The sequence below is a fragment of the Xenopus tropicalis genome, chromosome 4, assembly GCF_000004195.4.
Source record: "Xenopus tropicalis strain Nigerian chromosome 4, UCB_Xtro_10.0, whole genome shotgun sequence".
NCBI classification, from domain to species: Eukaryota; Metazoa; Chordata; class Amphibia; order Anura; family Pipidae; genus Xenopus; species Xenopus tropicalis.
This window is the reverse complement of record NC_030680.2, coordinates 15,174-87,262: the sequence shown is the minus strand read 5'-3', so window position 1 is coordinate 87,262 and position 72,089 is coordinate 15,174. Positions and strand designations below refer to the sequence as shown.

Sequence of the window (72,089 nt, the reverse complement as noted above, 5' to 3'; positions counted from 1 at the left end):
AAGGCGGGATAGGAACAGGGTGGGGATGTTGCTTGCGAAGGCGAGGATGAGAAAATGCAATGAGCCGGACAAACAGGAGAGGATGAGAGCAGCTCGGGCGCCATACTGATCCGAAAACCTTGAAGGGAAAACATTTCATATTAATGTGCACCCCATGGAGATATAGCAAGTCCCACAACATCTTGGAATCTGGAAACCTTATTAAATAAAAAGACGGTACAGAAAAGGCGGTTTGTTCTAATGAATAGCGCCAGTTAGGCATTAAGGCGCCAGTTAGGCATTAAGGCGCCAGTTAGGCATTAAGGCGCCAGTTAGGCATTAAGGCCAATGATGAATACAACTGTTACAGCAGTAACTCTGGGACCCAATGTATTTACTGTATATAAACACAAGCCCGCAGTACTAACATGTTTGGCTCTTTGTGCGCACTGTACCAATGATCAACCAGCACGTTTGCTAGGAAAGAAAGGTTGAACTTGTTAGATGCAGTTTGTTCATCCACAGCTACTATGATACAAACTCACCAATCATTTCACTGAAAAGCACGGGGGGTAACCATAGGGCAAACAGATCCTGCAAAGCCGAGGGCCCTGGAACTATAGGGGGGCCCCATGGAACTTAGGGGGGCCCCATGGAACTATAGGGGGAGCCCCATGGAACTATAGGGGGGCCCCATGGAACTATAGGGGAGGCCATGAAACTATAGGGGGGGCCCCATGGAACTATAGGGGGGCCCCATGGAACTATAGGGGGGCCCCATGGTACTATAGGGGGGGCCCCATGGAACTATAGGGGCCCACATGGAACTATAGGGGCCATGGAACTATAGTTTGTGGAACTATTAGGGGCCCCATGGCTGTGAGAACTATAGGGGGGGCCCCATGAAACTATAGGGGGGGCCCCATGGAACTATAGGGGGGCCCCATGGAACTATAGGGGAGGGCCATGGAACTATAGGGGGGGGCCCATGGAACTATAGGGGGGGCCCCATGAAACTATAGGGGGGGCCCCATGGAACTACAGGGGGGGCCCATGGAACTATAGGGGGGCCATGGAACTATAGGGGAGGGCCATGGAACTATAGGGAGGGCCATGGAACTATAGGGAGGGCCATGGAACTATAGGAGGGGCCATGGAACTATAGGGCAGGGCCCTGGAACTATAGGGGGGCCCCATGGAACTGTAGGGGGGCCCCATGGAACTATAGGGAGGCCCCATGGAACTGTAGGGGGGCCCCATGGAACTATAGGGAGGCCCCATGGAACTGTAGGGGGGCCCCATGGAACTATAGGGAGGCCCCATGGAACTGTAGGGGGGCCCTGGAACTATAGGGGGGGCCATGGAACTAATAGGGGGCCCATGGAACTGTAGGGGGGCCACCATGGAACTATAGGGACGGGGCCATGGAACTATGGGGGGGCCCATGGAACTGTAGGGGGGCCCAATGGAACTATAGGGGGCCCATGGAACTATAGGGGAGCCCATGGAACTGTAGGGGTGGCCCATGGAACTGTAGGGGGGCCCCATGGAACTATAGGGGGGGGCCATGGAACTATAGGGGAGGGCCCTGGAACTATAGGGGGGCCCCATGGAACTGTAGGGGGGCCCCATGGAACTATAGGGGGGGCCATGGAACTATAGGGGGGGCCCATGGAACTGTAGGGGGGCCCCATGGAACTATAGGGGGGGCCCATGGAACTATAGGGAGGCCCCATGATGGAACTATCAGGGGGGCCATGGAACTGTAGGGGGGCCCCATGGAACTATAGGGGGGGCCATGGAACTATAGGGGAGGGCCCTGGAACTATAGGGGGGCCCCATGGAACTGTAGGGGGGCCCCATGGAACTATAGGGGGGGCCCATGGAACTATAGGGGGGCCCCATGGAACTATAGGGGGGGCCATGGAACTATAGGGGAGGGCCATGGAACTAAAGGGGGGGCCATGGAACTATAGGGGGGCCCCATGGAACTATAGGGGGGGCCATGGAACTATAGGGCAGGGCCCTGGAACTATAGGGGGGCCCCATGGAACTATAGGGGGGGCCATGGAACTATAGGGCAGGGCCCTGGAACTATAGGGGGGCCCCATGGAACTGTAGGGGGGCCCCATGGAACTATAGGGGGGGCCCATGGAACTGATAAGCAGCCGCAATATATGTTTGTAGAAAATGTCTCCTGTTCCCATAATGATTCTTAGTTACCCATAAGGAAGTGAGCTCCAGTCACTATTGCCTAATCCCTGCCTGGGGAACACACTCTAACCCTAACACTTTGCTCAGTGGTTGCTGGGCAGTAATCACAAAATACTGTATATCAGAGCTGTCCAACTTCTGTTGTGCCGAGGGCCGGAATTTCTCTAGCATACAAAGTGGAGGGCCGCTAATGGAAGCCAGTTTTGACCACTCCCCCTTTTAAACCGCACCCACTTCAAACCACACCCATGTTATCACAAGAGCTTTTAAGACCATACCCACATTAATGGTGGTAGCACAGCAACAACCCAAATGCTTGGTCCTCTCTGCAGGGATATCAACCATCATTCATATGTGAAAGAATTATATTATGTCCTATTAAGACACACCCTTAAATCCATATGGCTCCTCCCCTGTGGGTAGCACAGAACCCCCAACCTCATAATTACACAACTTAGGGACCATTTAATGGATATTGCCAACTGCTAACAAACTCCCAGAACAAACCCTTACCAGGTTTACCTCCCACAGGCAGCATAGGGCAAACAGAGCATGGCACACACAGGCAGCATAGGGTAGGCAGAGTATGGAACATACAGGCAGCATAGGGTTTGCAAGGTATGGAACATACAGGCAGCATAGGGCAGGCAGAGTATGGCACACACAGGCAGGGTAGGGAAGGCAGGGTATGGCCACACAGGCAGCATAGGGCAGGCAGAGTATGGCACACACAGGCAGCATAGGGCAGGCAGAGTATGGCACACACAGGCAGGGTAGGGAAGAGCAGAGTATGGCAACACACAGGCAGCATAGGGCAGGCAGAGTATGGCACACATAGGCAGGGTAGGGCACGGCAGAGTATGGCACACACAGGCAGGGTAGGGAGGCAGAGTATGGCACACACAGGCAGCATAGGGCAGGCAGAGTATGGCACACATAGGCAGGGTAGGGCAGGCAGAGTATGGCCCACACAGGCAGCATAGGCAGGCAGAGTATGGCACACCACAGGCAGCATAGGGCAGGCAGAGTATGGCACACACAGGCAGGGTAGGGCAGGCAGAGTATGGCACACACAGGCAGGGTAGGGCAGGCAGAGTATGGCACACGCAGGCAGGGTAGGGAAAGCAGAGTATGGCACACACAGGCAGGGTAGGGCAGGCAGAGTATGGCACACACAGGCAGCATAGGGCAGGCAGAGTATGGCACACATAGGCAGGGTAGGGCAGGCAGAGTATGGCACACACAGGCAGCATAGGGCAGGCAGAGTATGGCACACACAGGCAGCATAGGGCAGGCAGAGTATGGCACACACAGGCAGGGTAGGGCAGGCAGACTATGGCACACAGGCAACAGTGGTGGCAGTTATATAATGTAACTATGTGCAAGAGTAGGATGGGCATTGAACCCACAATAACCTCAACCCATTGCATGCTGGTTGGGGATTGAAGTGGTCTAATAAAATAATAACTGTACCTGCCAAAAACTGGGCCTCCGACAAGCTGCAGAATCCCGAAAACAGTTTGCAGGTAACCGAACCCAACCGCGTCCAAGCCAAGACTCTTTGCGAGATACTAAAATGGTAAAAACAATGATGTCTCTAAAACCACAAATTAACTCATTCTAATCACTTATTAACCCCTGGCCTAACTGCCACCAACTATAAACCTACTGTAAGTGCACAATAACCCTAACCCTTCTGCATACTAAACCCCCCACACACTAACCCCCCACACACTAACCCCCCACACACTAACCCCCACACACTAACCCCCACACACTAACCCCCCACACACTAACCCCCACACAATAACCCCCACACACTAACCCCCACACACTAACCCCCACACACTAACCCCCACACAACTAACCCCCCAACACTAACCCCCACACACTAACCCCCACACACTAACCCCACACACTAACCCCCACACACTAACCCCCCCACCACTAACCCCCACACACTAACCCCCACACACTAACCCCCACACACACTACCCCCACACACACCTAACCCCCCACACACTAACCCCCAACACTAACCCCACACACTAACCCCCCACACACTAAACCCCCACTACACTAACCCACACAACCCACACACTAAACCCCCACACACTAACCCCCACACACTAACCCCCCCACCACACCCACACACTAACCCCACACACACTAACCCAACACTTAACCCCCACACACTAACCCCCACACACTAACCCCCCACACCACAACCCCCACACTAACCCCCCACACTACCCCCCACCAACCCCCCACACTAACCCCCACACACTACCCCCCAACATACATCCCCCACACAACCCCCCACACACTAACCCCCACACACTAACCCACACACTAACCCCCCCACACTAACCCCACACACTAACCCACACACTAACCCCGCCACACACTAACCCCAACACTTAACCCCCCCACACTTAACCCCACACACTAACCCACACACTAACCCCCACACACTAACCCCCACACACTAACACCCCACACACTAACCCTCACACAAACTAACCCCCACACACTTAACCCCACACTAACCCCCCACACTAACCCCCAACACTACCCCCCACACACTAACCCCCACACACTAACCCACACACTAACCCCCACACACTAACCCCCCACACACTAACCCCCCAACATAACCCCCCACTAACCCCCCACACTAACCCCCACACACTAACCCACACACACTAACCCCAACACTACCCCCCACACATAACCCCACACTAACCCCCCAACACTAACCCCCCACACACTAACCCAACACTACCCCACACACTAAACCCCCACACACTAACCCCCACACACTAACCCCCCACACTAACCCCCACACACTAACCCCCACACACTACCCCCCACACTAACCCCACACACTAACCCCCCACACACTAACCCCACACACACCCCACACACTAACCCCCACATAACACCCACAATAACCCCCACACACTAACCCCCCACACTAACCCCACACTAACCCCCACACACTACCGCCCACACACTAACCCCACACTAACCCCCACACACTAACCCCCCACCACACCCACAACACTCCCCCACACACTAACCCCCACACACTAACCCCACACACTACCCCCACACACTAACCCCCCACACTAACCCCCACACACTAACCCCCCACACACTAACACCCCACACCACTAACCCCCCACACTAACCCCCACACACTAACCCCCCACCACTAACCCCCACACACTACCCCACACACTAACCCCCACACACTAACCCCCCACACACTAAACCCCCACACTAACCCCCCACACACTAACCCCCACACACACCACACTAACCCCCACACACTAAACCCCCACACTAACCCCCCACACACATAACCCCCACACACTAACCCTACACACTAACCCCCTACACACTAACCCCCACACATAACCCCCCACACACTAACCCCCACACAATTAACCCCACACACTAACCCCACACACTACCCCCACACACTAACCCCCCACTAACCCCCCTGCCCCAGTGAGCATACAATCTAAGGTCCCTATCCCATTACCATCAGCCCCTGCCCCAGTGAGCTTACAATCTAAGGTCCCTATCCCATTCCCATCAGCCCCTGCCCCAGTGAGCTTACAATCTAAGGTCCCTATCCCATTCCCATCAGCCCCTGCCCAGATGAGCTTACAATCTAAGGTCCCTATCCCTTCCCATCAGCCCCTGCCCCAGTGAGCTTACAATCTAAGGTCCCTATCCCATTCCCATCAGTCCCTGCCCCAGTGAGCTTACAATCTAAGATCCCTATCCATTCCCATCAGCCCCTGCCCCAGTGAGCTTACAATCTAAGGTCCCTATCATATTCCCATCAGCCCCTGCCCCAGTGAGCTTACAGTCTAAGGTCCCCATCCATTCCCATCAGCTCCTGCCCCAGTGAGCTTACAATCTAAGGTCCCTATCCCATTCCATCAGCCCCTGCCCAGTGAGCTTACAATCTAAGGTCCCTATCCCATTCCCATCAGCCCCTGCCCCAGTGAGCTTAAAGTCTAAGGTCCCTATCCCATTCCCATCAGCCCCTGCCCCAGTGAGCTTACAATCTAAGGTCCCTTTCCTAATTTCCATCAGCCCCTGCCCCAGTGAGCTTACAATCTAAGGTCCCTATCCCATTACCATCAGCCCCTGCCCCAGTGAGCTTACAATCTAAGGTCCTATCCCATCCCATCAGCCCCTGCCCCAGTGAGCTTACAATCTAAGGTCCCTATCCCATTCCCATCAGCCCCTGCCCCAGTGAGCTTACAATCTAAGATCCCTATCATATTCCCATCAGCCCCTGCCCCAGTGGAGCTTACAATCTAAGGTCCCTATCCCATTCCCATCAGCCCCTGCCCAGTGAGCTTACAATCTAAGGTCCCTATCCCATTCCCATCAGTCCCTGCCCCAGTGAGCTTACAATCTAAGGTCCCTATCCCATTCCCATCAGCCCCTGCCCAGTGAGCTTACAATCTAAGGTCCCTATCCCATTCCCATCAGTCCCTGCCCCAGTGAGCTTACAAATCTAAGGTCCCTATCACATTTCCATCAGTCCCTGCCCCAGTGAGCTTACAATCTAAGGTCCCTATCCCATTCCCATCAGTCCCTGCCCAGTGAGCTTACAATCTAAGGTCCCTATCCCTTTTCCATCAGCCCCTGCCCCAGTGAGCTTACAATCTAAGGTCCCTATCCCATTCCCATCAGCCCTGCCCCAGTGAGCTTACAATCTAAGCCTATCCCAATCCCATCAGTCCCTGCCCCAGTGAGCTTACAATCTAAGGTCCCTATCACATTTCCATCAGTCCCTGCCCCAGTGAGCTATACAATCTAAGGTCCCTATCCATTTCCCATCAGTCCCTGCACCAGTGAGCTTACAATCTAAGGTCCCTATCCCTTTTCCATCAGCCCCTGCCCCAGTGAGCTTACACTCTAATGTCCCTATCCCATTCCCATCAGCCCCTGCCCCAGTGAGCTTACACTCTAAGTTCCCTATCCCATTCCCATCAGCCACTGCCCAGTGAGCTTACACTCTAATGTCCCTATCCATTACCATCAGCCCCTGCCCCAGTGAGCTTACAATCTAAGGTCCCTATCCCATTCCCATCAGCCCCTGCCCCAGTGAGCTTACAATCTAAGGTCCCTATCCCATTCCCATCAGCCCCTGCCCCAGTGAGCTTACAATCTAAGGTCCCTATCCCATTCCCATCAGTCCCTGCCCCAGTGAGCTTACAATCTAAGGTCCCTATCCCATTCCCATCAGTCCCTGCCCCAGTGAGCTTACAATCTAAGGTCCCTATCCCATTCCCATCAGCCCCTGCCCCAGTGAGCTTACAATCTAAGGTCCCTAATTCCTTCCATCAGCCCCTGCCAGTGAGCTTACAATCTAAGGTCCCTATCCCATTCCCATCAGCCCCTGCCCCAGTGAGCTTACAATCTAAGGTCCCTATCCCATTCCCATCAGTCCCTGCCCCAGTGAGCTTACAATCTAAGATCCCTATCCCATTTCCACCAGCCCTGCCCCAGTGAGCTTACAATCTAAGGTCCCTATCCCATTCCCATCAGCCCCTGCCAGATGAGCTTACAATCTAAGGTCCCTATCATATTCCCATCAGCCCTAGGCCCCAGTGAGCTTACAGTCTAAGCGTCCCATCCCATTCCCATCAGCTCCTGCCCCAGTGAGCTTACAATCTAAGGTCCCTATCCCATTCCCATCAGGCCCTAGCCAGTGAGCTTACAATCTAAGGTCCCTATCCCATTCCCATCAGCCCTGCCCCAGTGAGCTTAAAGTCTAAGGTCCTATCCCATTCCCATCAGCCCCTGCCCAGTGAGCTTACAATCTAAGGTCCCTATCCTATTCCCATCAGCCCCTGCCCCAGTGAGCTTACAATCTAAGGTCCCTATCCCATTACCATCAGCCCCTGCCCCGTGAGCTTACAATCTAAGGTCCCTATCCCATTCCCATCAGCCCTGCCCCAGTGAGCTTACAATCTAAGGTCCCTATCCCATTCCCATCAGCCCCTGCCCCAGTGAGCTTACAATCTAAGATCCCTATCATATTCCCATCAGCCCCTGCCCCAGTGGAGCTTACAATCTAAGGTCCCTATCCATTTCCCATCAGCCCCTGCCCCAGTGAGCTTACAATCTAAGGTCCCTATCCCATTCCCATCAGTCCCTGCCCAGTGAGCTTACAATCTAAGGTCCCTATCCCATTCCCATCAGCCCCTGCGCCAGTGAGCTTACAATCTAAGGTCCCTATCCCATTCCCATCAGTCCCTGCCCCAGTGAGCTTACAATCTAAGGTCCCTATCACATTTCCATCAGTCCCTGCCCCAGTGAGCTTACAATCTAAGGTCCCTATCCCATTCCATCAGTCCCTGCCCCAGTGAGCTTACAATCTAAGGTCCCTATCCTTTTCCATCAGCCCTTGCCCCAGTGAGCTTACAATCTAAGGTCCCTATCCCATTCCATCAGCCCCTGCCCCAGTGAGCTTACAATCTAAGGTCCCTATCCCATTCCCATCAGTCCCTGCCCCAGTGAGCTTACAATCTAAGGTCCCTATCACATTTCCATCAGTCCCTGCCCCAGTGAGCTTACAATCTAAGGTCCCTATCCCATTCCATCAGTCCCTGCCCCAGTGAGCTTACAATCTAAGGTCCCTATCCTTTCATCAGCCCCTGCCCAGTGAGCTTACACTCTAATGTCCCTATCCCTTCCCATCAGGCCCCCCCCAGTGAGCTTACACTCTAATGTCCCTATCCCATTACCATCAGCCCTGCCCCAGTGAGCTTACACTCTAATGTCCCTATCCCATTACCATCAGCCCCTGCCCAGTGAGCTTACAATCTAAGGTCCCTATCCCATTCCCTAGCCCCTGCCCCAGTGAGCTTACAATCTAAGATCCCTATCCCATTCCCATCAGCCCCTGCCCCAGTGAGCTTACACTCTAATGTCCCTATCCCATTCCCATCAGCCCCTGCCCCAGTGAGCTTACACTCTAATGTCCCTATCCCATTACCATCAGCCCCTGCCCAGTGAGCTTACAATCTAAGGTCCCTATCCCATTCCATCAGCCCCTGCCCCAGTGAGCTTACAATCTAAGGTCCCTATCCCATTCCCATCAGCCCTGCCCAGTGAGCTTACAATCTAAGGTCCCTATCCCATTCCCATCAGTCCTGCCCCAGTGAGCTTACAATCTAAGGTCCCTATCCCATTCCCATCAGTCCCTGCCCCAGTGAGCTTACAATCTAAGGTCCCTATCCCATTTCATCAGCCCCTGCCCCAGTGAGCTTACAATCTAAGGTCCCTATCCCATTCCCATCAGCCCCTGCCCCAGTGAGCTTACAATCAAAATCGTCACCTCAAATTTTCCAGCTTTGCAGGAGACCTGCTATTGTGCCGGGGGGGGGGGGGCAAAGTTCCACCACTGATTGGCTGTCAGGGCTCTAATAAGACAACACTGAGATTGCAATGTGGGCGGGGCCCATAGCAGATTGCGGCGGGAGTAGCGCACTCACCGGGGTAACAGTGAACTGCATGAACAAACAGGAGACATTCAGGGCTGCCAAGAGATAGACCGGCCCCAGGGGTAAAGGAGCCATCCCAGCGGGGCCCAAGCAAAGTCCCCAACCGTCCCTGAGTAACGGCACCCTCCGTACTGCCCTGTGTGACGTGCCTAGGGGCAAAGTCCAGGGTGAGTATGGCTGAGTCCCAGCCCCCCCCCGGCTACAGACCGGCCCACATTGGCTGCACTCGGTACGGAGGCGGGAGGCGGGGTATCTCCCCACACAGATCCCTGTAGCTCCTCTGCTCACACAACTCTAGGGGGGTATTTATCATGCTGTGTAAAAAGTGCAGTGAAGCATTTGCCCACGGCAACCAATCAGCAACAAGATTTCAACAGTTAGAAACCAAAGCACCTGATTGGCTGCTATGAGGAACATCGGCGGTAATATTTTACTTCACTTTATACACAGCATGATAAATATACCCCTAATTCTCTGTAAAGCCGAATAGGGATTGGTTGGGTTGGGGGCGGGAGCTCTTTGTGTTCTCCAATCCCCGTGCAGCGCTACCGGGAAGCACAGTTTGATGCGAAAACCGCCAGAACGGATACGGGAAAGTAATGGGCACATGTGGGGTAGGGGGGTAATGGGCTCATGTGGGGAATAAGGGGGTAATGGGCACATGTGGGGAATAAGGGGGTAATGGGCACATGTGGGGTAGGGGGGTAATGGGCACATGTGTGGAATAAGGGGGTAATGGGCACATGTGGGGAATAGGGGGGTAATGGGCACATGTGGGGAATAGGGGGTTAAATGGGCACCTGTGGGTAGGGGGGTAATGGGCACATGTGGGGAATAAGGGGGTAATGGCATATGTGTGGAATAAGGGGGTAATGGGCACATGTGGGGTAGGGGGGTTATGGGCACATGTGTGGAATAAGGGGTAATGGGCACATGTGGGGATAGGGGGGGTAATGGGCACCTGGTGGGTAGGGGGTAATGGGCATATGTGTGGAATAAGGGGGTAATGGGCACATGTGGGTAGGGGGATAATGGGCATATGTGTGGAATAAGGGGGTAATGGGCACATGTGGGGTAGGGGGCGTAATGGGCATATGTGTGGAATAAGGGGGTAATGGGCACATGTGGGAATAGGGGGTAATGGGCACCTGTGGGGTAGGGGGGTAATGGGATATGTGTGGAATAAGGGGGGTAATGGGCACATGTGGGGTAGGGGGGTAATGGGCACATGTGGGGTAGGGGGGTAATGGGCATATGTGTGGAATAGGGGGTAATGGGCACCTGTGGGGTAGGGGGGTAATGGGCATATGTGTGGAATAGGGGGGTAATGGGCACATGTGGGGTAGGGGGGTAATGGGCACATGTGTGGAATAAGGGGGTAATGGGCACATGTGGGGTTAGGGGGGTAATGGGCACATGTGGGGAATAGGGGGGGTAATGGGCACATGTGGGGAATAGGGGGGTAATGGGCACATGTGGGGAATAGGGGGGTAATGGGCACATGTGGGGAATAGGGGGTAATGGGCACCTGTGGGTAGGGGGGTAATGGGCACATGTGGGGTAGGGGGGTAATGGGCACATGTGGGGAATGGGGGGTAATGGGCACATGTGGGGTAGGGGGGTATGGGCACATGTGGGGAATAGGGGTATGGGCCACCTGTGGGGTAAGGTGGGGTAATGGGCATATGTGTGGAATAAAGGGGGTAATGGGCACATGTGTGGAATAAGGGGGTAATGGGCACATGTGGGTAGGGGGGTAATGGGCATATGTGTGGAATAAGGGGGTAATGGGCACATGTGGGGTAGGGGGTAATGGGCATATGTGTGGAATAAGGGGGTAATGGGCACATGTGGGGAATAGGGGGGTAATGGGCACCTGTGGGGTAGGGGGGTAATGGGCATATGTGTGGATTAAGGGGGTAATGGGCACATGTGGGGAATAGGGGGGTAATGGCATATGTGTGGAATAAGGGGGTAATGGGCACATGTGGGGTAGGGGGGTAATGGGCACATGTGGGGTAGGGGGTAATGGGCATATGTGTGGAATAGGGGGGTAATGGGCACCTGTGGGGGTAGGGGGGTAATGGGCATATGTGTGGAATAGGGGGGTAATGGGCACCTGTGGGGTAGGGGTAATGGGCACATGTGTGGAATAAGGGGGTAATGGGCACATGTGGGTAGGGGGGTAATGGGCACATGTGGGGAATAGGGGGGTAATGGGCACATGTGGGGAATAGGGGGGTAATGGGCACATGGTGGGAATAGGGGGGGTAATGGGCACATGTGGGGAATAGGGGGTAATGGGCACCTGTGGGGTAGGGGGGTAATGGGCACATGTGGGGTAGGGGGTTAATGGGCACATGTGGGGAATGGGGGGTAATGGGCACATGTGGGGTAGGGGGGTAATGGGCAATGGTGGGGAATAAGGGGGTAATGGGCACATGTGGGGTGGGGGTAATGGGCACATGTGGGGTAGGGGGGTTATGGGCACATGTGGGGTAGGGGGGTAATGGGCACATGTGGGGAATGGTGGGGTAATGGGCACATGTGGGGGAATAGGGGGGTAATGGGCACATGTGGGGTAGGGGGGGTATGGGCACATGTGGAGTAGGGGGGTAATGGGCACATGTGGGGAATAGGGGGGTAATGGGCACATGTGGAGTAGGGGGGTAATGGGCACATGTGGAGTAGGGGGTAATGGGCACATGTGGGGATAGGGGGGTAATGGGCACATGTGAGGAATAGGGGGGTAATGGGCTCATGTGTGGAATAGGGGGGTAATGGGCACATGTGGGGCATAGGGGGTTAATGGTAGGGGAGTGAGGGGCACATGTGGGGGTAGGGGAGTGAGGGGCACATATGGGGGTAGGGGAGTGAGGGGCACATATGGGGTAGGGGAATGAGGGGCACATATGGGGGTAGGGGAGTGAGGGGCACATATGGGGGTAGGGGAGTGAGGGGCACATATGGGGGTAGGGGTGGAGGGGCACATATGGGGGTAGGGAGTGAGGGGCACATATGGGGGTAGGGGAATGAGGGGCACATATGGGGGTAGGGGAGTGAGGGGCACATATGGGGGGTAGGGGAGTGAGGGGCACATATGGGTAGGGGAGTGAGGGGCACATATGGGGGTAGGGGAGTGAGGGGCACATATGGGGGTAGGGGAGTGAGGGGCACATATGGGGGTAGGGGAGTGAGGGGCACATATGGGGGTAGGGGAATGAGGGGCACATATGGGGGTAGGGGAGTGAGGGGCACATATGGGGTAGGGGAGTGAGGGGCACATATGGGGTAAGGGGAGTGAGGGGCACATATGGGGGTAGGGGAATGAGGGGCACATATGGGGTAGGGGAGTGAGGGGCACATATGGGGGTAGGGGAGTGAGGGGCACATATGGGGGTAGGGGAATGAGGGGCACATATGGGGGTAGGGGAGTGAGGGGCACAGGGGGTAGGGGAGTGAGGGGCACATATGGGGGTAGGGGAGTGAGGGGCACATGTAGGGTAGGGGAGTGAGGGGCACATATGGGGGTAGGGGAATGAGGGGCACATATGGGGGTAGGGGAGTGAGGGGCACATATGGGGGTAGGGGAGTGAGGGGCACATATGGGGGTAGGGGAGTGAGGGGCACATATGGGGTAGGGGAATGAGGGGCACATATGGGGGTAGGGGAGTGAGGGGCACATATGGGGGTAGGGGAGTGAGGGGCACATATGGGGTAGGGGAGTGAGGGGCACATATGGGGTAGGGGAGTGAGGGGCACATATGGGGGTAGGGGAGTGAGGGGCACATATGGGGGTAGGGGAGTGAGGGGCACATGTAGGGTAGGGGAGTGAGGGGCACATATGGGGGTAGGGGAATGAGGGGCACATATGGGGGTAGGGGAGTGAGGGGCACATATGGGGTAGGGGAGTGAGGGGCACATATTGGGGGTAGGGGAGTGAGGGGCACATATGGGGGTAGGGAGTGAGGGGCACATGTAGGGTAGGGGAGTGAGGGGCACATATGGGGGTAGGGGAATGAGGGGCACATATGGGGGTAGGGGAGTGAGGGGCACATATGGGGGTAGGGGAGTGGAGGGCACATATGGGGGTAGGGGAATGAGGGGCACATAATGGGGTAGGGGAGTGAGGGGCACATATGGGGGTAGGGGAGTGAGGGGCACATATGGGGGTAGGGGAATGAGGGGCACATAATGGGGGTAGGGGAATGAGGGGCACATATGGGGGTAGGGAGTGAGGGGCACATATGGGGGTAGGGGAGTGAGGGGCACATATGGGGGTAGGGGAATGAGGGGCACATATGGGGGTAGGGGAATGAGGGGCACATATGGGGGTGGGGAGTGAGGGGCACATATGGGGGTAGGGGAGTGAGGGGCACATATGGGGGTAGGGGAGTGAGAGGGGGCAACATATGGGGGTAGGGGAGTGAGGGGCACATGTAGGGTAGGGGAGTGAGGGGCACATATGGGGGTAGGGGAGTGAGGGGCACATATGGGGGTAGGGGAGTGAGGGGCACATATGGGGGTAGGGGAGTGAGGGGCACATATGGGGGTAGGGGAGTGAGGGGCACATATGGGGGTAGGGGAGTGAGGGGCACATATGGGGGTAGGGGAATGAGGGGCACATATGGGGGTAGGGGGGAGTGAGGGGCACATATGGGGGTAGGGGGAGTGAGGGCACATATGGGGGTAGGGGAGTGAGGGCACATATGGGGGTAGGGGAGTGAGGGGCACATATGGGGGTAGGGGAGTGAGGGGCACATATGGGGGTAGGGGAGTGAGGGGCAAATTCTTTCATAATATCTCTATCTACATCATACTAAAAGTTAACTCAATGGTGACCTTCCCCTTTAATAAGTGTTCGTTCCCTTTGTCAGGCCACTCGCTCTGCGCAAACAATAAGTATTTGGGCTCAGTAACGACAAACGTTATTATTTACATTATTCCTTATTTTTATAAAGGGTTACACTTTGCTATGTTTTCCTTCTAAATCAGCCGCAGTTGTTCTAGTCAGCAGAGCGGCAAATGTTGTACAGGTATGGGATCCCTTATCCGGAATACCCTTGGTCCCGAGCATTCTGGATAACGGGTCCGATACCTGTATTAGAAAGGAATGCAGCTTTACTCTGGGATACAGATCCGTCACTAACAGTGCTACTAAGCGCCCATCTCTATGAGAACTTGATTATAAAGTTTATAAGAAATAATAAGTAACATATTTTGGGACTCACAAAGTGTTTTTACTACTCGGGGTTAAATACCAGCAGGCCCAGCACCTTTGTTACTTTACCTTTGTTCCAGCCGTTTCTGAAAGTATCAGTTTATATACAAGCAATGTACCTGCTTTACCTGGCAAAGCGCTATATCAGCACCCTGAGGGGGTCAGTCACTAGGAGTAACTCCGCTCTGTACTCAGTGGATCCAGCCTTCAATGTCCAGGTACAGAGGGGTAAGAGCTGGCACTAAGGGTGCCTCCACCCATGCAAAGGGTGCAAAGAGCTTTCAAATGTACAATTGTTAGGGAACAAAGGAAACTCTAAAAGCCCCTAACCCTATCAGCATCTAATACTAACTGTCCATAACACCAACTAACCCACCTTCTAATCCTGCTACCTTTTAACCCTATCACCTTCTAAAACTAACCCCCCAAAACCTATCACCTTCTAAATCTAACCCCCCAAAACATATCACCTTCTAAAACTAACACCCCCAAAACCTATCACCTTCTAAAACTAACCCCCCCAAAACCTATCACCTTCAAAAACTAACACCCCAAAACCTATTACCTTCTAAAACTAACACCCCCAAAACCTATCACCTTCTAAAACTAAACCCCCAAAACCTATCACCTTCTAAGACTAACCCCCCAAACTATCACTTCTAAAACTACCCCCCCAAAACCTATTCACCTTCTAAACTAACACCCCCAAAACTATCACCTTCTAAAACTAAAACCCCCCAAAACCTATCACCTTCTAAAAACTAACCCCCCAAAACCTATCACCTTCTAAAACTAAACCCCCAAAAACCTATCACCTTCTAAAACTAACACCCCCAAAACCTATCACCTTTCTAAAACTAAACCCCCAAAAACCTATCACCTTCTAAGACTAACCCCCCCAAAACCTATCACCTTCTTAAAACTAACACCCCCCAAACCTATCACCTTCTAAAACTAACCCCCAAAACCTATCACCTTCTAAGACTAACCCCCCAAAACCTATCACCTTCTAAAACTAACACCCCCAAAACCTATCACCTTCTAAAACTAAAACCCCCAAAACCTATCACCTTCTAAGACTAACCCCCCCCAAAACCTATCACCTTCTTAAAACTAATACCCCCCAAAACCTATCACCTTCTAAGACTAACCCCCCCAAAACCTATCACCTTCTAAAACTAAAACCCCAAAACCTATCACCTCTAAAAATAACCCCCCAAAACCTATACTTCTAAAACCTATCACCTTCTAAAACTAACACCCCCAAAACCTATCACCATCTAAAACTAACCCCCCAAAACCTATCACCTTCTAAACTAACACCCCCAAACCTACACCTTCTAAAACTAAAACCCCCAAAACCTATCACCTTCTAAAACTAACCCCCCCAAAACCTATCACCTTCTAAAACTAACACCCCCAAACCTATCACCTTCTAAAACTAACCCCCCAAACCTATCACCTTCTAAACTAAAACCCCCAAAACCTTCACCTTCTAAAACTAACACCCCCAAAACCTATCACCTTCTAAAACTAAAACCCCAAAACCTATCACCTTCTAAAACTAAAACCCCCAAAACCTATCACCATCTAAAACTAACCCCCCCAAAAACCTATCACCTTCTAAAACTAACACCCCAAAACCTATCACCTTCTAAAACTAACCCCCCCAAAACCTATCACCTTCTAAAACTAAAACCCCCAAAACCTATCACCTTCTAAAACTAACACCCCCAAAACCTATCACCTTCTAAAACTAAAACCCCCAAAACCTATCACCTTCTAAGACTAACCCCCCCAAAACCTATCACCTTCTAAAACTAACACCCCCAAAACCTATCACCTTCTAAAACTAACCCCCCAAAACCTATCACCTTCTAAGACTAACCCCCCAAAACCTATCACCTTCTAAAACTAACACCCCCAAAACCTATCACCTTCTAAAACTAAAACCCCCAAAACCTATCACCTTCTAAGACTAACCCCCCCAAAACCTATCACCTTCTAAAACTAATACCCCCAAAACCTATCACCTTCTAAGACTAACCCCCCAAAACCTATCACCTTCTAAAACTAAAACCCCCAAAACCTATCACCTTCTAAAAATAACCCCCCCAAAACCTATAACCTTCTAAAACTAACACCCCCAAAACCTATCACCTTCTAAAACTAACACCCCCAAAACCTATCACCATCTAAAACTAACCCCCCCAAAACCTATCACCTTCTAAAACTAACACCCCCAAAACCTATCACCTTCGAAAACTAACCCCCCCAAAACCTATCACCGTCTAAATCTAACACCCCCAAAACCTATCACCTTCTAATACTAACCCCCCAAAACCTATCACCTTCTAAAACTAACACCCCCAAAACCTATCACCTTCGAAAACTAACCCCCCAAAACCTATCACCGTCTAAATCTAACACCCCCAAAACCTATCACCTTCTAATACTAACCCCCCAAAACCTATCACCTTCTAAAACTAACCCCCCAAAACCTATCACCGTCTAAATCTAACACCCCCAAAACCTATCACCTTCTAATACTAACCCCCCAAAACCTATCACCTTCTAAAACTAACACCCCCAAAACCTATCACCTTCTAATACTAACCCCCCAAAACCTATCACCTTCTAATACTAACCCCCCAAAACCTATCACCTTCTAAAACTAACACCCCCAAAACCTATCACCTTCGAAAACTAACCCCCCAAAACCTATCACCGTCTAAATCTAACACCCCCAAAACCTATCACCTTCTAATACTAACCCCCAAAACCTATCACCTTCTAAAACTAACCCCCCAAAACCTATCACCGTCTAAATCTAACACCCCCAAAACCTATCACCTTCTAATACTAACCCCCCAAAACCTATCACCTTCTAAAACTAACACCCCCAAAACCTATCACCTTCGAAAACTAACCCCCCAAAACCTATCACCGTCTAAATCTAACACCCCCAAAACCTATCACCTTCTAATACTAACCCCCCAAAACCTATCACCTTCAAAAACTACCACTGATTTATACTAACCTTATCACTATGACTACCACCTTCTAAGCCTAACACTCCCTAACCCTCCCATATTCTAACCCTATCTCCCCCTAAACCTACCAACGTCTAACCTTATCACCCCCAACTCTACCACTTACTAACATAACAATATTTTACCCTGATATCATGTAACCCTAACACTCTTAACTCTACCTGTTTCTAACCTGGATTACTCCACTAGAGGCAACATTAATATCCCATAACAGTAGCACAGCCCGACCCCTGCTGGCCACACTGCAGTATTACTCCACTAGAGGCAACATTAATATCCCATAACAGTAGCACAGCCCGACCCCTGCTGGCCACACTGCAGTATTACTCCACTAGAGGCAACATTAATATCCCATAACAGTAACACAGCCTGACCCCTGCTGGCCACATTGCAGTATTACTCCACTAGAGGCAACATTAATATCCCATAACAGTAACACAGCCTGACCCCTGCTGGCCACATTGCAGTATTACTCCACTAGAGGCAACATTAATATCCCATAACAGTAGCACAGCCCGACCCCTGCTGGCCACACTGCAGTATTACTCCACTATAGGCAACATTAATATCCCATAACAGTAACACAGCCTGACCCCTGCTGGCCACACTGCAGTATTACTCCACTAGAGGCAACATTAATATCCCATAACAGTAACACAGCCTGACCCCTGCTGGCCACATTGCAGTATTACTCCACTAGAGGCAACATTAATATCCCATAACAGTAACACAGCCTGACCCCTGCTGGCCACACTGCAGTATTACTCCACTAGAGGCAACATTAATATCCCATAACAGTAACACAGCCTGACCCCTGCTGGCCACATTGCAGTATTACTCCACTAGAGGCAACATTTCTATCCCATAACAATAGCACAGCCTGACCCCTGCTGGCCACATTGCAGTATTACTCCACTAGAGGCAACATTAATATCCCATAACAGTAACACAGCCTGACCCCTGCTGGCCACATTGCAGTATTACTCCACTAGAGGCAACATTAATATCCCATAACAGTAACACAGCCTTACCCCTGCTGGCCACATTGCAGTATTACTCCACTAGAGGCAACATTAATATCCCATAACAGTAACACAGCCCGACCCCTGCTGGCCACATTGCAGTATTACTCCACTAGAGGCAACATTAATATCCCATAACAGTAACACAGCCTGACCCCTGCTGGCCACATTGCAGTATTACTCCACTAGAGGCAACATTAATATCCCATAACAGTAACACAGCCTGACCCCTGCTGGCCACATTGCAGTATTACTCCACTAGAGGCAACATTAATATCCCATAACAGTAACACAGCCTGACCCCTGCTGGCCACATTGCAGTATTACTCCACTAGAGGCAACATTAATATCCCATAACAGTAGCACAGCCCGACCCCTGCTGGCCACACTGCAGTATTACTCCACTATAGGCAACATTAATATCCCATAACAGTAACACAGCCTGACCCCTGCTGGCCACACTGCAGTATTACTCCACTAGAGGCAACATTAATATCCCATAACAGTAACACAGCCTGACCCCTGCTGGCCACATTGCAGTATTACTCCACTAGAGGCAACATTAATATCCCATAACAGTAACACAGCCTGACCCCTGCTGGCCACACTGCAGTATTACTCCACTAGAGGCAACATTAATATCCCATAACAGTAACACAGCCTGACCCCTGCTGGCCACATTGCAGTATTACTCCACTAGAGGCAACATTTCTATCCCATAACAATAGCACAGCCTGACCCCTGCTGGCCACATTGCAGTATTACTCCACTAGAGGCAACATTAATATCCCATAACAGTAACACAGCCTGACCCCTGCTGGCCACATTGCAGTATTACTCCACTAGAGGCAACATTAATATCCCATAACAGTAACACAGCCTGACCCCTGCTGGCCACATTGCAGTATTACTCCACTAGAGGCAACATTAATATCCCATAACAGTAACACAGCCCGACCCCTGCTGGCCACATTGCAGTATTACTCCACTAGAGGCAACATTAATATCCCATAACAGTAACACAGCCTGACCCCTGCTGGCCACATTGCAGTATTACTCCACTAGAGGCAACATTAATATCCCATAACAGTAACACAGCCTGACCCCTGCTGGCCACATTGCAGTATTACTCCACTAGAGGCAACATTAATATCCCATAACAGTAACACAGCCTGACCCCTGCTGGCCACACTGCAGTATTACTCCACTAGAGGCAACATTAATATCCCATAAAAGTAACACAGCCTGACCCCTGCTGGCCACATTGCAGTATTACTCCACTAGAGGCAACATTAATATCCCATAACAGTAACACAGCCCGACCCCTGCTGGCCACATTGCAGTATTACTCCACTAGAGGCAACATTAATATCCCATAACAGTAACACAGCCTTACCCCTGCTGGCCACATTGCAGTATTACTCCACTAGAGGCAACATTAATATCCCATAACAATAGCACAGCCTGACCCCTGCTGGCCACATTGCAGTATTACTCCACTAGAGGCAACATTAAAGGAACAATAACACCAAAAAAATGAAAGAACTTTAACCCTTTTACTGCCAGCTGTTTTAGTCAAAGCGGAACTTGTATTGCCAGACAGTTTTTAAACATTTTGCACTGTTTCACTTTAGGGGCCTTTCCTTGGGGGGACTTTTAGTTTACCCAGGAAAACAATATATCGTTTTTTTCAGAACAACCTAAGCTTTCAAAATATGGTAGAATTTTTGTGTAATTCCAATTCTGTAACAAGATATAGGCTTCTAAATGTCTAAAAATGCAAAAAAAATATAAAATTTTCCATAATATAAACACACATACTAGAAACAAAAATTATTTTATGCACGAATATACAACTGATTTGGAAATTCCCATGTCTCCTGAACCTGCCAATACCAAATATATATAGTTTTACGGATATTTGTCACTTGTATAGGTCAAAAACTCCCAGCAGTACACTACCAAATATCCAAAACACTGCGCCAGAAAGCTGCATACTTTAGATTTCAAGGCCAAAAATTCCACTAACAGAAGGTTTATCCCAGAAAATGGTACATTTTTGGAAAGAACAGATTCTGGGGAATCCAGAATAGGCACAACTGTCTGTCTGCTCCAAACTACCAAGTTGCAATGCTTTCCTAAACTTATTGGTTTTTATCAAAATTTGTGATTTTTAAAAATTGCTTCAAAGCTTCCAGTCTATAGTATCTTATCGCCTACAGGTCATAAAGTATGAACGCCAGGGGTCCCCTTAACAGTTTGATGCCCAATATGTATAGGTTTACCTAAGTATGTGGCATGTAGGGGCCCAATGGGAACATACCCCCATTTCTGTCATTTCAGCTCCAGCAAAAAAAATCATTATATGTAGGATAAAGCTAGTAAAAAGTATGCTCACCCCAGAAAGTCATATATTTTTGGAAAGTACACATTCCCCCCAAGCTAAAATGAGTACCCATGTCTTTCTACTCCAAAGTAGCAAGCCACACAGCTTTTCTAAAGTTAGCTATTTTGGTGACATTTCCAAAAATCCTCTCAAAGCTTCCACTTTGCAGCATCTTATCTCCCACATAGTGTTAGGTACCAAGATAAAACACCCTAAATATGAACGCCAGGCGTCCACTGAACAGTTTGATGCCCAATATGTATAGGTTTACCTAAGTATGTGGCATGTAGGGGCCCCAATGGGAACATACCCCCATTTCAGGTCCTGCAAAATCAACACATTTACATCCTTTATGTGGGATAATGCTACAAAAAAGTACACTCACCCCAGAAAGCCATATATTTTTGGAAAGTACACATTCCCCCGAATCTATAATGGGTAAACATTTCTTTTTGCTCCAAAGTACCAAGCTGTAAAGCTTTCCTAAGTTTGCAGATTTATATGACATTTAGAAAATCACCTAAAAATGTTGCAATTTGCCGCATTTATCTCTCACAATATCTTGCGTACAAAGGCAAGTCACCCCAAATAGGAACACCAGAGGCCTAATGAACAGTTTGATGCCCAATATGCATAGATATACCAAAGTCTGCGGTATGTACTGACCCCAAAATGAAAATAGTGCATAAGGATTTCTCGCCTGCCAGCTCAGCTTTTGCACACAGAGCCCCCTGTCAGCGTATTATGTGCCGTAACCCCCTCTAACTATACACAGACCCCCAGAAAACCATATATTTTTGGAAAGTACACATTCTGACAAATCCAAGAAGGGCAAAGAGTCCTTTCTACACCAAAGTACCAATCTGTAAAGCTTTCCTAAAGTTATTGGTTTTTATGACATTTTAGAAAATCGCCTAAAAATGTTGCAGTTTGCCGCATTTATCTCACACAATTTCTTGCGTACAAAGGCAAATCACCCCAAATAGGAACACCAGAGGCCTACTATACAGTTTGATGCCCAATATCACCGTATGCCATACGTCATTGGCAGTAAAAGAGTTAAAGCAATATTGCACAACTCCTCCTTCTCATTGGCTGTGGAGATTAGGGGATTTATTGTTTAACCCTAACTTTATCCCCGACCCCCAGTCTAAAAGGCACTAAGGGGTGAGGATGGCTTCACCCAGAGGCTAAGGGGAGTCCCTTTATACCCAGCCCCCTAGCCAAAAGGCATTAAGGGGCAAGAGTGTTTGGGCTTAGCTTCAGCCAGAGGCTAGTGCAGGCCCCTTTATCCCTGACCCCCCAGCCAAAAGGCATTAAGGCAGAAGAGTATTTGGGCACTAACTTTTCAAGAGACTTTATCCCCAGGCCCCCAGCCAAAAGGCACTAAGGGGTAAGGGTATTTGGGCTTGGCTTCACCCACAGACCAAGGGGAGCCCCTATATCCCCAGCCTCCTGGCTAAAAGGCACTAAGGGGTCAGGGTATTTGGGCTTGGCTTCACCCACAGACCAAGGGGAGCCCCTTTACCCCCTGCTCCCCAGCCAAAAGGCACAAAGGAGCAAGGATGTTCAGACTCAGCTTCACCTGGAGACTAGTGCAGGCCCCTTTACCCCCAACCAAAGGGAATTAAGGAGTAAGAGTCTTCAAGCTCAGCTTCACCTGGGGACTAGTGCAGGCCCCTTTACTCCTGACCAAAAGGTGCTAAGGAGTAAGGATCTTTGGGCTTGGCTTCACCCAGAGGATAGTGCAGGACCCTTTACCCCCAACCCTCTGGCCAAAAGGCACTAAGGATCAGGTATTTGAGCTTGGCTTCACCCATAGACCAAGGGGAGCCCCTTTACCCCAGCCCCCTGGCCAAAAGGCACTAAGGGGTAAGGTTATTTGGGCTTGGCTTCACCCACAGACCAAGGGGAGCCCCTTTACCCCCTGCTCCCCAGCCAAAAGGCACAAAGGAGCAAGGATATTCAGACTCAGCTTCACCTGGAGACTAGTGCAGGCCCCTTTACCCCCAACCAAAGGGAGTTAAGGAGCAAGGATCTTCAGGCTCAACTTCATCTGGGGACTAGTGCAGGCCCCTTTGCCCCCAACCACACGGCATTAAGGAGCAAGAGTCTTCAAGCTCAGCTTCACCCAGAGGCTTGTGCAAACCCCTTTGCTCCTGACCAAAAGGTACTAAGGAGTAAGGTTCTTTGGTCTCAGCTTCACCCAGAGACTGGAGAAGGTCTCAAATTAGACTGCTGATTCCCAGCCCTGTGTCAGGCCCCTTGCTGCTACCTTACATATAGAGATAAATGTATCATTATTTCCCTTTATTATATGGCACAGGAATCAGACATGGGGATAAAGGGACAGACTTGTTCAGTGCTGGGAAACTGTGCTTATTGCTCCCAACTCCAATTGCAGGAACAGAGAACAGGGAGCCGGATTTACTCACATCAGCTGGGATTCTCATTGGGGGATTCTTTTGCATATTAATTGGCCCTGGAGGGCGGGGCTCTCTCACACACATGCGCATAATGAGCAAACTGGGGCACTAAGTACCATTTGCATGTTAGTGCCACAACATGGCCGCCCACACTGGGAGCCCCTCCTGTTGCTGGGGGCATAGTGCCCTTTAGGGGCATTTCTTGCACAAAATGGTATTGTTGTGTGGGCTCTTTTAATCTGCCCTTCCACTGGGGTAAACACTGTTCCACTGATGCCCTTTAAACTCAAACTCCTGGGTTCTCACTTGAGCATCCTCTCTCTCATACCGGAACCAGTCCGGAACCAGTCCGGAACCAACCAGTATAAAAGCACCCAACTTTTGGCTCTACAGTCAGCTTCACTCTCAGCTTTTTCCTAAACACCTGACTGAGAGAGAATATGAATCCTACCTGCACTAGCCACTAGCCCGCTGCCCACATCATTCAGCTTCATCAGTAGAATTCTCATTGGTCGCTTCTCTTGCATCTATAATGAAGTTTTGGGTCAGTAGAATTCTCATTGGTGAATTTTCTTGCATTTGTAATCACGATTTTCAGCAACTTCTATAGCAAAACTAGGGGGCAGTGTTATGGTTGGGTTTACATCCCCTTTAAGAATGTCACAATAGCCACATATGTAGCAAAGCTTTGCTGATCAGTATTTTGGAGAAAGACATATTTACATTTTGGATGCGGAAGAAAATATTTTCTAATAACTATTTTTGGTGTTTTATAACATTTCCCAACATAAAAATGCCGTAAATGCCGTAAATGCCGTAAATGCCGTAAATGCCGTAAATGCCGTAAATGCCGTAAATGCCGTAAATGCCGTAAATGCCGTAAATGCCGTAAATGCCGTAAATGCCGTAAATGCCGTAAATGCCGTGACCCCACAGCAGCCATGACTGCCCAAATGTGATATTTGAATTTTGGATACTGTACTTTCTGCATTCTTTATGGGGAACATATGGTGACACTATCCAAACTGGCCATAAAACTGTTTAATAGACCCCTGGGGCCCATATTTCTGCTCCTGATTCCAACTAAGCCGCATGGATCCATATTGGCGCCCAAACCAACTGGGTTTAATAATATTTACATTATTTTTTTAGCAGACTTAAGGTATAGAGATCCAAATTACAGAAAGATTCCATATCTGAACCCAAGGCCCTGAGCATTCTGGGTAACATACCCTATCCCTCTGATTGCTATTGGCACATTCTGGACACATTGGACTTTCCTAATCAGTTGTATTTTGGGGCATAAATGTGTTTCTGATACATCTCAGTGTTATGGAAAATACGAACAATTGGGTTTTTCAAGTATTTAAAGCCCTATATCTTGTTTGTGATGTGAAATTACAAACAAGTTCTGGGGTATTTAGAACACTAAAAAATAGTTTTCCAGAGTAAACAAAATTGCTTTCCAGGAAATCACCCTAAAAAATATGTTTTTAAAAATCTGAATAACCCTGAGGGCAAATGAAATGGGAAATGTCGCTTTCCTACAGAGGCAAATTTATTCCAATTAAAATTTTTGTGTTTTTCAATCTTCAAAAAATAAAATGAATAGAGGGGGCGGAGCTAGCCACGAACCAAGATGGCCAGGAAGTGAATAAGCTCCGACACACACGGGGGACACATAAGCTCCTAAACACGTTACGCCATGGCAACTCCGCGAGAAACAAGCACAATGCCACCAAAACCAAAGAAGTCCGCCTCGGCTGACCTCTGCCACATATTTCAACAAAGCCAGAAAGACCAAGATGGCGCCCAACCCGAGGAACAAATAGATGGCGAAGAAGCCGACCCTATTACAAAGCAAGACCTCCAGCTGCTATTCTCCAATATCGAGAAAATGGTAAAAGCGGAACACACAAAAACCACTAAAGAGCTAACCACAGAAATAAACTCGCTGGGAACGAGAGTCGGAGACCTTGAGAAACGCCTGTACACACCAGGTAGATAAAGACATAACGACCCTCTACTCACAGATGGAACAGATCCAATATGCTCAGGAAGATGCTGAAAACCGATCCCGTAGAAACAATATCAGGCTACGCGGTATCCCGGAATCAGCTACAGACCTAGAGCCTTTGCTGACAGACATGTTCCAAGGACTGCTACCAGATACACCTCCAGAGCGGCTAGAAATGGACAGAGCTCACAGAGCTCTAAGACCCAAACCCAGCCGGAGGAAAGGCCGAGGGACGTGATCATACGTTTGCACTTCTACAGAATAAAAGCGGCAATTATGGAAGCAGTTAGGCCTACAGGAGAAGTGGAAGGCCACAAGATCGCACTATACCCAGATATCGCGCCATCCACCTTGGCACGCCGCAGAGAGTTCAAGCCATTAACAGAACTCCTCCGCCAACACCTACAGATGGGGATACCCATTCCCACTCCAGGTCTTCCATCAAAACCACACGCTCATTATACGGAACCTAAAAGACCGAGAAAAACTTCTCCGCACATCTCCCAACCGACCTACCAGTGGAACCAAGCTCAAGTCGCCTGAAACCGCCAAGAAACCGCAGAGATGACACATGAACCAGCAACGGCAAAAAAGGCCAATTCCCCGGTCACACCAACGGTGCCTCGCCTCCACTTGCCCTTAAAGCCTAAAAAAGCCCCAGGCCCCGACGGATTCTCTATGCTATACTATAAGAAATTCGCCAAAGAATTACTCCCACATATGCAATCCCTATTTAATAATCTCCTTCACAATAAATGCAAGATATCCCCAGATATGCTACGAGCAAACATAACAGTCATCCCTAAACCACCAAAAGACCCTTTGTATTGCCAAAACTACCGCCCTATGGGCCTGATTCACTAAAGGGCGATAAAACGTGCGCTATTTTTATTGTGCGCTAAAATTTTTACCACGGCTTAATTTCGGCGATTTTTCGCACGATTCACTATAAGCAAACTCGCGCTTTTTTACGTGCGATATTGCATGCGTTATTTAACTCGCGAAAGACTATTTCAATGCGGTATTTGCCGGTACATGCGCTAAATTACGCGAATAATCGGCGCATATGAATGGTAGCATATAAATGGTATCATATAAATAGTAGCATATAAATAGTAGCATATAAATAGTAGTATATAAATAGTAGCATATAAATAGTAGCATATAAATAGTAGCATATAAATAGTAGCATATAAATAGTAGTATATAAATAGTAGCATATAAATAGTAGTATATAAATAGTAGCATATAAATAGTAGCATATAAATAGTAGATGCTTATAAATAGTAGCATATAAATAGTAGATGCTTATAAATAGTAGTATATAAATAGTAGCATATAAATAGTGCATATAAATAGTAGCATATAAATAGTAGCATATAAATAGTAGCATATAAATAGTAGATGCTTATAAATAGTAGTATATAAATAGTAGCATATAAATAGTAGCATATAAATAGTGCATATAAATAGTAGCATATAAATAGTAGCATATAAATAGTAGCATATAAATAGTAGCATATAAATAGTAGCCACTAGTGATGAGCAAATGTGTTCTGGTTTCTTTAGTGAAAAATTAGCAAATCTTTCGAAAGATCCACGAAACGGCAAAAATGTTGTGTGGGCAAAAAAATTGTTGCTGTGACTATTATTTTTTGACACTTGTATCAATTTTTGGATGTGCGGTGAATTTTTGCGTGGCAAATTTTTTCATGCGTTTTGCCATTGGCGGATTGTTTTGCGAAACGCATGAAAAAATCTGCCGCGAAAAAAATTAAACGCACGTCCAAATGAATCCATGCCTGGCGAAGCATTTCATCACTTGTAGCCAAATAGAAATAGTTGCGCAAATGAACGCACGCCATGTTAGCCATACACGCCAATACTTGTGGAAAATGACTGTATTAAAAATGACCATTTCGCTGCAAACTGGCGGCTGCGTCACTCTGGGGGAAACACAGACTGAATAAATAACACTGTAAGTCCATATTTTATTGCAAAAAATCATTTACTGTACTTTTCTATAATTTTTCGCCTGCCTGTAGTAGGTGTTAATTTTCGCATAGCCGAATGCGATATTTAGCGCGCAAAAGTTATAGTGAATCATGCGATCATATTCTTTTCAGAGCGGAAATTAACGCAAAACGGTAAAACTAGTGCGAGAAATACCGCATGCGAAAATGTCGATTTTTCGCACGCGATAATACTATGGTGAATCGCGCACAAATTTACCGTGCAAATTTACCGCGCAAAAGCGTGCGATCATTTTTATCGCACTTTAGTGAATCAGGCCCTATATCAGTAATCAATAACGATGTTAAAATCTATGCAAAAATCTTAGCAGACAGGCTAGCCAAAATTATGCCACAACTCATACACCCACATCAGGTAGGTTTATCATGGGTAGAGATGCCACTGATAACATTAGACGGATCAAACATCTACTCCACCATGTCGAGAACCTTTCTATACCTGGTATCTTCCTATCGCTGGATGCAGAAAAGGCCTTCGACATGGTGGACTGGCAATTCTTAAAAGAAGTCGACACCACCACAACTCTCTGAAATAACAGCTAAAATCTGGTGGACATCTACAATGGAAAAACTGACCGCACTCATCCACCACAAAATGGACATATATGAAAAAATATGGACGCCCTGGACCACATGGACCGAAAATCAAAATAATCAGCCGACTAGCCAGACCTAAAAACGGACAATGCCAAGAGAAATTTCCTAATGCTAACCCGAGAACTAAATAAAATAAAGGAAAAAAAAGACTACCTGGATAGAGATGGCTAGGCGAGAGTCCAACCCCCCCCCTCTTTTACCCTCAACCCCCTATCTAACCCCTACTTTACTTTCTTTAACCCCCCTTGTTTCATATGTTTTGTATGCATTCTATTTTGTTGTAAAACAACTAATAAAACAAAGTTTAAAAAAAATAAAATAAAATGAATAAACAGTCTCACATGAAGAAAACTTGAAATAAATATATAGGGTGTTGGTTTCCCTTTGGGCAAAACATTAACCCTATCTGTAACAATGGCCCCTTTAGATCCTCTCAGGTCCCTGTCTGTGTTTCAAATGAGGGGTGGGCGTGTCCTAACGGTCCCTATAGGAGGGGGAGAGCCAATCACAGCCCTGCAGTCACACAAGCACAGGCAGGCTTTAGTTCCCTATCAGGTCAGCCTAGCTGCTGATTGGTTCCTATCCTGCACATCCAGAGAATTCAGCCAGCAGGAAGTGGCACAGATGGGTGGGGCTAGTGGGGTTTGGAGAAAGGAGGCATTAGAAATGCTGTATTTTGTATACTGAACATAAACATAAACATTCTGAACTTACTGCACAAGCCCAGGGGCTGAGAAGCCTAATTAAAGGGAAACTAAACCCTGCGGCACAGCGCGGCTCAACCAAACGTTACTCAGCTGTTGCCGGACTACAAATCCCAGAATAATGTAACATATAATGAAGGGTGAGGCATGCTGGGAGCTATAGTCCATAGCTATAGTTCCTGTGCCATATAATAAAGGGAAATAATGATACATTTATCTCTATATGTAAGGTAGCAGCAAGGGGCCTGACACAGGGCTGGGAATCAGCAGTCTAATTTGAGGCCTTCTTCAGTCTCTGGGTGAAGCTGAGACCAAAGAACCTTACTCCTTAGTACCTTTTGGTCAGGAGCAAAGGGGTTTGCACAAGCCTCTGGGTGAAGCTGAGCTTGAAGACTTTTGCTCCTTAATGCTGTGTGGTTGGGGGCAAAGGGGCCTGCACTAGTCCCCAGATGAAGTTGAGCCTGAAGATCCTTGTGCCCTAATTCCCTTTGGTTGGGGTTAAAGGGGCCTGCACTAGTCTCCAGGTGAAGCTGAGTCTGAATATCCCCTTGGTCTATGGGTGAAGCCAAGCTCAAATACCCTTACCCCTTAGTGCCTTTTGGCCAGGGGGCTGGGGATAAAGGGGCTCCCCTTGGTCTATGGGTGAAGCCAAGCTCAAATACCTGACCCTTAGTGCCTTTTGGCCAGAGGGTTGGGGGTAAAGGGGCCTGCACTATCCTCTGGGTGAAGTCAAGCCCAAAGATCCTTACTCCTTAGCACCTTTTGGTCAGGAGTAAAGGGGCCTGCACTAGTCCCCAGGTGAAGCTGAGCTTGAAGACTCTTACTCCTTAATGCCCTTTGGTTGAGGGTAAAGGGGCCTGCACTAGTCCCCAGGTGAAGCTGAGCTTGAAGACCCTTGGTCCTTAATGCCCTTTGGTTGAGGGTAAAGGGGCCTGCACTAGTCTCCAGGTGAAGCTGAGTCTGAACACCCTGACCCCTTAGTGCCTTTTAGCCAGGAGGCTGGGGATATAGGGGCTCCCCTTGGTCTGTGGGTGAAGCCAAGCCCAAATACCCTTACCCCTTAGTGCCTTTTGGCTAGGGGGCTGGGTGTAAAGGGGACTCCCCCTAGCCTCCAGGTGAAGCTAAGCCCAAACATCCTCACCCCTTAGAGCTTTTTAGACTGGGGGTTGGGAATAAAGTTGGGGTTAAAAAATAAATCCCCTAATATTATTGATAACTGTTTGGACAAGGGGGACATAGACTTTTTGGCTAAAGATGTGGATGTTGGTGAAATTTTGGTGACAGTGAAGTCAATGGCCTTAAATAAAACTCCGGGTAGTGACGGGATAATCAGTGAATTTTATGTGAAATACTGGGATATAATTAAGGAGGAGTGTCATGATACAGGCCTGTAAGGGTTAATCAAGCAGGCCAAGGTATCACAAAAATCTTTCCCCATGGGACAGAAACAGATGTATAACAGGCCTCTGGTCACTAGGGTCTGGAACCAGCCATGTGTAAAGGCCTCACATCCTGGAATGCCCAAACTCTAATCCCTGGCTGATAAGGGCCATGCCATGTGGGGGAGTGAAAGCCCACATGGGGTAAATTAGAGTTCACATCAAAACCCATCATAGGTGATGTGGAGGTCACACCATAACCCAACCTCACGAACATTTATTGTCCCAGAACCCATACTATTTATACTAGAGGTACCAAAACCTGAGTATATGTTTCATTTACGATTGCCTTTCTTACGGGTCCAAACATCGCTGGATTTGGGCACTCGGTTTGGCAGATAGGAGTATCTGGGCAGGGGCAGGTCACACAGTAGTGATGTTTAGTCTGTATGGGACCGGTGGGATCATTTAGAATTGATGAATCTAATTTCATCTTTCTATTATGTTCCCACAAGGAGTTATGGTCATCTTCATCATAGGTCCAGTCCCATACACTCAGGAGGTCATAAAACTCACACTGTGTCCTGCTAATGGTGACACCCCTTGCATTCCTGAGGGAGGGGGGAGTGTCCAGTTACCTGATCCCCTGCAAACTGGGATAAATAGTCAGCTCTTCTGACTATGCGCTGATATTCTTTGGAGGACCAATTTCTATTGGAAGTTTATCCTGTGGTTTCCCCTTGCCTCCAGGACTAGAAGGACTTTGCTTGGTACAGTATAGGACTTCTATATTTTTCCCTTTTATTTTAAACTGTTTGTACTTATTTTATCGTATGTCCTTTTTTGTAACATCCTGTTTTAACTTGCACTGTTATACTTTTTATAATATTAAATATAAAATTTAATAAGTTTGTCCTTGATGCTCTAAAACGTACCTAACCTCCGAGTGTGTAACTGAGTTGTGTGCCTTAGCCCTCTGTACGCTGTATGCTGATTAACCCTGTGACTGCTGGTAAGGAGAGTGTGTGTGTCAGTCCCTTACATTAACCCTTTCCCTACCAGTGTGCTTGGCATCTCTCATCGCCAGTATAAGAAGTATGAGAGTGGTGGCAGCAAGCTGTGTTTGAGTTTGTGAGCGTTGGTTGGTCTTTGGGGTGCTGTGCCGCTAGTCTGACCGGGGTGCCAGGTGTGTGAGACTGAGCAGGGGACCCTCTAGACAGCCACGCCTAAAGTCACGTGCGTCTGAAGTGCCGTAATCGTGACAAATTGATTGGCAGCGGTGTCATATTGTTATTTAGAGCATTAGTGCTTGGATTAAGTAATTGAACCTTGCACTAAAGACTGTGAATCCTTGAGAGGAGGAAACAGTCTTCAAAGACAAACTCAGTGCAGAGTAATTTTTTTTATTTAAGACATACGTGTTGCAAACAGTTTCCCTTCCCTTCTTGTTTTTCTTTTCTATCTTTTATTTTGGTAAAGTGTTGCAAGATGGCAGCATTTTATAAGAGGCAAACCAAGGAGACCCTCATCAACCTCTGTGAGCAAAGAGGCATTGATGCAGCTGACAAATCAAAGGAGATGTTGGTTTGTGCCTTGGTGGAACAGGAGCAGCAGAGCTACACCCCTGAGTCGGGAGACTATGCCACTCAGGACATGCCAGTGCTGAACTCTGCTCCTGGGTCCTCTCAGCGAGGGGATAGTAATAGCTGCAGTGGGCAGGGTGACAGGAATTCATCCTTGCAAGCAGCTTTGCAATTGTTGGGTTCAGATGACCCCCAGCTGCGCCTTCAGCTGATCCTGCAATATCAACAGGCGGAAGCAGGAAGAGAGGCCGCAGAGAGAGAGGCCGCAGCAGCAGCAGTAGCAGCAGAAAGAGAGGCCGCAGCAGCAGCAGCAGAAAGACAGGCAGAACGCCAGTATCAACTGGAGTTAGCAAAGCTCCAGCAACAGAGATTACCCCCACGTTCCAGTGAGTCCTCGGAATTGCGCCCTTTGATAACCTCTGCAGATAAATTTCCAGTCATGGATAAAGATGGTGACCTGGATACCTTTTTGCGGTGCTTTGAAAGAGCTTGCAGACAGTATCACTTACCCCGTGAGCAATGGGCAAAATACCTCACACCAGGATTAAAGGGTAAAGCCCTGGATGCTTTTGTGGACTTGCCACCAGAGTTTGATGGGGACTATGATGCTATAAAAAATGCTCTAATCAAGAAATACCATCTCACCCCAGAGGTGTATCGGAAAAAATTCAGGACTGTACAGCGCGGGCCTACAGACAGCTACTCTGATGTTGTGAGTAGTCTCAGAACCACATTTAAAGCTTGGCTGAGGGGACTCTCTGTTACCACATTTGATTGCCTGGAAGATCTTATGATAAAAGACCAGTTTTTGCACACGTGTCCTGTGGAAGTGAGGCAATTCATTATGGACCGTGAGCCCAAAACAGCAGATCAGGCAGCAGAGATAGCAGACACCTATGCTGCAAATAGGATGTCTGACAACCACAAAACTACCTCCCAAACCTGGAAGGGAGGTAAACCAACAGGCCACTTTCCTTCACATGCCAGCAAGGTGCCTGCCAGCCCTACACCCCGCCCTACTGCAGGTACCTCGCCACCAGTGGATACCCGGCAGTGTTTTGTATGCCGCAAGGTGGGCCATGTCAGCATAAATTGCCCAGAGAAGAGGAAGTCTGCACTTATGGGGAAACAGACCAGCTCATCCCCTGCTGTTTTGTTTGTTGCCGGAAAAGAGGGAAATAGTGTGGATAACTTACAACCTGTTACTGTGGGTAACAAGATCACTGTTGGACTCAGGGATACTGGAGCAGAAGTTACTCTGGTGCGGCCAGAGATGGTAAACTCTGAGGACATTATTCCTGGGAAAACCATGGATGTTAAAGGAATTGGAGGAACCAGTCCTGCAGTGCCCCTTGCACGTGTATACCTTGATTGGGGTGCAGGAAGCGGTATAAGGGAGGTGGGAGTGTCTGATGCTATTCCTACCAATGTGTTGTTGGGCACCGATTTGGGCAGGCTGGTATCCCAGTATGTACCTGCAACTGCTTCCCAGGAGTCTGTTCCACTATCAGAGACTTCTGAACACCTAAAGGTACTGTGTTATGACTCTGTACAATCTGGTAGTCTGGGGAATGAACACAGGGGGGCCACAGAATGTCCTTCTGTTACACAGGTTAGCAATATGTCCAGTGAACCTATAAGAAATGTTGGCAGGGGGGGTTGTAATGTTGATTGTTCTGTTGCAGTTGTGACACGAAGTATGGCAGCTCAGCCCTTGCCTGCAGACCTAGGGGAAGAGGTAAATACATCAACTTTCCCTTGTTCTGAAACCGAGCACATTGAAAGTAATGATCCTCTGCCTGTAATCTCAGTCTCTCTATGTCCAGAATCTACAGCCAGCTCCTCTGACTTTGAGGCTGCTCTGAAAACAGATGCTAGCTTGGAGAAACTGAGATCTTTGGCAGACAAACCCCCTACTGAGAATGACAGCGAGAAAATTTATTGGGACAAAGGAAAACTGTACAGGAAGGTAATTCCCTCTGACCCATCTGAACCATGGATGGCAGAGACACAGTTAATTGTTCCCTTTAACTACAGAGAGCAGCTGTTAAAGGTAGCACACGAAGTTCCCCTCGCTGGGCACTTAGGGGTACAAAAGACTAAAGCCCGTTTAACGCACAGGTTTTATTGGCCCAACATGGGTACAGACATTGCTAACTACTGCCGTTCTTGTCTTACCTGCCAGCGCCTTGGCAAATCTGGAGATATTGCCAAGGCTCCGCTGATCCCCTTACCCATTATTGATGAGCCCTTTCAGAGGGTGGCTGTGGATATTGTCGGGCCCTTAGCCATACCCAGTAGTTCTGGGAAGAGGTTTATTCTTACAGTAGTGGATTATGCAACCCGATACCCAGAAGCAGTAGCCCTGTCTTCCATAAGAGCAGACAAAGTTGCTGATGCCCTGCTGAGCATATTCTCAAGGGTTGGGTTTCCCCGGGAAATGCTCACAGATCATGGCACACAATTTATGTCTAGTTTAATGCAGAGTTTGTGCAAAAAGGTACAAGTGGAGCATCTAGTTGCTAGTCCGTACCACCCACAAACCAATGGCCTTTGTGAACGTTTCAATGGCACCCTAAAGCAAATGCTTAGGATGTTTGTAGACTCCCAGGGCAGGGACTGGGAGCGATATCTTCCCTATTTACTGTTTGCATACCGGGAAGTACCCCAAGCCTCCACGGGTTTTTCCCCTTTTGAGCTCCTGTATGGGAGAAGGGTCCGTGGGCCCTTAGATTTAATCAGGGAAGCCTGGGAGGGGAAAAATGTAGGTCCTGAAATTTCTGTGGTGGACTACGTAACAACATTCAGGGATAAAATGCAAACTCTGATGGGCCTAGTACATGAAAACATGAAACAGGCCCAGAAGACTCAAAAACAGTGGTATGACCGTAATGCCAGAGAAAGGGTTTATGAAGTCGGTCAGAAGGTGTGGGTTTTAATTCCTATGCGCCAGAATAAGCTACAGGCAGCATGGGAGGGTCCTTGCATTATCCAAAAACGTCTAAATGATGTAACATATGTAGTCGCTATGGATGAGAAGGGCCAGAGACAAAAGATTTTCCATGTAAATATGATCAAGGCTCACTATGACCGAACTGCTTGTGCCCTGCCAGTTTGCAGTTTGCCTACGGAGGGTGAAGTGGACTCCTTGGTCGACTTGCTAGCATCCACAAAGGACCCTGGGTCCTTTGCTGATGCACAAATTAATCCTCAGTTAACTGAAGGGCAGAAGGCTGAACTGTCGGAGGTGCTTGAATCATATCAGCAAACCTTCTCAGCAAAGCCAGGGAGGACACACCTTGTTGCTCATCATGTAAATACAGGTAGCCATTCCCCTATTAGACAGTCAGCTTATAGAGTTTCCCTAGAGGTACAAGCAGATATTAAAAGGGAGATAGAAGAGATGTTAACCCTTGATGTAATTCAGAAATCCCATAGTGCCTGGGCCTCACCAGTAGTCCTTGTCCCTAAGAAGGACAAATCAACCAGGTTCTGTGTGGACTACCGAAAGTTAAATGCTATAACTGTCTTTGATGCCTACCCCATGCCAAGAATGGATGAACTCTTAGATAAATTGGCAGGTGCCTGCTTTTTAACCATTATGGACCTGAGCAGAGGGTATTGGCAAATTCCCCTTACATCAGATGCCCAGGAAAGGTCTGCATTTGTCACTCCCTTTGGGTTATTTGAATTTAAAGTCATGCCCTTTGGCATGAAAAACGCACCTGCAACGTTCCAAAGAGTTGTGAATGGTTTGCTAGAAGGGATGGAACAATTTGCATTAGCCTATTTAGATGATATTGCTGTGTTCAGTCACACCTGGAAGGATCACCTATCTCACCTGTCCCAAGTCCTAGGTAAAATCAAAACAGCCGGTCTGACTATCAAACCTGGCAAATGTCAGATTGGCATGACAGAGGTGCAGTATTTGGGACACAGGGTAGGAGGGGGCACACTCAGACCAGACACAGGAAAAGTGGATTCTATAATGGCTTGGCCCACTCCTCAAACCAAGAAACAAGTTATGTCCTTTTTAGGAACTGCGGGCTATTATAGAAAATTTGTCCCAAACTACAGCTCACTGGCCAAACCCCTGACAGATTTGACAAAGAAAAAACTCCCAAAGGTAATTTTATGGACTCCTGACTGTGAAAACTCCTTTTTGGCCTTAAAAAATGCCCTAGTTAACTCTCCAGTGTTACAGGCCCCAGATTTTACACGTAGGTTTGTTGTACAAACGGATGCTTCCGCCTACGGCCTAGGTGCAGTACTCAGCCAGGTGAACCAAAGTGGAGAAGAGCATCCTATTCTATACCTAAGCAGAAAGCTGCTGCCAAGGGAAGTGGCCTATGCCACCATAGAGAAGGAATGTCTGGCAATTGTTTGGGCCTTGCAAAAACTACAGCCTTATCTATACGGACGTAATTTTACCGTTATTACAGATCACAACCCTCTTAGTTGGCTCACCCGCATGGCTGGGGACAATGGGAAATTGCTCAGGTGGAGTTTGACTCTTCAACAATATGATTTCACTATCCAACACAAGAAGGGGAGTGATCATGGAAACGCAGATGGTCTGTCACGTCAATCAGAACCCTTCCAGCATGAGCATGGTGCAGATGACCTGTGAGTCAATCTCCCCTTGCTCACTCTAAAAAGGGGAGGTGTCATGATACAGGCCTGTAAGGGTTAATCAAGCAGGCCAAGGTATCACAAAAATCTTTCCCCATGGGACAGAAACAGATGTATAACAGGCCTCTGGTCACTAGGGTCTGGAACCAGCCATGTGTAAAGGCCTCACATCCTGGAATGCCCAAACTCTAATCCCTGGCTGATAAGGGCCATGCCATGTGGGGGAGTGAAAGCCCACATGGGGTAAATTAGAGTTCACATCAAAACCCATCATAGGTGATGTGGAGGTCACACCATAACCCAACCTCACGAACATTTATTGTCCCAGAACCCATACTATTTATACTAGAGGTACCAAAACCTGAGTATATGTTTCATTTACGATTGCCTTTCTTACGGGTCCAAACATCGCTGGATTTGGGCACTCGGTTTGGCAGATAGGAGTATCTGGGCAGGGGCAGGTCACACAGTAGTGATGTTTAGTCTGTATGGGACCGGTGGGATCATTTAGAATTGATGAATCTAATTTCATCTTTCTATTATGTTCCCACAAGGAGTTATGGTCATCTTCATCATAGGTCCAGTCCCATACACTCAGGAGGTCATAAAACTCACACTGTGTCCTGCTAATGGTGACACCCCTTGCATTCCTGAGGGAGGGGGGAGTGTCCAGTTACCTGATCCCCTGCAAACTGGGATAAATAGTCAGCTCTTCTGACTATGCGCTGATATTCTTTGGAGGACCAATTTCTATTGGAAGTTTATCCTGTGGTTTCCCCTTGCCTCCAGGACTAGAAGGACTTTGCTTGGTACAGTATAGGACTTCTATATTTTTCCCTTTTATTTTAAACTGTTTGTACTTATTTTATCGTATGTCCTTTTTTGTAACATCCTGTTTTAACTTGCACTGTTATACTTTTTATAATATTAAATATAAAATTTAATAAGTTTGTCCTTGATGCTCTAAAACGTACCTAACCTCCGAGTGTGTAACTGAGTTGTGTGCCTTAGCCCTCTGTACGCTGTATGCTGATTAACCCTGTGACTGCTGGTAAGGAGAGTGTGTGTGTCAGTCCCTTACATTAACCCTTTCCCTACCAGTGTGCTTGGCATCTCTCATCGCCAGTATAAGAAGTATGAGAGTGGTGGCAGCAAGCTGTGTTTGAGTTTGTGAGCGTTGGTTGGTCTTTGGGGTGCTGTGCCGCTAGTCTGACCGGGGTGCCAGGTGTGTGAGACTGAGCAGGGGACCCTCTAGACAGCCACGCCTAAAGTCACGTGCGTCTGAAGTGCCGTAATCGTGACAAGGAGTTTTTGGAATTGTGTAAATATATTATGCTGAATGGAGTGTTGTCTAGATCAATGAAGGAAGGGGTTATTGTTTTAATCTTCAAAAAGGGGGATCGGCGGGATATTAGAAACTGGCGACCGATCACATTATTAAACTCCGATTATAAAATTCTGGCAAAGATGGTGGCGAACAGGTTGCGGCTGGTTGTGGAGAAGTTAGTTGGTGAATCTCAAGCGTGTGCGGTGCCTGGGCAGGTAATTACGGAGAATTTAATTTTGTTACGTGATATTATTTCTTATGTTCAAGAGAGAAATTGTTCCATGTTTGTTGCTTCAATAGATCTAGAGAAAGCATACGATAAGGTCTCACATAAGTTTCTGTTTGCTGTTTTAAATAGGATGGGGGTCCCAGAGAGGTTGCTAAAAGTGATTAAGGGGTTCTATTCTGATATTGTGAGCAGGTTGTTAGTTAATGGTTCTTTGGGTGAGAGCTTTAAGGTATTGTCTGGTGTGAGGCAGGGGGGCCCCTGTCTCCTATTGCTTTTATTTGTATAATGGAACCTTTATTGAGATTAGTGCAGAAAGATAAAGTTATTAGGGGATTTGATGTACCGGGGAGTGGGGGGAGGAAGGGTAAATCTTTATGTTACATGGATGACATTGTTATTTTGTGTGAGTCATATGGGGTGATACATAGGGTGAAGTTATTGCTAAATGTATTTTGTTGTGTATCAAATATGAGGGTTAATTGGAGTAAGTGTAAACTTTGTGTTTTTGGCAAAGATGTGGAACTAGAGGAGGATGTGATAGAGGTAGCAAAGGATGGAATGGAGGTGCTAGGGATCTTTTTTGATAAGGGATTGAGTGGGGGAGTGGTGTGGAATGCTGTGGGTGAGAAAATTGCAAGAAAATTGCGTTTTTGGTGCCTGAGAGACTTATCTTTGGCTGGGAAAGTGATTGTGGTCTTGTTGTCTATCATTATTTATGCAAGTAATGTATTCCCTCCGGATACCAAGTGTGTGCAAAAAATGAATAGGCTGATTTTTGTTTTCTTGTGGGGGTCCCGTATGGAGAAGTTGAGGAGAGAAATTGTGTATAAGCAGCAGAAAAATGGTGGGTTGGATTTACCAAATATTTGTGTGTTTGTGCAGCTGCAATATTGGGGCTGTATTGTGAGAATACTAAGTAAGGATAGCTGCTGTGCTTGTATGATTCAGTATATGGGCGGGTGGCTGTTTAGGCGGTGGGGATGGCAGGCTATAGAGTTAAATAGACCTGTTCATTTTGAAGTTCCTAAGTTCTATTTATGTCTGAAAGAGTTTAGGGATACATATGAGCTGGAGAAATTGGGAGTAGAAGAGAAAAATAAAAAAGTTGTTAAACAATGGATAAGGAGGAATGAGCGGGTAAGTAACATGGATGGGTTGAAGTCTGATGATTCTCTGAGATTGTGGAAAAAGTTGCAAAAGTCTGAGTTGGCAAAGCGTCAGCGGGATGTGGTATGGATGTCCCTGCACAAGTGCTTGCCGACAAGGGAATTTCTGGGGAAGCGGGGATTGTGTAGGGCTGCGGTGTGCCCAGTGGGGGGGTGCGGTGATGTTGAGACAGTAGGTCATTTATTTTGGGGTTGTGTGTATGCTCGTGAGGTTAGGGATGGGCTCAAACCTTTATTTAGAGAGTTATGTGGGTTGGAGACTGTTACCTGGGGAACAATTATGTTCGGGCTGGGTGTTGCTAACAAAGTGAAATCAAGAGTATTATGGCTGTTGTTAGGCTGTATTAAAGAAGTCCTATGGGATGTAAGGAATCTATTAATATTTAAAAACCAAGTGATTGGGAAAGAAATGTGTTTAAATATGATTTTGGGGAGATTATATGTGTATTATTTGAGAGATGTTTATCATTCAAATGCTACTGATGCAGAAGGCGTATGGAAGTATAAAAAATGACGGTTTCTGATCAAATAAATATGTATGGTTTTTTTTGTCATTAAATAAAGATGCCACGATGATGTAAATTGAAAGATTTATTGTCTAAATATTTGACTGAGTATCTTTCTAACCACTGAGTGGTTTAAAAAAAAAAAAAAATGCAGAGGCAGCAGAAAGTAGAGGGCACCGAGGATTGCTAGCCGCCAAGGCTAGCTAAACTGGCCAGCCCTCTCTCCCTATGCTAATGCAGAGGCAGCATAAAGTAGAGAGTGCCGAGGATTGCTAGCCACCAGGGCTAGCTAAACTGGCCGGCCCTCTCTCCCTATGCTAATGCAGAGGCAGCAGAAAGTAGAGGGCGCCGAGGATTGCTAGCTGCTAAGGCTAGCTAAACTGGCCGGCCCTCGATGCAGATGCAGATGCAGATGCAGATGCAGATGCAGATGCAGATGCAGATGCAGATGCAGATGCAGATGCAGATGCAGCAGAACGTAAAGGGTGCCGAGGATTGCTACCCGCAAAGGGTAGCTAAACTGGCCGGCTCTCTGCGGCACTCTCTCCCTATGCTAATGCAGAGGCAGCAGAAAGTAGAGGGCGCCGAGGCTTGCTAGCCGCCAAGGCTTGCTAAACTGGCTGGCCCTCTGCGGCCCACTCTCCGTATGCTAATGCAGAGGCAGCAGAAAGTAGAGGTCACCGAGGATTGCTAGCCACCAAGGCTTGCTAGCCACCAAGGCTAGCTAAACTGGCCGGCCCTCTCTCCCTATGCTAATGCAGAGACATCAGAAACTAGAGGGCGCCGAGGATTGCTAGCCGCTAAGGCTAGCTAAACTGGCCGGTCCTCTCTTCCTATGCTAATGCAGAGGCAGCAGAAAGTAGAGGGCGCCGTGGATTGCTAGCCTTGGCGGCTAGCTAAACTAGGTGGCCCTTTGTGGCCCTTTGTGGCCCTTTGTGGCCCTTTGTGGCCCTTTGTGGCCCTTTGTGGCCCTTTGTGGCCCTTTGTGGCCCTTTGTGGCCCTTTGTGGCCCTCTCTCCCTATGCTAATGCAGAGGCAGCAGAAAGTAGAGGGCGCCGAGGTTTGCTAGCCGCCAAGGCTAGCTAAACTGGCCGGCCCTCTCTTCCTATGCTAATGCAGAGGCAGCAGAAAGTAGAGGGCGCTGGGGATTGCTAGCCTTGGTGGCTAGCTAAGCTAGCTGGCCCTTTGTGGCCCTCTCTCCCTATGCTAATGCAGAGGCAGCAGAAAGTAGAGGGCACCGAGGATTGCTAGCCGCCAAGGCTAGCTAAACTGGCCGTCCCTCTCTCCCTATGCTAATGCAGAGGCAGCAGAAAGTAGAGGGTGATGAGGATTGATAGCCGCCAAGGTTTATTAAACTGGCCGGCCCTCTGCGGCCCTCTCACCCTATGCTAATGCAGAGGCAGCAGAAAGTAGAGGGAGCCGAGGATTGCTAGCCAACAAGGCTAGCTAAATTGGCCGGCCCTCTGCGGCCCTCTCTCCCTATGCTAATGCAGAGGCAGCAGAAAGTAGAGGGCGCCGAGGATTGCTAGCCGCCAAGGCTAGCTATACTGGCCGGCCCTCTCGCCCTATGCTAATGCAGAGGCAGCAGAAAGTAGAGGGCGCAGAGGATTGCCAGCCGCCAAGGCTATCTTAACTGGCCGACCCTCTCTCCCTATGCTAATGCAGAGGCAGCAGAAAGTAGAGGGCGCAGAAGATTGCTAGCCGCCAAGGCTAGCTAAACTGGCCGGCCCTCTCTCCCTATGCTAATGCAGAGGCAGCAGAAAGTAGAGGGCGCCGAGGATTGCTAGCCGCCAAGGCTAGCTAAACTGGCCGGCCCTCTCTCCCTCTATGCTAATGCAGAGGCAGCAGAAAGTAGAGGGCGCCGAGGATTGCTAGCTGCTAAGGCTAGCTAAACTGGCCGGCCCTCGATGCAGATGCAGATGCAGATGCAGATGCAGATGCAGATGCAGAGGCAGCAGAAAGTAAAGGGTGCCGAGGATTGCTACCCGCAAAGGGTAGCTAAACTGGCCGGCTCTCTGCGGCCCTCTCTCCCTATGCTAATGCAGAGGCAGCAGAAAGTAGAGGGCGCCGAGGCTTGCTAGCCGCCAAGGCTTGCTAAACTGGCTGGCCCTCTGCGGCCCACTCTCCGTATGCTAATGCAGAGGCAGCAGAAAGTAGAGGTCACCGAGGATTGCTAGCCACCAAGGCTAGCTAAACTGGCCGGCCCTCTCTCCCTATGCTAATGCAGAGGCAGCAGAAAGTAGAGGGTGCTGAGGATTGCTAGCCGCCAAGGCTGGCTAAACTGACTGGCCTGCTCTCCCTATGCTAATGCAGAGGCAGCAAAAAGTTGAGGGTGCTGAGGATTGCTAGCCGCCGAGCCTAGCTACACTGGCCGGCCCTCTCTCCCTATGCTAATGCAGAGGCAGCAGAAAGTAGAGGGCGCTGAAGATTGTTAGCCGCCAAGGCTAGCTAAACTGGCCGGTCCTCTGTGGCCCTCTCTCCCTATGCTAATTCAGAGGCAGCAGAAAATAGAGGGCGCCAAGGATTGCTAGCCGCCAAGGCTAGCTAAACTGGCCGGCCCTCTCTCCCTATGCTAATGCAGAGGCAGCAGATAGTAGAGGGCGCCGAGGATTGCTAGCCGCCAAAGCAATCTAAACTGGCCGGCACTCTCTCCCTATGCTAATGCAGAGGCATCAGAAAGTAGAGGGCGCTGAGGATTGCTAGCCGCCAAGGTTATCTAAACTGGCCGGCCCTCTCTGGCCCTCTCTGGCCCTCTCTGGCCCTCTCTGGCCCTCTCTGGCCCTCTCTGGCCCTCTCTGGCCCTCTCTGGCCCTCTCTGGCCCTCTCTGGCCCTCTCTGGCCCTCTCTGGCCCTCTCTCCCTATGCTAATGCAGAGGCAGCAGAAAGTAGAGGGCGCCGAGGATTGCTAGCCGCCAAGGCTAGCTAAACTGGCCGGCCCTCTGCGGCCCTCTCTCCCTATGCTAATGCAGAGGCAGCAGAAAGTAGAGGGCGCTGAGGAATGCTAGCCACCAAGGCTAGCTAAACTGGTTGGCCCTCTGCGGCCCTCTCTCCCTATGCTAATGCAGAGGCAGCAGAAAGTAGAGGGCACCGAGAATTGCTAGCCGCACAGGGTAGCTAAGCTAGTCTGCTCTCTGCGGCCCTCTCTCCCTATGCTAATGCAGAGGCAGCAGAAAGTAGAGGGCACCGAGGATTCCTAGCTGCCATGGATATCTAAACTGGCCGCCCCTCTGCGGCTCTCTGCGGCCCTCTCTCCCTATGCTAATGCAGAGGCAGCAGAAAGTAGAGGGCGCCGAGAATTGCTAGCCACCAAGGCTAGCTAAACTGGCCGGCTCTCTGCGGCCCGCTCTCCGTATGCTAATGCAGAGGCAGCAGAAAGTATAGAGTGCCGAGGATTGCTAGCCACCAAGGCTAGCTAAACTGGCCGGCCCTCTCTCCCTATGCTAATGCAGAGGCATCAGAAACTAGAGGGCGCCGAGGATTGCTAGCCGCCAAGGCTAGCTAAACTGGCCAGCCCTCTGCGGCCCGCTCTCCCTATGCTAATGCAGAGGCAGCAGAAAGTAGACGGCGCCGAGGATTGCTAGCCACTAAGGCTAGCTAAACTGCCTGGCCCACTCTCCCTATGCTAATGTTAATGCAGAGGCAGAAGAAAGTAGAGGGCGCCGAGGATTGCTAGCCGCCAAGGCTATCTAAACTGGCCGGCCCTCTCTCCCTATGCTAATGCAGAGGCAGCAGAAAGTAGAGGGCGCCGAGGAATCCTTGCCGCCCAGGTTAACTAAACTGGCCGGGCCTCTCTCCCTATGTTAATGCAGAGGCAGTAGAAAGTAGAGGACGCCGAGGATTGTTAGCCGCCAAGTCTAGCTAAACTGGCCGGCCCTCTCTCCCTATGCTAATGCAGAGGCAGTAGAAAGTAGAGGGCGCTGAGGATTGCCTGCCGCCAAGGCTAGCGTAACTGGCAGGCCCTCTGCGGCCCTCTCTCCATATGCTAATTCAGAGGCAGCAGAAAGTAGAGGGTGCTGAGGATTGCTAGCCGCCAAGGCTAGCTAAACTGGCCGGCCCTCTCTCCCTATGCTAATGCAGAGGCAGCAGAAAGTAGAGGGCGCTGAGGAATGCTAGCCGCCAAGGCTAGCTAATCCGGTTAGCCCTCATCTGCCCTCATCTGCCCTCATCTGCCCTCATCTGCCCTCATCTGCCCTCATCTGCCCTCATCTGCCCTCATCTGCCCTCATCTGCCCTCATCTGCCCTCATCTGCCCTCATCTGCCCTCATCTGCCCTCATCTGCCCTCATCTGCCCTCATCTGCCCTCATCTGCCCTCATCTGCCCTCATCTGCCCTCATCTGCCCTCATCTGCCCTCATCTGCCCTCATCTGCCCTCATCTGCCCTCATCTGCCCTCATCTGCCCTCATCTGCCCTCATCTGCCCTCATCTGCCCTCATCTGCCCTCATCTGCCCTCATCTGCTCTCTCTCCCTATGCTAATGCAGAGGCAGCAGAAAGTAGAGGGCGCCGAGGATTGCTAGCCGCAAAGGGTAGCTAAACTGGCTGGCTCTCTGCGGCCCTCTCTCCCTATGCTAATGCAGAGGCAGCAGAAAGTAGAGGGTGCTGAGGAATGCTAGCCACCAAGGCTAGCTAAACTGGTTTGCCCTCTGCGGCCCTCTCTCCCTATGCTAATGCAGAGGCAGCAGAAAGTAGAGGGCACCGAGGATTGCTAGCCGCAAAGGGTAGCTAAGCTAGCCTCCTCTCTGCGGCCCTCTCTCCCTATGCTAATGCAGAGGCAGCAGAAAGTAGAGGGCGCCGAGAATTGCTAGCCGCAAAGGCTAGCTAAACTGGCCGGCTCTCTGCGGCCCGCTCTCCGTATGCTAATGCAGAGGCAGCAGAAAGTAGAGGTCACCGAGGATTGCTAGCCGCCAAGGCCAAATTGCCGGCCCTCTCTCCCTATGCTAATGCAGAGGCATCAAAAACTAGAGGGCGCCTTTGATTGCTAGCTGCTAAGGCTAGCTAAACTGGCCGGCCCTCTCTCCCTATGCTAATGCAGAGGCACCAGAATGTAGAGGGCGCTGAGGATTGCTAGCCGCCAAGGTTTATTAAACTGGCTGGCCCTCTGTGGCCCTCTCTGGCCCTCTCTCCCTATGCTAATGCAGAGGCAGCAGAGGCAGCAGAAAGTAGAGGGCGCCGAGGGTTGCTAGCCGCCAAGGCTATCTAAACTGGCCGGACCACTCTCCCTATGCTAATGCAGAGGCAACAGAAAGTAGAGGGTGCCGAGGATTGCCAACCACCAAGGCTAGCTAAACTGGCCGGCCCTCTCTCCCTATGCTAATGCAGAGGCAGCAGAAAGTAGATGGCGCTGAGGATTGCTAGCCACCAAGGTTTATTAAACTGGCCAGGCCTCTGCTGCTCTCTCTCCCTATGCTAATGCAGAGGCAGCAGAAAGTAGAGGGCGCCGCGGATTGCTAGCCGCCAAGGCTAGCTAAACTGGCCGGCCCTCTCCCTATGCGATCGCTTCTCGGCCTTTTGGCTCAGACCAAGTGTAGGACTGAGTCAGAGGTGCCCAGGGACATCGCCCCTTGGCCTTGTAGCATCGGCTATCAGCCTTAAGCTACATGCTGCTTTTGGGGGGCTTTCTATCCTGGGCAACGAGGAGCGATCACCCCTTGCTGCAGTGAGAACCCTAACCCGTGGGGGAAACTGCGAGCATTCCTAAGATGGCTACGAGTGAGGATTCGGTTCCAGTCTTCGTGAGAGTCAGGAATTCGATCAGAATCGTTGCTGTGGATCCTTCGAACGCCGAGCAGAATCTGAAGTATGTGGTGCAGAAGGTTCTAGAGGAATTCGGCAGAGTCTCCAGGAGGGAAATTCTCGCTATTCAAGACTACCCGAAGAGAGGAGTGTATGATGTTACCTTCGATGGAGAGGGAGTCTTTCGGAGCTTCATGAGTATCCTGGAGGGAAACTTGGCTGATCCGAGATTGGAAGGATTTAAAGTTTTCCCACATTTTGCTGAAGAAGAAGTCTTCTTGGTGGTGAAATCTTATTCACCGTTCGTGCCGCTAAAAGAGATTGAAGCGGTCATTGGCAGGTACTGTAAAAAGCTTTCTTTTGCAGGTAAAATTTTGAATGAGTTGGGCATTTGGACTTCCAAGTACCGTTTTAAAGCAGTCTTTGAGAAAAAGGGTACGTATCCCCCTGCAAGATTCCGGCTGGGTACGGTAAATATCGATTGCTTTTTCAGTGGGATGCCAGATTTCTGCAAACGGTGTCGGCAGTACGGTCATGTTACAGACGGTTGTGTTCTGTGTCCAAATTGTGGTAAGGAAGGCCATGAGGTTGTGAACTGTTCTCTTCCGAGAAAATGTCATTTTTGCCTACAGGAAGGACATTTATATTCAAAGTGTCCGCAGAGGAAAGATAAACCTGAAAAGATTGTAAAACCTGCTGGTAAGTTAACTATTGTAGAATCAGTGACCTCTGGGGAGGAGTCGGAGCCAAGACAAGTTTCACAGGAGGGCCCTACTGTGAAGCGTACAAAGAAAGAGGAAAAGACAAAGGAAGATGGAAGTTCTGGAAGCAGTAGAGTAAGTACGCCTGCTAAATCTAGTAAATCTGTTTCTAAGTCTGTTTCTAAGTCTCTTTCTAAAGGTGAAAAGTTGTATCAGTATTACAAGGACAAGCCAGACAGAGAAGTTCGAGAGTTTTTTGAAGAATGGTCGGATGAAGAGGATTTTGATAGAATTAAAGGACAAATGAAAGGACTGACTCAAAATGAAATAAGGGAAATGGTACTGGGTCATATTAGGAATTTAAAGTAATTTTAAAATGTAAAAATAACAAAAAATTTAATAAAATTTAAAAATTGGTTTTTCTGTGATGTTGTAAAGTAATCAGTGGGTTTTCCTACGAAGTTGCTTTATGTAATAAAAAGGGCCTTACCGGCTCGGCGGGGACGCCCGCCGCGCCGCCATCGGCGGGGACGCCCGCCGCGCCGTACTCCCAATGCGCCGGTTCCTTCTTAGTGCGCGCGCGCGCGCACTTCCGCATCTCATAGGCGCATGCGCGCTGACGTCATGACGTCAGCGCGCAATGGCGCGAAATTTAAACTATTTAAAGGGCCATTTTCATACATTCATGGCCCGTGATAGGTTTTACTCCTGGTGCCTGTAAATTGTGCTTTATGCTTCCTGGTTGCTCCTGTTTTGACCCTGCCTGGCTTTGACGATTCTGATTCCTGTGTCCTGATCCGTGCCTGTCCCTGACTACTGTTTCTGCCTCATCCTTCTGATTGATTCCCGGTTTGACCCTTTGCCTGCCTGACGATCCTAGTTATCTGCCCGCCTCGACCCAAGCCTGTCTGACCACGTATTTGCCTACTCTTATCTGTACCGTGACCATCGGCCTTAAGACTTATATACAGTCGTGCCCCATTGCTAGCCAGAACTCCTGCTCTGCACCTCTCGTATAAGTCCAGGTGGCATCCGAGTAGCTGAGGGCTCCTCCCGAAGCCAAAGGCGGTCACACTACTGGTGAAGCACGAGCCGAGACCAGGGTGCTTTGCACTTGTTCTGGTATTGGGTGCCGATCGTGACATTATCACGGGCCATGGAAGACTATGGTCACGAAGCCGCTGCTGCTCCATCTGCCTCCTCCACCACTGAAGCGTTGCTGACCACCTTGCTTCAACGCCTAGAGGAACAGGAGCAGAAACAAAACTATCTCCTGCAGGGTTTTCATAATCTGACCCGTAAACTGGAGACCCCACAGCAGCGGTCCAGTCCAGGATCTTCTCCTCCTGTAGGTTCTGCTAACATGTGGGGTAACACCATCAAGCCCCAAGAACCTAAGATTGCCTTCCCTGAAAAATTCTGTGGGGACCGATCCAAATTTTTCACATTTAAAGAGGCGTGTAAGCTATATCTTAGTTTCTTTCCTCATTCATTCTCTACTGATGAGGAGAGAGTAAGATTTGTAATGACCCTCCTTCAGGGTGACCCTCAGATTTGGGCCCTCAGATTGCCCACCTCAGATCCAGCCCGTTCTTCCTTAGACGCTTTCTTTGACTCCATGGCGATTCTCTACGATGACCCGGATCGTGCATCCACTGCCGATGCCGCGATTCGTAGGCTTCGCCAGGGGAAACGGGATGTAGAGGTGTACTGCACTGAATTCCGTCGGTGGGCAGTAGAAACTGGCTGGAATGACATGGCCTTGCGCAGTCAGTTTCGTATAGGCCTGTCTGATTCTATTAAGGATAGCCTGGTCAACTACCCCCTATCTTCTAACCTGGATGACCTCATGTCTTTAGCCATTCAGGTAGATAGGAGACAGAGGGAAAGAAGAGGTGAGAGGAATACCTCTCTTCGTTCTAATTTTTTCAGCTCTCCCAAAGCTGTGTCTAATTTTGAATGTGCTGGTCCCTCCGTACCTTTACCTCAGGAAGAACCCATGCAATTGGGCATTTCCCGCTTATCTCCTGAGGAAAAGGCTCGCAGGCGTTCCCAAGGGTTGTGTATATACTGTGGGGAGAAGGGTCATTTCTTAAATCAATGTCCTAAGAGGCCGGGAAACTCCCAAGCCTAAATGGAGAAGGGGAGCTCCATTTGGGTGCAGGTGTTTCCTCTCCCCTATCTGCCTCTAGGATTTTGATTCCGGTCAAACTAACCTGGCCCACGGGCTCGGTCAAGGTATCTGCTTTTGTGGACTCGGGGGCGGAGGGGAATTTTTTGGATGCCGCTTTTGCAGCCAAATTTGGTGTTCCTTTATTACCTTTAAGTACCCCCATGAGAATCATGGCAGTAGATCAAAGACCTTTAGGATCAGGGTTGGTTTCTGAGACAACCAGGTCTCTGTCTTTGAGTATAAATTCTCATTATGAGGAGTTAGCACTTTACATCATAAAGGGTGCTACCTATCCGCTCATTTTGGGGTTGCCGTGGCTCCAGACTCATAACCCCACAATTGATTGGGCATCCGGGAAAATTATACAATGGGGACCTAATTGTGTGGGTTCATGTTTCTCCTCTATAATGGCAATCACGTCCCTGGAGGGCTTACCCGCAGCTTATGATGACTATATCGATGTATTTTCAAAGAAGGCTGCCGAGACACTACCCCCTCATAGGCGTTATGATTGTCCAATTGACCTCATTCCCGGCTCTACTCCCCCCAGAGGAAGAACTTATCCTCTTTCATTGCCCGAGGCCCAGGCAATGAGAGAGTATATTTCCGAAAATCTAAAAAGAGGGTTCATTAGGCCCTCAAATTCCCCTGCCGGTGCTGGATTCTTTTTTGTGGGCAAGAAGGACGGAGGTCTTCGCCCATGTATTGACTATAGGGGGCTTAATAAGATTACTGTTAAAAACCGCTATCCCCTTCCACTAATTTCTGAGCTTTTTGATCGCGTTAAGGGTGCCAACATCTATACTAAACTAGACCTTAGAGGTGCTTACAATCTCATTCGTATCAGGGAAGGGGATGAGTGGAAAACTGCTTTCAACACAAGGGATGGCCACTATGAATACTTAGTAATGCCTTTTGGTCTCTGCAACGCTCCCGCTGTGTTCCAGGAATTTGTCAATGACATTTTTCGGGATCTGCTGGGGGTGTTCGTAGTGGTCTATCTGGATGACATTCTGATTTTTTCCTCTAACCTAAGTGACCATCGTAGTCATGTCAAAGAGGTGTTACGAAGGTTAAGGGAGAATAATTTGTACGCGAAACTTGAGAAATGCACTTTTGAGGTTAGTTCCGTCCAGTTCCTGGGGTTCCATATTTCTAGTAGGGGTCTAGAAATGGATCCAGAGAAAGTAAGAGCAGTTCTGGACTGGACACAACCTCTCTCTCTACGTGCTACCCAAAGGTTTTTAGGTTTTGCCAACTATTATCGTCAGTTCATTAAAAATTTCTCCCTGATTGTGGCCCCTATCACTGACCTTACTAAGAAGGGAGCAGATCCCAGCTTGTGGCCTTTTGAAGCTGTGCAAGCATTTAATTTTCTTAAGAAAGAATTTGTATCTGCCCCCATTCTCCGTCATCCTGATACTGCCCTTCCCTTTATTGTTGAGGTCGATGCCTCTGAAGTTGGGGCAGGGGCGGTTCTCTCTCAAAGGCATCCTTTGACTAACAAACTGCATCCCTGTGCATTTTTCTCTAGGAAATTTTCCCCTTCTGAAGCCAACTACGATATTGGTAATAGAGAACTGTTAGCAATTAAGTGGGCCTTTGAAGAATGGCGGCACTTACTGGAGGGGGCCAAACATGCTGTTTCTGTATTTACAGATCATAAAAATTTATTATATATTGAGTCGGCCAAACGGTTGAATCCTAGACAGGCTAGGTGGGCTCTATTCTTTTCCAGGTTTAATTTTTCTATTACTTATAGGCCTGGCTCCAAAAACACTAAAGCTGATGCACTCTCTAGGAGTTTTGAATCTAATCCTCCTGACCCTAGGGAGTGTATACCCATTATCCCAGGTGAGTTGATTGTGGCAGCTCTGGGGGTTGATCTCACCAACCTTTTATCCACAGTTCAGTTTTCTGCCCCAGTTGGGACTCCCTCCGGGAGGCTATTTGTTCCTGAAAATCTCAGGGAGCAGGTGTTAAAAGAAGCTCACGACTCTAAAATGGCGGGGCACCCTGGCATTGCCAAGACCGTGTCTCTCCTGTCTCGTAGCGTTTGGTGGCCCTCCCTCACTCGAGATGTCAAAGCGTTTGTTAATTCATGTTCTGTCTGTCATAGATATAAACCTTCCAGAAACCTTTCACAGGGATTGTTAAGGTCACTGCCAATCCCTGACAGACCCTGGTCCCATCTTTCGATGGATTTTATTGTAGATCTCCCTCCTTCCCAAGGGAAAACGGTAATTTGGGTGGTGGTGGATAGGTTTAGTAAGATGAGTCACTTCATTCCCCTCCCACACCTCCCTTCCGCTAAATCTTTGGCTGATTTATTTGTGTCTAATATTTTCAGGTTACATGGATTTCCGATTAACATTGTTTCAGATAGAGGAGTGCAATTTGTTTCTAAATTTTGGCGAGCGTTCTGTTCTCTGGTGGGGATTGAATTATCTTTTTCCACCGCATATCACCCTCAGACTAATGGGCAAACTGAAAGAGTTAACCAGTCACTTGAACAATTTCTGAGGTGTTATGTGTCTGACAATCAGTCCTCTTGGGCGGAGCTATTACCCTGGGCAGAATTTGCATATAATAACGCCACTCACTCCTCTACTGGTCAGTCTCCTTTTTTCATTGTCAATGGTCTTCATCCAAAAGCATTTTCATTTTCCGGTTCATTGTCATCTGTGCCCTCTGTTAATTCTTCGATTAGTCAGTTTGCTAAAATTTGGTCTGATGTTCATGATTCACTTTCTAAAGCTACTGCTATCCAAAAGAAATCTGCTGACAGATCCCGCAGGGAGGCTCCCCACTATCAAGTTGGTGATTCAGTCTGGCTATCCACAAAGAATATTAAGTTGAGAATCCCTTCTCTTAAGTTGGGGCCTAGATTCATTGGTCCTTATGCTATTACTGAGGTTATAAACCCCTCTTCTGTTCGTCTTAAGCTTCCGCAAACCTTTAAAATTTCTGATTCTTTCCATGTTTCCCTTTTAAAGCCAGCTCCCCAGGTCCGTGTATTGCCTGTTCCTCCCCCAGTATTGGTTGACGGGCAGTCCGAGTTTGAGGTACAGGAGCTTCTCGACTCTCGTATGGTGCGTGGTCGACTCCAGTATCTAGTAAGGTGGAAGGGCTATGGCCCTGAAGAGAATTCTTGGGTTTCAGTTAATGACATCAAGGCTGATCGTCTCAGGAAACAATTCCATTCTAGGTTTCCTAAGAGACCTGGGGGTCCAGTGGCCCCCCCTGGAGAGGGGGGTAATGTAATAAAAAGGGCCTTACCGGCTCGGCGGGGACGCCCGCCGCGCCGCCATCGGCGGGGACGCCCGCCGCGCCGTACTCCCAATGCGCCGGTTCCTTCTTAGTGCGCGCGCGCGCGCACTTCCGCATCTCATAGGCGCATGCGCGCTGACGTCATGACGTCAGCGCGCAATGGCGCGAAATTTAAACTATTTAAAGGGCCATTTTCATACATTCATGGCCCGTGATAGGTTTTACTCCTGGTGCCTGTAAATTGTGCTTTATGCTTCCTGGTTGCTCCTGTTTTGACCCTGCCTGGCTTTGACGATTCTGATTCCTGTGTCCTGATCCGTGCCTGTCCCTGACTACTGTTTCTGCCTCATCCTTCTGATTGATTCCCGGTTTGACCCTTTGCCTGCCTGACGATCCTAGTTATCTGCCCGCCTCGACCCAAGCCTGTCTGACCACGTATTTGCCTACTCTTATCTGTACCGTGACCATCGGCCTTAAGACTTATATACAGTCGTGCCCCATTGCTAGCCAGAACTCCTGCTCTGCACCTCTCGTATAAGTCCAGGTGGCATCCGAGTAGCTGAGGGCTCCTCCCGAAGCCAAAGGCGGTCACACTACTGGTGAAGCACGAGCCGAGACCAGGGTGCTTTGCACTTGTTCTGGTATTGGGTGCCGATCGTGACACTTTATTACTGAGTTAAACCCTCTCCCTATGCTAATGCAGAGGCAGCAGAAAGTAGAGGGCGCCGCGGATTGCTAGCCGCCAAGGCTAGCTAAACTCGCCGGCCCTCTGCGGCCCTCTGCGGCCCTCTGCGGCCCTCTGCGGCCCTCTGCGGCCCTCTGCGGCCCTCTGCGGCCCTCTGCGGCCCTCTGCGGCCCTCTGCGGCCCTCTGCGGCCCTCTGCGGCCCTCCGCTCTCCCTATGCTAATGCAGAGGCAGCAGAAAGTAGAGGGTGCCGCGGATTGCTAGCCGCCAAGGCTAGCTAAACTGGCCGGCCCTCCGCTCTCCCTATGCTAATGCAGAGGCAGCAGAAAGTAGAGGGCGCCGCGGATTGCTAGCCGCCAAGGCTAGCTAAACTGGCTGGCCCTCCGCTCTCCCTATGCTAATGCAGAGGCAGCAGAAAGTAGAGGGCGCCGCGGATTGCTAGCCACCAAGGCTAGCTAAATTGGCTGGCCCTCTGTGGCCCTCCGCTCTCCCTATGCTAATGCAGAGGCAGCAGAAAGTAGAGGGCGCCGCGGATTGCTAGCCGCGAAGGCTAGCTAAACTAGCCGGCCCTCCGCGGCCCTCCCTATGCTCATGCAGAGGCAGCAGAAAGTAGAGGGCGCCGCGGATTGCTAGCCGCCAAGGCTAGCTAAAATGGCCGGCCCTCCGCGGCCCTCCCTATGCTAATGCAGAGGCAGCAGAAAGTAGAGGGCGCCGCGCATTGCTAGCTGCCAAGGCTAGCTAAACTGGCCGGCCCTCCGCTCTCCCTATGCTAATGCAGAGGCAGCAGAAAGTAGAGGGTGCCGCGGATTGCTAGCCGCTAGGGCTAGCTAAACTGGCCGGCTCTCCCTATGCTAATGCAGAGGCAGCAGAAAGTAGAGGGTGGCACGGATTGCTAGCCACCAAGGCTAGCTAAACTGGCCGGCCCTCCACTCTCCCTATGCTAATGCAGAGGCAGCAGAAAGTAGAGTGCACCGCGGATTGCTAGCCGCTAGGGCTAGCTAAACTGGCCGGCTCTCCCTATGCTAATGCAGAGGCAGCAGAAAGTAGAGGGTGGCACGGATTGCTAGCCACCAAGGCTAGCTAAACTGGCCGGCCCTCCGCTCTCCCTATGCTAATGCAGAGGCAGCAGAAAGTAGAGGGCGCCGCGGATTGCTAGCCGCCAAGGCTAGCTAAATTGTCCGGCCCTCTGTGTCCCTCCGCTCTCCCTATGCTAATGCAGAGGCAGCAGAAAGTAGAGGGCGCCGCGGATTGCTAGCCAGTGATCGCTTTTCGGCCTTTTGGCTCAGACCAAGTGTAGGACTGAGTCATTGGGTGCTGAAGGACACCTCTCCTCGGCCTTTGGGCATTGGTGGGTAACACCACCTTAAAGGACAACTAAAGCCTAAAAAAGAATATGGCTAGAAATGTTTAGCTATGTATTTTGGGCCCTTGTATCAGCCCAAAATCCCCAAAGCTATATAGAAATAAAGATTCATGCCCCTGAAGATGCCCACAGTAGCTCTCCATCTTTTGCCCAACTACTGCACATGCTCAGTTTGCTCTTGACTGATGTCACTGACCTGAGCTTAGGGATCGACTCACAATATTTTTCTTTCCCCTGCCAGCTTGGTCTGGTCACTATTAAACATGCATACTAGCCAACCAATCACAGTCCTGTCTGGCTGCTCTCTTAAAAACTAAAGGCCTTTTGAGCTTGGGGAGAGACTTTAGCTGAATCCTTATTGTGGGGCTTCTCTTTCCCCCTTGTAATGACCCCAAATACTGAGCTGTGTAACAAATATAAGTTACAAAGGTTGGAAACAGAGACAGAAGCTGAGACAAAAGTTCCAGTCACTTTGCTGTTACAAACAGCCCCTCTGGGAATAAACTGCCCCATTGTAAAGGTTTCTCTGTATGTAACACAGTGAGTGTATCTGCCCCTTACACTCCCCCCCCCCCAGGGAGCCGGATTTACTCACATCAGCTGGGATTCTCATTGGGGGATTCTTTTGCATATTTATGCAGCCACTGGCTTTGTGCTGTTGTTTTGATAATTTACTACGTTCCCTAAGCTCCGCCTCCCAACAGCAGCTCAGAGCAAACTGAGCATGTGCAGGAGCCAGATCTTATAGAAGATGGTATAACAAAGTAACAAGATGGCGGCCCCCTCGGGACAACTTTGAAAGCGTAAATCATTATTTAAATAAGGCTTCTCAACCCCTGGGCTTGTGCAGTAAGTTCAGAATGTTTATGTTTATGTTCAGTATATAAAATACAGCATTTCTAATGATTTTCTATTTTAGGGTTTAGTTCTCCTTTAAACTCTTCAGTGGGCCCCTGGTGTTCATATTCAGGGTGTTTTATCTTGGTACCTAATGCTATGTGGGAGATAAGATGCTGGAAACTGGAAGCTTTGAGTGGATTTTTGGAAATGTTATCAAAATTGCCAACTTTAGGAAAGCTGTGCGGCTTGGTACTGTGGAGTAGAAAGACACGGGTACCCATTTTAGATTCGGGGGAATGTGTACTTTCCAAAAATATATGACTTTCTGGGGTGAATGTACTTTTTACTAGCTTTATCCCACATATAATGATGTAAATGTTGATTTTGCAGGAGCTGAAATGACAGAAATGACAGTACATATGGGGGTTCCCATTGGGGCCCCTACATGCCACATACTTAGCTAAACCTATACATATTGGGCATCAAACTGTTCAGGGGACCCCTGGCGTTCATATTTAGGGTGTTTTATTTGGTTACTTTATGACCTTTAGGAGTTAAGATACTATAGACTGGAAGCTTTGAAGCGATTTTAAAAAAATTTCACAAATTTTGATAAAAACCAATAACTTTAGGAAAGCATTGTGACTTGATAGTTTGGAGTAGACAAACAGTTCTACCTATTCTGGATTCCCCAGAATCTCTTCTTTCTAAAAATGTAAAATTTTCTGGGATAAACTTTCTGTTAGTGGAATTTTTGGCCTTGAAATCTAAAGTATGCAGCTTTCTGGAGCAGTGCTTTGGAAATTTGGTAGTGTACTGCTGGGTGTTTTTGACCTATAAAAGTGAGAAATCTCCATAAAACTATATATATTTGGTATTGGCACGTTCAGGAGACATGGGACTTTCCAAATCAGTTGTAATTTCATGCATAAACTAATTTTTGTTTCTGGTGCATGTGTTTATATTATGGAAAATATGATTTTTTTTCATTTTTTAGACATTTAGAAGCCTATATCTTGTTACAGAATTGGAATTACACAAATATTCTACCATATTTTAAAAGCTTAGGTTGTCCTGAAAAAAACAATATATAGTTTTCCTGGGTAAACTAAAAGTCCCCCCAAGGAAAGGCCCCTAAAGTGAAACAGTTCAAAAACTGTCTGGCAGTAGAAGTTCCGCTTTGTCCAAAACGGCTGGCAGTGAAAGGGTTAATGCCATTTTACTTGCCTATGCAGTACTGCTCTGTCCATTTACTTTGGAAGAGTCCAATATTGAAGGGGCATAGTAGAACCCCCACTCTGCAGGCAACTTCAACCGTCTCTTCAAAACATTATTTAGTAGAATTAAGTTTAAAACAACTGGAAGGGTGGATGGGTAGAATTCCCTACCATGCAGTTGAACTGAAGAAGCCACTCGGATGAGGGTGAAATTTTTTCAAGAAAACTCAGAAAGTCCAGTTGTTTTAGACCTAATTCTACTAGATACTGTATATCATGGGCTGGGTGAATGAGAAGCTTCATAAACATCTCTTTAAAACATTATTAACCAACAATGGGCAAATCTGCCCCTTTTCACTGCGCAAATAAAATTGCGAAATGGCAAAAATTCACAAAGCACATTGAATTCACAAGGGTTTTTTTTTTCCAATTCTTGGCATTTTATTTTCCAGAGCACAATACATTGGAGTCTATGGAGCAAAGCCCGGCAAAAAAAAAGTTGCTTATCACTATTAGTAAATACAGCACCAACATATTCCTAAGGATTTGCAGACATGCTTGGATTTGTGCAACAAGTGACATCCTAGCCCAAAGCCATCGCTTGATAAGGTTATAGCAATAGGACAAGCCATATATACCCTACTGTACAAAACTCTAGTTCATGTTTTTATCTGTATAACTATATAGGCTGATGCCACACGGGGCTGAGGTACACACAGTGGATTTTGGTGTGGAAATGAATCCTCACATATGTACCTGCCCCGGGCCGGAGCAATGGTTCTGGGTGCAGACAAGGAAGGAGGTTGATGCCAGCATGGGGCTGATTCTCAGCCTGTGATTTTCCCACATTCACATACATTTGGCACAGCACATACATAATAATAGTAATAATAATGCTTTATACAATGTTAATTTTGCCTAAACCTTAACCTTAAGCTTTAGTGGCCTTTAAACTTGATTAGATCAGTGATTCTGCTCCTGTACAGCAGGGCCCCCCATAGAGTTACAAGGAAGAACGTTACCATTTAGAAGATGAGACAAATGACTTCTTGCTGCCAGAGATGCAAAATGGATCATTGCTCCTTCTATATTGCTGCAGTTGCAGTTGGTCAGTGCAGTTGGTGGAACAGACAGGGAGCTGCTCTATTTATTAGGACAGTGAGGGTGGGTATCATGGTGCTTATATACAGTTCCCTGTTTGCTGATGGCTCTTATGTGATGCTTGGAGCTACAGGGAAGAAATGATTCCCAAAATACCAGAGTTTAATACAGATATATAGAAAATTAAACATTTATAGGCACAAATGGAACTCACAGTAGATGGATTTGCTGAGGTAAAGAGGCCCAGGCACACTCAGTACCAGAGCGTATCCCACACTCACACTCCTCTCTGGGGACTGAGCAGGATCCCACTCCCCTCTGTGTGACACCCTGTAGGGGGCCTGGGTCACTTCCAGTGGAACCTCCAGACCCTCAGTCTTCGCAGTGAATTTCCACATTTCGCCATTGGCAAATTGTTTTGCGAAACTTCTGTGAAAATTCACCACGAAAAATTTGGCGCGTGGAAATTTTTTTGTTGCGCGTCAAATTGGGCATGGTCGCATCAAAATGGGCATGTAGTGTCAAAAAAGGGTGCGGTCATGTCAAATAAGCGAGGGCGACAAAAAAATAGACACGAGTGACAAAAAAATAGCCACAGGCGACAAAAAAATCACAGAACAAATGCGTGTCACTAATTTTTGGCCATTTCGCGAATTTTCTGGCAAAGCGAAATGGGACAGATTCGCTCATCACTACTGTTATGGCAAAGAAAGCAGCGCCAGAGTGAAGCCCCATGATTAATTACATCACAGAGTCAGTGCAAGTTCAGGAAGTGGTGGTTGCACCTACGTTGGGGGGGTGCCCCTTTCCAAACCCATGGCAGAGGGAAGCAGCCAGAAGGAATTGTGGGCCTCACTCAAATGGGTGCGGCTGAGCTTTAGAAGACCTGCTCAGAGCATGCAGCAGATGTGAAGGTGAGATCCAAACCTACAAGAGACACTAAACCCTGCTGTGCAACACTGCTCAACCAAACTTTACTCAGTTAGTAGTGAATTAAAAATCCCAGTGTAGGGGACTGGAAAAATATCTACCACTTTCTCGGGCAGTTTCTCCTAGACAAGGCTGGCACCAGGGGTAGACAAAAGAGGCACCTGCCTAGGGCACAACTCTGGGGGGGGCACCAGTCAATTACCTCTCCTGCCTACCCCTGGTCCTAGGGCACCCAGTCAGCTTGGGCCTCCCCTGTTCCTTGATCTTAGAAAGCTAAGGAGGATCCTTGGGTATAGAAGGGCCCTAAAGTCCTGTTCCTAAGGTAAAGTTTGCCCCTGGCAGTTTAGAAACTAAACCACAGTCCAGAGAGAAAATCTGGAGAGTAACTTCTAAAACTTCTATATGCACCACATTAAAGGGAAACTAAAGTCTAAAATAGAAAATAATTAGAAATTCTGCATTTTGTATACAGAACATAAACATTATGAACTTGCTGCACCAGCCCAGAGATTGAGAAGCCTAATTAAAGTAAAGCTTTAGGGTTTCAAAGTTGTCCACAGGGGGCCGCCATCTTATTACTTTGTTATACCTTTATTATAAGGGCTTGCACATGCTCAGTGAGCCCTGGGCTGCTGTAAGGAGGCGGAGCTTAGGGAATGTAGTAAATTATCAAAACAAACAACACAAGTCACATTACATCTGCCATAGAAGCTGATACAGCAAAGCTGATTAATAATAAGAATCATAATATGCAGCCTGCACTGGTTCCTGTGTTGCCCTGTAATGTAATGTGGGTTTTAGAGTTTTTTTCTTTTGTTTAATACAAGTTTTCCCAGCTCCTCAGTGTCAGTGGCTGCATTAATATGCAAAAGAATCCTCCAATGAGAATCCCAGCTGATGTGAGTAAATCCGGCTCCCTGTTCTCTGTTCCTGCAATTGGAGTTGGGAGCAATAAGCACAGTTTCCCAGCACTGAACAAGTCTGTCCCTTTATCCCCATGTCTGATTCCTGTGCCATATAATGAAGGGAAAATGCCATCATTATCTCTATATGTAAGGTACCAGCAAGGGGCCTGACACAGGGAATCAGCATTCTCATTGGTCGGTGCTCTTGTGTATATATTTTTTCCTTCAACCTCCATAGAGAACTAGGTGGAACCTAAAAATGACCCCATTGGCACAGAGACACAGGTGCATCATGGGTACAGGTACATATAAACTAGCGCTGCCCTATTATACACATTGTATTACAGGATATCAATACAAACAAGCTTTAGCTCAGTATTTAGACATAACTTGTTTATAACAGACTCCCAAATATTCCCATATCCCCATCCCCCAAAATATCAGCTCAGGAGATAATTGGGGCTTTTTCTAATATAAACACATTCTGAATTCTCTCCTTCTACAAATGACTTTCTCTTATACTCACATTACACTGACCAAAGCAAAGGCTTGCTGAGCAGACTGGGGGTGCCATACAGCCTGGGGGCGCCATACAGCCGGGGGGCGCCATACAGCCGGGGGGCGCCATACAGCCGGGGGGCGCCATACAGCCGGGGGGCGCCATACAGCCGGGGGGCGCCATACAGACGGGGGGCGCCATACAGACTGGGGGTGCCATACAGCCTGGGGGTGCCATACAGCCTGGGGGTGCCATACACAGCCTGTTTATAATAGTGAGACACAAACTCTGAGCTCAGTGTCAGTCACTTTGCATCCTGGGAAGGAACATAGTGTTTGTGCAGAGGTTCCCCTGTACATGTTGTTCTGCCTATACACCTACTGGCACAGTTTGGCCTCTCCCCGTGTGTAATGCACACACACACCCCCATGCAACTGCTTCATAAACACTTTGAGGGAAGTTATTAGTTTGTTGTGTGGTTGTATATATAAAAAAAAAAAAAAAAAACAAGCCCCAGTGCTAAAGCTAATAATATTCTGTACCTTAGCCCTGGGGGGGGGAGTGTAAGGGGCAGATACACTCACTGTGTTACATACAGAGAAGTTATTGGGCTGATGGGCACTAAAGTGAGTAATATTCTGTACCTTAGCCCTGGGGGGGAGTGTAAGGGGCAGATACACTCACTGTGTTACATACAGAGAAGTTATTGGGCTGATGGGCACTAAAGTGAGTAATATTCTGTACCTTAGCCCAGGGGGGGGGGGAGTGTAAGGGGCAGATACACTCACTGTGTTACATACAGAGAAGTTATTGGGCTGATGGGCACTAAAGTGAGTAATATTCTGTACCTTAGCCCTGGGGGGGAGTGTAAGGGGCAGATACACTCACTGTGTTACATACAGAGAAGTTATTGGGCTGATGGGCACTAAAGTGAATAATATTCTGTACCTTAGCCCTGGGGGGGGTGTAAGGGGCAGATACAGTCACTGTGTTACATACAGAGAAGTTATTGGGCTGATGGGCACTAAAGTGAATAATATTCTGTACCTTAGCCCTGGGGGGGGGGGGGGGGGAGTGTAAGGGGCAGATACACTCACTGTGTTACATACAGAGAAGTTATTGGGCTGATGGGCACTAAAGTGAGTAATATTCTGTACCTTAGCCCTGGGGGGGGGGGGGGGGAGTGTAAGGGGCAGATACACTCACTGTGTTACATACAGAGAAGTTATTGGGCTGATGGGCACTAAAGTGAGTAATATTCTGTACCTTAGCCCTGGGGGGGAGTGTAAGGGGCAGATACAGTCACTGTGTTACATACAGAGAAGTTATTGGGCTGATGGGCACTAAAGTGAATAATATTCTGTACCTTAGCCCTGGGGGGGGGGGGGGGGGGGAGTGTAAGGGGCAGATACACTCACTGTGTTACATACAGAGAAGTTATTGGGCTGATGGGCACTAAAGTGAATAATATTCTGTACCTTAGCCCTGGGGGGGGGGGGGAGTGTAAGGGGCAGATACACTCACTGTGTTACATACAGAGAAACCTTTACAATGGGGCAGTTTATTCCCAGAGGGGCTGTTTGTAACAGCAAAGTGACTGGAACTTTTGTCTCAGCTTCTGCCTCTGTTTCCAACCTTTGTAACTTATATTTGTTACACAGCTCAGTATTTGGGATCATTACAAGGGGAAAGAGAAGCCACACTAAGGATTCAGCTAAAGTCTCTCCCCAAGCTCAAAAGGACTTCAGTTATTTAGAGAGCATCCAGACAGGACTGTGATTGGTTGGCTAGTATGCATGTTTAATAGTGACCAGACCAAGCAGGCAGGGGAAAGAAAAATATTGTGAGTGGATCCCTAAGCTCAGGTCACTGACATCAGCCAAGAGCAGACTGAGCATGTGCAGTAGTTGGGCAAAAGATGGAGAGCTACTGTGGGCATCTTCAGGGGCATGGGGCTTTATTTCTATAGAGCTTTGGTGACTTTGGGCTGGTACAAGGGCCCAAAACACATAGCTAAACATTTCTAGCCATATTCTTTTTTAGGCTTTAGTTGTCCTTTAATGCAGCCATTAGCTCTAGAGAGCTGGAAAAAGTATATTAAACAGTACAAAAGAAAACTATAAAACCCACTTTACATTACAGGGCAACACGTAAACCAGTCCTGTTTGAATATTATGGTTCTAATTTTTAATCAGCTTTTATGTTTCTATGGGATGTTACCTGCAGTTTTATAATTTACTATTATCTCTAAGTTCTGCCTCCCAACAACAGCTTAGAGCCCACTGAGCATGTGCGTGGTCTTGGTCTTACTAACACCGCACTTTTCTTTTTCACTTTTCTAAAACGCATTGTCTTTTTGGAATTTGTAATTCAAATTATACTTCTGTAAAGACATAAATGTTCCATATAGAAGGTAGAAGGTATTTAAAAAGTTATGAGAACTTGTTTCCAAGTAAATGGGACTTTGTATTCATCTCAGGTCTCAATAAAATAATGTAACATTTGGGCAGAAATATAGAGGCTAAAAGCCCCGCGCTTGAGGTGAGTATGGCAAATATCTCCACACACACAGTGTTTTTGCCTTTGGTGCTCAGATAGGCCGGGATCATTGTGATCCAAACACTGCAGAAGAGCAGCATGCTGAAAGTGATGTACTTGGCCTCATTAAAACTGTCCGGTAAGCTCCGAGCTAAAAATGCTAAAACAAAACTAACAGCTGCCAGAAGCCCCATATACCCAATAACTGAGTAAAAGCCAATAGCTGAGCCCTCATTGCACTGAATGATGATGGTTCCAGGGGAAGTGTGAATGTCCAGTTCCTGAAAGGGAGGAGAAATGGCCAACCAAGTCATGCAGATGATTATTTGAATGGATGAGCAGAACAAGACTACAGAATTGGACAGTTTGACTCCCAGCCATTTTCTCCATGAGCTCCCTGGCTTGGTGGCTTTGAAAGCAACACAAACCATGATAGTCTTGGCCAGGAGAGAAGAGACAGCTATGGAGAAGGTGATTCCAAAAGTGATGATGCGCAGCATGCAGGTTATATCCACAGGGCGACCGAGGAACAGAAACACACTGAGGAAGCTCAGCTTGATGGAGACAAGGAGGAGGAAGCTCAGGCTCCGGTTGTTGGCTCTCACTATGGGGGAGTCCCGGTATGTAATGAAGGCGCCTAATATTAGTAGAGTTGTAAGAAAAATCAGAACTGAAATTGATGAAAAAAATACAGAAATCATATCACTTGTATATGAGAGAAATTGTTCTTGCAATACACTGATTTTTTTCTCTCATTGGGCCATTCCATGTCTGGGGATCTGATGCAGTTCTCATTATCTGTAACAATAACAAAACAAATGCAAAATAAAATATATTTGGTTATCGGTGATAAACGATTAAAAGAATAAAATTGAGAGTGTACTTACTAATGCTAGCACTGCGCTATGAATACTGTCACGTACAATTAGGATAATTTGGTAGTTAAATGGACACAAATCCCAGCACTAAAGCTGCCCCACAGCGCCCCCTAGTTCTCTATAGAAGTTGATAAAAAACATAATTTTACATGGAAACCAATTCCCCAATGTGAATTCTACCAAAAACTTAATTAATGATACAAGAGAAGTGACCAATGAGAATGCTGATTCCCAGCACTGTGTCAGGCCCCTTGCTGGTACCTTACATATAGAGATAATGATGGCATTTTCCCTTCATTATAGATGCAGGAGAAGTGACCAATGAGAATGCTGATTCCCTGTGTCAGGCCCCTTGCTGGTACCTTACATATAGAGATAATGATGGCATTTTCCCTTCATTATAGATGCAGGAGAAGTGACCAATGAGAATGCTGATTCCCTGTGTCAGGCCCCTTGCTGGTACCTTACATATAGAGATAATGATGGCATTTTCCCCTCATTATATGGCACAGGAATCAGACATGGGGATAAAGGGACAGACTTGTTCAGTGCTGGGAAACTGTGCTTATTGCTCCCAACTCCAATTGCAGGAACAGAGAACAGGGAGCCGGATCTACTCACATCAGCTGGGATTCTCATTGGAGGATTCTTTTGCATATCAATGCTGCCAATGCGGGCACTGGGGAGCCTGAAAAGTTTTATTGTGCAATATTGCTTTAAGAATCCAAACCTGATGTTGCTGGACTTCAGCTCCCAGCATGCCTCACCCTTCATTATATGTTACATTATTCTGGGATTTGTAGTCCAACAACAGCTGAGTAAAGTTTGGTTGAGCTGTGCTGTGCAGCAGGGTTTAGTGTCCCTTTAAGACTTCAGTTTGGCCAAATTCAAAAGCTGAATCCTACATGACACAACTTCTAGATATAAAAATTTGTTTATATAAAATAGAGAGCCATTAAACGGTCAGTGGTCAGTGGTCAGTGGTCAGTGGTCAGTGGTCAGTGGTCAGTGGTCAGTGGTCAGTGGTCAGTGGTCAGTGGTCAGTGGTCAGTGGTCAGGTCGCCCCTACACCCACGACCCCCAGGCCAAAAGGCACTTAGGTGCAAGGGTCAATGGGAACCTTCACACAAAGGCTAGGGCGCACCCCTTTATCCCACAACCCCCAGGCCAAAAGGCACTTAGGTGCAAGGGTCAATGGGAACCTTCACACAAAGGCTAGGGCGCACCCCTTTATCCCACAACCCCCAGGCCAAAAGGCACTTAGGTGCAAGGGTCAATGGGAACCTTCACGCAATGGCTAGGGCAAGCCCCTTTATCCCCAAGCACCAGGCCAAAAGGGTCATTAACTCACCTTCACCTGAAGGTTAGGGAGAGCCCCTTTATCTAAACACACAGCGCAAAAGGCACAAAGGTTGTTGGCCTCACATTCACCTAAAGGCTTATAAAAACCCCTTTATCCCTGACCCACAAGCCAAAAGGCACTAAGGGGCAAGGATCATTGGATTCACCTTTGCCTGAAGACTACACTTGCTTGTACAGTTATAAAACATCCCTTAGACCTAGTACAGTACCCCCAGCATGTGCCCAGTCCATTCACCATGGGGGAAAAGGCAGAAGGTCTATAGGCAAAACCCCACGCTAAGTACAGGGAAACCATTGCACAGACACTATATACCTTCCCAGGCATGCTGATTTGCATATGCAAAGTGACTGATTTTAGGGTGCCCCATTGCACAGCTCTGTCGGGGGGGTACGGCCATATTGAAGTTTCCTATAGAAGGAGTTGCATTTTTTCCCCCTTTTCTAAATTCTCCACCTTAGAGAGGAAGATATGCCTGGATTTCCCCTGAAATAAACAACTCAATTAGACCCTGACAAATTCACTGACATAATCACAGTAACATTGCTTGTGGCATCTCTTTGCTCCCCCATAACTAGAGATGTAGGGAACTGGTCGCCGGAGAACTAATTCGCACGAAAATCGGGTGTTCACAAGTTCGCAAGCCACGATGTACATGGCAGCCAATCAGGCAGCCCTCCCTCCTGGACCACTCCCTTCCATATATAAACCGAAGCCCAGCAGCCATTTTACATTCTGCCTGTGTGTGCTTGTTGAGTTAGCATAGGGAGAGAGCTGTGCAGGGGTTTGAGGGACAGTTTAGGTAGCTTTGCTGACTAGTGATCTACTTTCTACTGCTCTGTATGTAGCTGCTGGGGACAGCTGTCCTGCTGATCATCTGCTGTAACCCAATAGTCCTTGTAAAAGCAGTTTATTACACAAGTTTAGAAATGTAGTGTGATTTCTGCCCTTTACAGCACAAAACGCAACATTGTGTCAACAACGTATTTTTCAGAGAAATTTTTGCCCTTGATCCCCCCCCTGCATGCCACTGTCCAGGTCGTGGCACCCTTTAAACAACTTTAAAATCAGTTTTCTGGCCAGAAATGGCTTTTCTAGGTTTTAAAGTTCGCCTTCTCATTGAAGTCTATGGGGTTCGCAAAGTTCGCAAAAGTTCGCACTTTTTGGCAGAAGTTCGCGAACGGGTTCGCAAACTTTTTTTCTGAGGTTCGCTACATCTCTACCCATAACTTCCTGCCTTCCCAGCAGGTCCGACCTCAGCTTCATAGAGTTTGGCCTTGAGGGAATGTGCCATTGTGCTTGCTGTACTAGTGATTGGCAAGTTAAAGGGGATGTAAGAGCTCTGCGCAGGGGCAGTATCATAGCCAATGAGGTCAAACCGAGGTGTGATTATTGCTATATTGCTAATTGTGATGAAGCTGAAGCTTGATGAAAGCAGAGGGGCTGTGTTCCCATTAGGGAGGAGCTGCTGGCTTATTTTTTGTCGGGGGCTTCGCACATGCTCCTTCTGCCTAATCATGCTTCACTTCCTTTGCCCCAGCCATTAGGTGGGCGGGAGGTATTTTTCTTTTATTCCTTCCAGCTGCCAGCTGGAGCCTTACCAAGGCAAGATTTGTGCACCCTGGATAGGTGTCATTGTCCTCTAGGCTTGACCCTAGGCCAAGACTTGGTGGGTGTAAGGTCCCTGACCGCCGATCTTAGATTTAGTAATCCGTGGGAGCCCTCCTACCAGGACAAAGGCGTATACGGGGACAAGAACAACACAATCCCAATGGAAGTTCAAACTTGTCCAGTTTATTCTTACGTGATCATAGAATTTATACCACTCGTGTACATGCAGAGACAAAGGAATCATTATAAAATAAAGATGGAGTAGAACCTCATTATCTTCAAGGATGGCCTTCAAGGATGGCTAATACGGGACAGGAATTTAAAGGAGGATACAAGGAGTAGAAAAGGCGTTATTGCATAGATAAGATTAAGCTGTTTTTTAAGGCTTATGTTTTGTCAGGTGCAAGCTGTGCAAGGGTACTATTTGGGAAAACTATTATGGGATGTTTCAAGCCTTGCTGGTTGCTGTTACAAAATGGAGATACATCTCTAAAATGGAGTATGATATGCTAAGCATCAAAGTGTATCAAAGTATCAAAATACATGTATATATGAATATATAATTATATGAATATATGACTATATGATATTATATCAAACCTTACAGTGGGTCTCACCCTAGCTTCAGCGAAGGTGGATCTGCCCACACATGCTGTTCATTGGCGAAAGCCTTGGACACATGGAGCAACCCCCCCCCAAATCCCCAGCAGTAAAGACAGTAGATGGTTTAGCTCTATTAGCCGGACTACACACTTCATGCACAGCAAGATTTTTGTTCCCACTTTGCACGTCCATTGACTCCCCCACCTCATCCCCAGCCGTGTCCCAGACAATCTCTCCAGGGATATTTCCATCAGAAAGTGGACTCACAGCACTTCCAATCAAGAATTCCTCCAATACACCTGCAGTTTGTCTCCCATCATGGGCCCCACCCCCTTCCACTGTATGCCCCTCCCCCACACTCTCCAGTGTAGCCCCCTCAGCTATTGGCTCAATCACAGGGAATAATTCAGTTTCAGCAACAACATTTTCAGAATTGTCCCTAAGAGACAGCCCACCCCCAGATTCCCCTCACCCCTTCAGCCTCAGGGGGTTCAGCCCTTCTCACAATCCCTGCATAGGGCACCCCAGCTGCTCAAACTCTGGGGCAGTTTCTAGCCGGATGCTCCTGGCTTCCCCATATATCCAACCGCCTTGGCTGTATGCAAGCGCCAGCTTCATGGCCCACATTAGCACAATTGCCCCAGCACTTACCCTTAGGGCAGTCATCACAGATATGGCCATAAGTAAAACATTGCCTACAGTACTTGGGTTGGCCGGGGTAATACAAAAAAACCCCTACTCCCAGCAATAGAAACATTTGCCGGAGGGTGTTTAACCCCTCCAATGCCATCCAGGTAAGGCCTGAGCTTCACCCAAAATTTCAGATTTCCATTAAATATTTTAAGCAGTTGGCTTACCTTATACCTCCTTTAAGCCCACTGCTGCTATAGGGGAGAGGTCATTCCTAAGGCAACGGGCGGCGATCAACCACTCCAGTGGTAACCCTGAGCTGTGGGGGAAGCTGGGAGTGTTCCTACGATGGAAGATGGTGTTCCTGTCTTCGTCCGAGTTAAGCACTCGGTAAGAATCGTGTCGATCGATCTTTCGGATGTGGAGAAAAACCTGAGCTACGTCGTGAAGGTGATCTTGGAGGATGTCGGGAGAGTCGCTGCAAGAGAGATCTTAGCGATCCAGGACTACCCAAGGTGGGGTGTCTACGATGTCACGTTAGATGGAGAAAGGAGTCTATTACAGTTTCCTGAAAATCTTGGAGGAGTCTTCGCTGATCCCCGGTTAAAGGGGTTTAAGATTCTGCCTCATTTTGCGGAGGAGGAGAAAGTTCTTGTGTCCAAGTCGTATTCTCCATTTGTCCCTTTAAAGGAAATCGGACAGTTATTGGTAGGTACTGCAAGAAGCTTGAGTTTGCAGGTAAGGTCCTAAATGAGTTAGGTATTTGGACTTCTAATAATACCGCTTTAAAGGCTGTCTTCGAGAAGGGACTAATTCAGCCAGCAAGGTTTCGCTTAGGAACTGTAAATATTGACTGTTATTTTTCCTGGTATGCCCGAGTTCTGCAGGAGATGCCGACGGTATGGACATACAGCTGAAAGTTGTGAGTTATGCCAAAATTGTGGTAAGACGCGGGCATGAGGTGATGAACTGTTTCTTCCAAAGAAATGTAACCTTTGTTTTGCGGCAGGCAGTTATATGCTAAGTGTCCTCAAAAGGAAAAGTGGACACCTGTCTCGGTAGAACCAGGGTAAGATCCGGGATCCAGTTGATCTAGCCCCGGGTCTTCTGGTGAGGGAGTTTTTGGCTGGGGATGATTCGCAAAGAAGGACTCGCAGGTAAAGCGAGAAGAGAGAAGAAAAAGAAAGAAGAAAATTCTGATGTAAGTTCTAGTAGAGATTCGATAGAGATTCGAGTAGAGATTCGAGTAGAGATTCGAGTAGAGATTCGAGTAGAGATTCGAGTAGTTCTACTGACATGCAATCTCTTTCCAGGGCCCAGAAACTCTTCAGGTATTATAAGAGTAAGTCTGATGCAATTCTACAGGAAGCATTAAATCTCTCTCTTTCAGCCCACCCCCAGATTCCCCTCACCCCTTCAGCCTCAGGGGGTTCAGCCCTTCTCACAATCCCTGCATAGGGCACCCCAGCTGCTCAACTCTGGGGCAGTTTCTAGCGGATGCTCCTGGCTTCCCATATATCCAACCGCCTTGGCTGTATGCAAGCGCCAGCTTCATGGCCCACATTAGCACAAATTGCCCAGCACTTACCCTTAGGGCAGTCATCACAGATATGGCCATAAGTAAAACATTGCCTACAGTACTTGGGTTGGCCGGGGTAATACAAAAAAACCCCTACTCCCAGCAATAGAAACATTTGCCGGAGGGTGTTTAACCCCTCCAATGCATCCAGGTAAGGCCTGAGCTTCACCCAAAATTTCAGATTTCCATTAAATATTTTAAAGCAGTTGGCTTACCTTATACCTCCTTTAAGCCCACTGCTGCTATAGGGGAGAGGTCATTCCTAAGGCAACGGGCGGCGATCAACCACTCCAGTGGTAACCCTGAGCTGTGGGGGAAGCTGGGAGTGTTCCTACGATGGAAGATGGTGTTCCTGTCTTCGTCCGAGTTAAGCACTCGGTAAGAATCGTGTCGATCGATCTTTCGGATGTGGAGAAAAACCTGAGCTACGTCGTGAAGGTGATCTTGGAGGATGTCGGGAGAGTCGCTGCAAGAGAGATCTTAGCGATCCAGGACTACCCAAGGTGGGGTGTCTACGATGTCACGTTAGATGGAGAAGGAGTCTATTACAGTTTCCTGAAAATCTTGGAGGAGTCTTCGGCTGATCCCCGGTTAAAGGGGTTTAAGATTCTGCCTCATTTTGCGGAGGAGGAGAAAGTTCTTGTGGTCAAGTCGTATTCTCCATTTGTCCCTTTAAAGGAAATCGAGACAGTTATTGGTAGGTACTGCAAGAAGCTTGAGTTTGCAGGTAAGGTCCTAAATGAGTTAGGTATTTGGACTTCTAAATACCGCTTTAAGGCTGTCTTCGAGAAGGGACTAATTCAGCCAGCAAGGTTTCGCTTAGGAACTGTAAATATTGACTGTTATTTTCCTGGTATGCCCGAGTTCTGCAGGAGATGCCGACGGTATGGACATACAGCTGAAAGTTGTGAGTTATGCCAAAATTGTGGTAAGACCGGGCATGAGGTGATGAACTGTGTTCTTCCAAAGAAATGTAACCTTTGTTTGCAGGAAGGTCAGTTATATGCTAAGTGTCCTCAAAGGAAAGTGGAACCTGTCTCGGTAGACCAGGGTAAGATTCCGGATCCAGTTGATCTAGCCCCCGGGTCTTCTGGTGAGGGAGTTTTTGCTGGGGATGATTCGCAAGAAGGACTCGCAGTAAAGCGAGAAGAGAGAAGAAAAAGAAAGAAGAAAATTCTGATGTAAGTTCTAGTAGAGATTCGAGTAGAGATTCGAGTAGAGATTCGAGTAGAGATTCGAGTAGAGATTCGAGTAGAGATTCGAGTAGTTCTACTGACATGCAATCTCTTTCCAGGGGCCAGAAACTCTTCAGGTATTATAAGAGTAAGTCTGATGCAATTCTACAGGAAGCATTAAATCTCTCTCTTTTCTGTTGTGTGGTTGTATATAAAAGAAAAGAAAAAGAAGAAAAAAAAAAAAAACACCCCGGTGCTAAAGCTAATATATATATACAGGCTAAAAGGCCCATGCTTGAGGTGCTGAAAGTGATGTACTTGGCCTCATTAAAACTGTCTGGTTAGCTCCAAGCTAAAAATGCTAAAACAAAACTAACAGCTGCCAGAAGCCCCATATACCCAATAACTGAGTAAAAGCCAATAGCTGAGCCCTCATTGCACTGAATGATGATGGTTCCAGGGGAAGTGTGAATGTCCAGTTCCTGAAAGGGAGGAGAAATGGCCAACCAAGTCATGCAGATGATTATTTGAATGGATGAGCAGAACAAGACTACAGAATTGGACAGTTTGACTCCCAGCCATTTTCTCCATGAGCTCCCTGGCTTGGTGGCTTTGAAAGCAACACAAACCATGATAGTCTTGGCCAGGAGAGAAGAGACAGCTATGGAGAAGGTGATTCCAAAAGTGATGATGCGCAGCATGCAGGTTATATCCACAGGGCGACCGAGGAACAGAAACACACTGAGGAAGCTCAGCTTGATGGAGACAAGGAGGAGGAAGCTCAGGCTCCGGTTGTTGGCTCTCACTATGGGGGAGTCCCGGTATGTAATGAAGGCGCCTAATATTAGTAGAGTTATAAGAAAAGACAGATCTGAAATTGATGAAAAAAACACAGAAATCCCATCATTAGTGCACAAGAGAAATTGTTCTTGCAATACACTGATTTTTTTCTCTCATTGGGCCATTCCATGTCTGGGGATCTGATGCAGTTCTCATTATCTGTAACAATAACAAAACAAATGCAAAATAAAATATATTTGGTTATCGTGATAAACGATTAAAATTAAGAGTGTACTTACTAATGCTAGCACTGCGCTATGAATACAGTACAACTAATTTTGTAGGTAAATGGACACAAATCCCAGCACTAAAGCTGCCCCACAGCGCCCCCTAGTTCTCTATAGAAGTTGATAAAAAACATAATTTTACATGGAAACCAATTCCCCAATGTGAATTCTACCAAAAACTTAATTAAAGATACAAGAGAAGTGACCAATGAGAATGCTGATTCCCAGCACTGTGTCAGGCCCCTTGCTGGTACCTTACATATAGAGATAATGATGGCATTTTCCCGTCATTATATGGCACAGGAATCAGACATGGGGATAAAGGGACAGACTTGTTCAGTGCTGGGAAACTGTGCTTATTGCTCCCAACTCCAATTGCAGGAACAGAGAACAGGGAGCCGGATTTACTCACATCAGCTGGGATTCTCATTGGAGGATTCTTTTGCATATCAATGCTGCCAATGCGGGCACTGGGGAGCCTGAAAAGTTTTATTGTGCAATATTGCTTTAAGAATCCAAACCTGATGTTGCTGGACTTCAGCTCCCAGAATGCCTCACCCTTCATTATATGTTACATTATTCTGGGATTTGTAGTCCAACAACAGCTGAGTAAAGTTTGGTTGAGCTGCGCTGTGCAGCAGGGTTTAGTGTCCCTTTAAGACTTCAGTTTGGCCAAATTCAAAAGCTGAATCCTACATGACACAACTTCTAGATATAAAAATTTGTTTATATAAAATAGAGAGCCATTAAACGGTCTCAGTGGTCAGTGGTCAGTGGTCAGTGGTCAGTGGTCAGTGGTCAGTGTGGTCAGTGGTCAGTGGTCAGTGGTCAGTGGTCAGTGGTCAGTGGTCAGGTCAGTGGTCGCCCCTACACCCACGACCCCCAGGCCAAAAGGCACTTAGGTGCAAGGGTCAATGGGAACCTTCACACAAAGGCTAGGGCGCACCCCTTTATCCCACAACCCCAGGCCAAAAGGCACTTAGGTGCAAGGGTCAATGGGAACCTTCACACAAAGGCTAGGGTGAGCCCCTTTATCCCACGACCCCCAGGCCAAAAGGCACTTAGGTGCAAGGGTCAATGGGAACCTTCACGCAATGGCTAGAGCAAGCCCCTTTATCCCCAAGCACCAGGCCAAAAGGGTCATTAACTCACCTTCACCTGAAGGTTAGGGAGAGCCCCTTTATCTAAACACACAGCGCAAAAGGCACAAAGGTT

The 72,089-nt window shown here is 48.1% G+C and overlaps 3 protein-coding genes and 1 pseudogene across 3 annotated transcripts in view; 3 read left to right on the top strand and 1 right to left on the bottom strand.

Annotated features, from left to right (window-relative positions):
- slc22a18 (solute carrier family 22 member 18) overlaps nt 1-9,892 on the bottom strand; it is a 45,208-nt gene extending 35,316 nt beyond the window's left edge. The window contains exons 1-3 of the mRNA XM_031900302.1: nt 9,726-9,892; nt 3,667-3,764; nt 1-118 (exon numbers count right to left, since the gene is read on the bottom strand). The exon at nt 1-118 is cut by the window's left edge and continues 28 nt beyond it. Coding sequence (XP_031756162.1) covers nt 1-118; nt 3,667-3,764; nt 9,726-9,809 — 300 coding nt within the window. The 5' untranslated portion in view covers nt 9,810-9,892. The remainder of the gene's footprint in view (nt 119-3,666; nt 3,765-9,725) is intronic.
- Nucleotides 9,893-31,678: 21,786 nt separating this feature from the next.
- Nucleotides 31,679-36,978, top strand: LOC116410219. The gene has a single exon (XM_031900301.1). The coding sequence runs from the start codon at nt 32,061-32,063 to the stop codon at nt 36,783-36,785; it is 4,725 nt and encodes a 1,574-aa protein (XP_031756161.1). The 5' UTR covers nt 31,679-32,060; the 3' UTR covers nt 36,786-36,978.
- Nucleotides 36,979-45,651: 8,673 nt separating this feature from the next.
- LOC100490809 lies at nt 45,652-46,856 on the top strand. Its single transcript, XM_018090250.2, has one exon. It carries the CDS (start codon nt 45,717-45,719, stop codon nt 46,818-46,820), a length of 1,104 nt encoding a protein of 367 aa, XP_017945739.2. The 5' UTR covers nt 45,652-45,716; the 3' UTR covers nt 46,821-46,856.
- Nucleotides 46,857-65,547: 18,691 nt separating this feature from the next.
- LOC116410677 lies at nt 65,548-65,713 on the top strand (annotated as a pseudogene).
- The last annotated feature ends 6,376 nt before the right edge of the window (nt 65,714-72,089 follow it).

Bases quoted from the DNA above. Each gene is read 5' to 3' on its own strand.
- LOC100490809 (XM_018090250.2), top strand. From the start codon at position 45,717: ATGGCTACGAGTGAGGATTCGGTTCCAGTCTTCGTGAGAGTCAGGAAT.
- LOC116410219 (XM_031900301.1), top strand. From the start codon at position 32,061: ATGGCAGCATTTTATAAGAGGCAAACCAAGGAGACCCTCATCAACCTC.